Below are 72,089 nucleotides of genomic sequence, written 5' to 3'. Positions count from 1 at the left end.
AATGTTGTAAGAGAGTCATCACACAGAGCATAACCACTTGCTACCTCAAACTCATTTTTAAGGTTTCCCTTTCCTTGGGAATTTCTGTTGAACTCATTTCAGTGATTGAATCTGGCCTGCTCCAGGACACAAGGGGGGGGGGGGGGGGGTGTTACCCAGAGGGAAAAAAAAAAAGCAGCATGTTGTCTACAGCATGACAAAGAAAATTAGTCACATAGGTATCATTTACTTGCTTCCTTTCATGGCCTCTAATCTTCTATTTACATGAAGTATATCCATCACATGCCCCTCAATATTTTCTGCAGGTTAAGACAAACTTGGGGCATTGTAACAGACACAAATCAATAAGCTCTCTAGTGTGGCCTCTTGCCTACTCAATATTTAGAAATGTAATGTTCTTCCAGCCTTGAGTCCAAAACCAGAAACCTGGCTTCTTGCTTCTCTAATTTTAGCTACTTCTCCTATGGCCAGTGCTGTTGAATTACTTAAATTTTAGTTTAATATATCTTACTTATTTCAGTCAGCTGATAATGCTACCGATCCTCCTGTTTTAGTGGGCAGTATTCCAGGTCTCTCATTGAGATAAACTACCCAGTCTTCAGCCTCATAGTTTATCCACTTCAGAACCAGATTATTGTCTCATAAAACTGTTGAGATGGCGCAGTTAATACTTGCTATTATTTTAGAGGCCAGAACCATAATCTTCATCATAAAGATTTAAGTCCTTTTAACATGCTTAAAGTTTTCAAACTATGGGTCATATCCTGCCATTGATTTTTACGCAAAACTTTCAGTGTTTTTTGCAGTAATTGGGTTCTTTTCTCTTGTGATTTCACACCACACGATCAGAATGATGCAATCACATTCCTAATACAAATTTATGAACTTTGTATCATCGAATTGGTGCTATAAAACAAAATCATTTTCAGTCCAAAGGGCATGTATGTGTATATTTGACAGACCTGTGCATCATTCTGCAAGCAACCATTTTTCTTAATATCAGCCAGCAAAACAAAGTTATATGTGAGTGATGTTGCTATTATTGAACTGATGGTAAGCCCAAGCGCTGTGCTGTTCCCTCCCTGAAATCATTTGATACAACAGTGGCATTCCCGTTCAAACACTACAAATCAAAAGACACAGCCTCAACTTCAAAGGGAAATTGAAATGTCCAGATGAGAGTCGAGATGAAAGTCCAGATGGAAAGACAAGTGTGCCTTGGTTTGGCTCATCAGATAAGTGTGGAACCAGGTGCGTGTTTGAATTTTCCCTCATCACAGAAATAAAGTCTGCATTCTTTTTTTTGGGGGGGTGAGGTTCTGAGGACATGCAGATCTGTTGCCCAGTCTATAAAATGTCGCTGTTATTTCAATGTTCAAAACAAACACAAGTTTATGAGAGCTGAATACCATTTTTCCCCCTTATACCAATTACATATGCACTTTTATGTTTGTTTCCTGTTTCTCTTAAAGAAAGCAAAAATAAAGCAGACTCATGGAACGGCACATAATTAAACATGTGAAGATGAAAGAGAGTGGAAAATTAAGTATCCATTTGATAGTCTGCTCTGACTGAATGTCAGCTGTTCCCTTAGGCCAGAGGCCCTCATCTGGACCATTGAGAAGGTATATAAATGCATTATAATCATCTTAGAGCTCCCCTGTTTTTCCCACAGCCCTGGGCAGCTCGTCTGTCCTTCATGAGGGCCTGTTATCCTGTTGCTAACTGGCTTAGAAAAAAGGGGCAAAATATTGTCTAAATGGTGTCATGGGGTAGAAAAGCCTTAGTCCTTCTCACTTTGCTCTGAGATATCACCAGTAAGGAGGGAGAAGATCCAAGGGTTCTCTTAGAGATATGTGCCACCAGGCAGTCTCTCCTACGCAGTGGGACTGTTACACTGTTTGACTTAAATCCTGCTATCAGCATAGTAGGATTTAAACAAAATCTTGACAAAGTCCTACTAGAAATAGGCTCATTCAGGTACTGGGGTCTGTTTGAATGGGATTCACCTCCTCCAGATTTTGCTTTCTGAAGGCTTGGTGTCCCCAGCTAGATGGAGGGCTCTGCTAATTGTTTTTGTTTTTGTTTTTAATATTTATGTTGGTCTTTCCAGAGTGAAATCACCCCTTATAAGTTACATACCTCACTCAGGATGGGCTAAATCATCTCCTGGAGAGACCTAGCTCCATCCATTGATTGCAAAAGGAGCTGAGATGTCTAGTTTAGATAAGACACATGTAGACTACATGCTATTTTTAAATATAAAATTTAAATGAATTCCACACCATTTCTGTGATCAATTCTGCTTCTTTTCTCAGACCTACATGTAACATAGAATTCTTTCATGCAAGAGAAAATACTGTTTGACCTGAGATTTTTTATATATCAACTTTTATAAATTCTAAGACCACCGTAATGTTTACAGTGAGCAATTTTCAGCCTGTGTCAGAGTGATGTCTCCTGTTATAATAGTGTTTTTCCTCAGAGCATGCTAGCCATGAAAACCTTAGGAGTTAGTCTCCCTATTTTCTAGTGTTATAACATGGTCAGTAATAGATTGCAATTTATATTTCATTTCTCATTTTGTGTCTCAAGAGACTGATCCATAGATATAGAAACTCTTTTGCTGCTGAGTTGTCAGTGATTCAGAACGTGTAATGCTACTTTTCACAACCTGACCTTTCCTAAACAGATTGTAACCGATGATTTTAGCATTCTGATCAAGTAAAATTTTCCGCCTAGTTTCATTAAGGCCAACTTAAGTTGAATATATGCTCATAAAAGACCATTTCCAGTTTCTTCTGTTATTACCTAGACCCCTGGCATTAGTGTACAAGCAATTAAAGAATTTATTTTCTTAATGTCCTTAGGTGTCTTGATTAATTTTGTTCTTGACATATTAATTTTTGTGCTAAATGAATGTTCATTTGTCCCATCTTTTTGTTCTCCCCTTTTGTTCTTAATTTAGTGCTCCCTTGTCCAGGTTAAGCAGCCTGCACTAGGAAGATTGCTGCTGCTGAGGTGGAAGCCATCCAAATTATACTGATCTCTTCCTGTTGAAGAGGGACCCTGAAGCCAAGGGTTCCTTTGCACAATTTGTGTGTGCAGTGGTTCATTTTAGGGTCTCTCATTGCTGGCTTTTTTGCTCACAGGATATGAAGATTCTCCAATAAAATAACGTGGTTATTTGTTTCCTGATGATTGTCCCAAACTAGGCAACAAGTTGCTGGTTTCTACTGTGTGGGAGTCATGCCCATATGTTAAGACTGGGAGTGGAAAGTCAGAGATGTTTTCAAGAAATGTGGCATTGCAGTTCAGTGTGAAATGCAGGGGTAGCTCATCCCACTCACTTAGAGCTCACCATGCACTTGGAGTAGACTGATTTCAACTGAGCTCCTTTGGTTGCTACTGACTGGTGAACTGGCCTTTTCCACTTGGTTCTGCTGTAATTTAGTGGTGGAAACTGAGAGTCTTCCAGATGTAAACCTGTGCGGTTACTCAAGTGCACAACTGGCCTTAGCAGGAGGAACATCAAGTCTTTGCTCCCCAAAATAATTTTGTCTCAATTTGTTGCTGCAGGATGGTTGGTGTTCACCTGTGCGGTGTGGCATGCCATGTGGGCTGCTCTTCATCACACATGAGCTGTCACCTCAAGAGCTCAGAGGAACATGCCAGGTGTCAGCCACGTTGACTGCAGAACACATTCAAGACTTCTCAGCCATGCCAAGACTCCGCATGGGCCACCACTGCCAGCAGAGAAGGAAGGGGAAAGGTACAAATACACCCGGGCCAGCTGCCCAGCATAGGTCTTGCAGGAGGAGGCTTCCTGCCGCTGCCTCCAGCTGGGACGGGAGGCATGGAGGGGGACAATGTCAGTGTGCCAGGAGGTGCTCAGCTCCCTGCCTCCACTCCTCTGTGCCAGCAGTGGCTGCCCCCTCACACATCCCAACCCCGCTTTTGGCAGGGCCACCGGCCCAACCTCCGGCCCTCTGGCAAAGGCCAGGGGGAGCAGGATGTGAGCTCGTTTCCTCCTTCAGCTGAGCAGCTGCTTACCCTGGCTGCATTCAGACCTGGCCTTGCTCTTCAGACTGTAAATATAGTTTTCCTAAAGAGCACTGGCCAAGGCTTCTTCTGCCGAAGACCACACAGTTATTTTGTAGGCCCTGTAGCACATCTCAGTCCTTTTGGTGTGCAGAGTAAGCTGCGGTTCGAATTTTATGAGATCCTTCCTCAAAACCCACAAACATCAAGGACCTTGCCTTGATCCCGCATGAAACACTCAGAGGCTGAATTTGTGCTCACCTTTGTCCAAAGCAGTGAGTGGAGCAAACGGGTTTGATTGAGAGGTCATTATCAGGAGGGAGGAGAAGGAGGGGACAGTAACACCAGTTTGGAAAGCCTGGACATGCTGCAGTGAGCAGTTCTTGGAAAAGCTTTGCAAGACAAATTGTCCTAGTGAGCATCTTGAAGGTGGAATATAGAATTAAACGGACAGAAAATCATCAGCACAGTGATATTTTAGCACAGAATTGAAGGGATGAACAGTTTGCTGTTCATAGTTGAATAGCTGAATCTCTTAAAAATTTAGAATGAAATGAAAATCACAAGGTCAAGAATAAAAATAATGTGTCATTTCCCTGTAATTAGAAAGGATATTTATAGATAAGAATATTTTCTTAATCACAGCTCCAGCTGATGCCAAAAGAAAAAGTAATGTGATAGGAAGTTAATGCTGGAAATTAACTCCAAGAATACATGAATATAAAAATAAATTTCAGCCTGCTGTCAGTTAGATTTCATTGTATTTCAGGCATGGATAAACAAGGTCAACTCTGTAAGCCCTGATTCTGGTTTCTTTGTCTCAGACAACCTCTATTACAAACAATTCCCAGCATTTTAGTTTTGTGAACCGTTACTTTTAATAATGGGAGAGAATGGAGAGCTCAGGTGATTAAGTGATATTGAGTTTTTCAGTTATATGGTGGCAAAATGCAAAGACAATGACCAGAGTAAGGCTTGAATACATACGTTGCTATTGTATTCATTTTTATTAGAGAAAACTTTAGGGCCCATTTCAGCCTTTAGGTAGCTAAAAATTCAAAGTGATGATCTCCTTTAGTTTTTGAACTCACTGCAAAATGTCCTCCAAATTTCCCCTCAGGCTTTTTGAGAAAGAATTTCAAGAGACACAGATTTCTCTTTGAAGAGTTTTAATGTTCCTTTTTCACTGGTAAGAAGCAGAGCGAATGAAAGGGCCCAAAATGCCAGCTCCTGAAGTGATCCATTTAGTTCACTTCCCAGCCACTCCATCCCTTTAGTGAATTGCTGTTTAGAAAGGCATCTTTCAGCTGCTGCAGATGTGCTGCTCTGTCAATTATCAGGCTTAAATGGTAGGGCTTACACATTTTTGTCTCCAGCAAATTCTACTATAAACTTCTTTACCTCTTCCTTAATGGCTTCCTAATGTATCTTAGTGAAAGATGGATATCCCATACTCTCTTTTAAACACCTCATTCCTTAGATATTTTATCTTGACAGTTCTGCCTTCCCCAGCTGGCAATCTCCCAAACACAGAAGCACATTTCTGTCTCTTGTAGGTCTACCATGACTAAATGTTATCGTGGCAATTTTATACTTGAGGTTATCATCGCACAGCACTGTAGCTGCTACTTGTCAGTTTCTTCCATAGAGCACAGGAGCAGCAGTAGGGTGGAGAGATTTATAATGCTATAGTATAGAAAACAAGAGCCTGTAACTCGATATTAAATTAGCACTCATTAAAAAGCTCACCTCAGGTTGGCTTACCAACACAAAGCAACTGCTGCCCTGTGCCATGGCAGATGTTGCAGATGGGGTGCTCTGTGCAAGTGCATGCTGCATCAGATGTTATTCAGTGCTGGCAGAAATACTGGTAACCTCTGCATTTACCTGCTTTTTTTCTAGAAACTAGTCACCATTCCTCACTCGTGCAAAGCAGCAGTTAGAAAAATCCTTCAAGAAAGATATGCACTGAGTATTACCATCTGTAAGAGTAACATACATCAATGCTTATTCCATGTAGATGAGTTTGCATTAATTTTGCAAAAATTAGGAGAGCGGGATGAAAATCTGCTCTCAGTTCCAGTCACTGGAGTTTTATACAGAACAATTTCTGCACATGCTTTTTAAAACGTGTACTTAAAGAAATGTATGCCAGTGGGCACTACAGTGTGTAAACTCGATCCTCAGTGTAACCTTATAGCCCATTAGCTAACATGACCTTTTTAACTCAAGGTTCAATGGATATTTGAAGAATGGCTTGTTTTGGAGATTTTTTTTTTTCATTTTCAAAGTGATTATGATAAAATCAATATTTTGTTAGTACTGTGAGAGTGATATACAGTACTTACTGAAGGCTGGACTTTGCCATTTCTCCCTCGTAGCGGTATCTTCCATGTAGCACCTATAGCTGCCTTCTCCTCTATATTTTTAAGTAAACCAAATAGAAATGCAAAATGTGTTTATTAGCAGTATTTCAAATGCACATAGCAAAAGCCTGGACTAGATGAAAAACAGACTTAAAAAGCAAACCTGTATAGCTACAAAAAATGTAATTTAGACCCATAATGGGTCTGTTGGCCCATAATGAGAGGTATGAGCCTGTGAGGGGGAGAATGTTGAGATCACTGTTGCTCAGGGAGATGTGCTTCGGCTCTGAAATGCTGACGGTTTAGAAAAATTTCATTTTTCCTCATGAGTGCCAAGTTTTAAAGTTTTCAATTTTAGCTTTCATCAAGAAATCAAATCATCATCCTATTTTTTTTTAAAGGGCAGCATTTCTGAAAGAGACCTAGGTTTTTGAGTGCTCCACTGGACGAAATACTAGACATTTCTCAAGTTTATCTTTCCATGTCTCCATTATTGAGAGGAGGGATAAAGCAGCTACCTAACACCTATATAGCCATACTGCTATTCTACTATATCTCTCAGTAGGAGCCCTCATCCCATGACCACGTTTTGTGGCAAAGGTGACCAGTTTCATACACGTATACTAGTTGGATACATATACCACATTTAATATGAATATGTAGCACTCCTGCCATGTCATACCTGCTAATAATTTGATACAAGCAGAGGCTTTTCTTCCCACATGTTCCAAAAAACTTATATAGCTTTCATGTACAGTCCTGCCACTGGAAAAATCAGAAAGTATCTTCTGTGTATATAGACATACATGAGAAAGGAGAGCTATTTCCCCTCAGAGAGAATGTGAAATAGCCCACCCAGCTAAAGAAAATAAGAAATATATATTTGAACCTATGCTGAGTTTCAGAAACTAGCTGGGAGTTTCAGAAAGCTTATTTACTTATATAGTCCTAAATCCCAAGCTTGAATCATCCAAGGCACATGTGTTTTAGGCATTATTTAAGAAAAGGCATTTCAAAGACATGAAATCAGGTACAAAGATAAGAGGGGAACTATTGCTACCTTTGTAATATTTTGCATTTTCTCTGATGAGTGTGGCTACAAACAATGCAGTCCGGTTTTACATGCCCTCACACCACGCATCACATAAAGGGCTGGGCTGGAGACCCCTGCTTGCATGGCAAAGCAGTGGGAAGGAATGGCAGGGGTTTGGTTTGAATAGGCAGGATTCCTGGCCACTGGGAGGGAAACGCCTCCCCCACCTTGCCAGAAAAAGGAATTCAGCAGCTGGGGATGGGGAATGAATCAATTGCCAGAAATTAGGCCGCCAACTTGCTTCCCCATGTTCTTTCTCATTATTGCTCAAATAACCATTTGTACTCGCACCAGATGCTTGTTAATCAAGGCCAATTAGGCTATTTTGCTCAGAAAATTTCCAACTGGCAAGACAAATAGTTCAAATAGCACAGAGGTCAACCAAAGCAGGAGCACTGGTGACAGCTTCATGTGTGCTTAGCCAAATAGAAAGCAGACATGGCAAGGGCACGCATGTGCGGTTCCCACGTGGATTGCATTGTGTATTTACCCCAGGGTAATAAGTTGTACTTGCCCTGGTCAGTCAGAGAGTTCAGACAGCAGTTCAGGTGTTTGTCTGTGCGTTGACTTAGACTAATATCGTATGCTGAGTTCCTCGTCTAGGTTGCCCAAAATGTCAAGGTGAATCAGGCTTAAAGGTAATAATATTAACCAAGATCTTCAGGGGTGCTTTCTCAGAGGGGTACCCGGAGAAAAAGGTCAGGCCAGCCACTGCAGCAAGCCGTCCATCTGCGCCTTGCTGGGGGATTTCTCTCTACCCTTTTGAAATCCCATGGCAACCATCCAACAACCTGACAGCTTTAAATCTTCTCCTGCATATGTCAGGGCAGGTTGGGAAGCCAGCAGGCTTGCTGTACTGCTCAGGATTTCTAAAATTTGTTTTTCGAGTGGCATATGGTAACGGAAAGTAATGTGATCAGCAGATACTGCTCTGCATATGCATCATGGCAAGAGGGGGCACAGAAACACAAGGACCCCCAAAACATGGCAATAGGGATAGAGAGTCTGGGTCATACAGAGATCTGCACCATGTACCAAAAGTTCCTATTTACTAAATACTTTTTTTTTTTTTTTTTTTCTGAAGAGCTGGCTATGAGAAAAGGAAGGCCAGAGATTTTCTACAGAGTTTCTATTTCCTCCCTGGTACAAACATGTGGTATGAAAAAGTTTTGGGTGGTGAGGGAGAGCTGTGCAAACATAGACATAAACCACATCATTATTCCTGTTTTTACTTGAAATTGCCAATAATGAGAGTAATTCTCTCAGAATTCGTCAGTGAGTTTCAATTTCATATGCTCACAATATATTCATGCTTGAAAATTACTTTTGGCTGATAAAAGGATGTTAATACCTTATTTTATCACACTGTGCATTTTCTATTACATTAAATCAATAGAGCCATACATGACAATCACAGTTAATACCAATATAACTCACAGGTACTTAGTCATTTCTTTTGGTTGATATAAGCTCATTAATGTACCTCTGTTTTGGCCTAAGGCCCCCTCCCCTGCTTTGCAGAGAGATTGAATTCATTGTTTATGTCTGTGTACTCTTATGCCCTTATTTTCAGCACAACAAAAAATTTCTTTCCTGAGCAGACCAAGACCACCCAAAGCAATTTCATTCAAGAACTGGGCTGTCTTCAAACATCAGTGGCCTCTCAAGATAAAAGGTCAGCATGTTAATTCACCGCAGCCCAGACCCCAAATCTCTCCCCTTCTAGAAATGAAAGGCATTTTTAAGAAGACCTCCTGTGTGTAAAGTTGTTTGCCTTTTTGTCCAATGGGATTGTTTGGACAGGACTGTCAGAGGCTTTGCAAGCACGCAGGCCACGAAGCAAAGGCGTGCTCTCATGTTGCTTGCTGGGGGTGCTGGGTTATTGCTCTTGGTCCTGTGCCCAGGCTGGCACCCTCTGCCTCCCGGTGTGCTCCCAGGGATGCTCAGGTGCCTGGGCTATTTGCCACCCCCACACTGGCAGCTCCTCTTGGAACAGGAAGGGGTGAGGGACAGCCTGGGGAAAGGGAAGGTGGTGGGGAAAACCAGCTTCCTCCCTCCTGGGAGGAAGAACACGGGCCACTCAGCACTTTGAAACATACCCTGGATGTTGGCTGCAGGGAAGCAACTGTAAAATTGGCTCTGTCAAGCAGTGCAGCCTTAAAAAGAGGCACTGTAGAGAACCACCACCTGGGGAGTTCCCCTGGCCAGCTGCTGCAGGAGCATCCGCAACAGGGTGCTAGAGAGTGGGGAGAAGGGGGACATGGGTTGCATGTCTCTATCCCCACTTTGTCCTCATCCGGATACTCAGGAAAATATCCCCGTGCATGAGGCACCAGTGATGCAGCAGCTCCCTGGCTCCTTCCTATAGGGTGCCCCCTGTGGTACCCAGAGAGGGGCCAAAGACTGAGCCAAGATACAGGCAAGAGGAAAACTAGGCAGACAGAGAGGAGTTAAAATATATTGTGTCTCTGCTGCTGATTTATCTGCTTATTCAAGGGAAGGGAATGAATATTCAGAAGTGGCTTCTAGAGGTGATTGCCCCGCCACATGTGCATAGGCACGTGTATTTGCATGAACTTGTATTTACCAATGGACTCGCCCCAGGGAGGCTGGTGGTAAAACGACTGCGATATCTCATTAGGGATGTAAACTGAAGAATGTGCAGATTAGTTCCCAGAATATAGCTTGTAAAGCATAGATATCCATACGTATAAAAATTCTGTTAGAGATAAAAGTGGAGTCCATATGTTGCAAGAAGTAAATAATCCCTTCCAAAATGCAACAATATGTAAAACACACACAGCTGAGCGCTCATTGAAGATGACTTTCAGAAGATTTATCTTAAGCTACTTTTTTCACCATAGACTTTAAATGCCATAGCATTAAATCTTAAATTACTATTTGCAGCATTCTTGTGTTTTTTACTCCATTTCCTTTTTTGGGAGTGGTTCCGGCTGTACAAACCACTTACATATAATCACAAGTGTATCATCATGTGTTTCGCAGGAATTGGGTTAAGAAATACAAATGAATGTTTCAGCATTGCAAGCAATGTGCTCTATTGAACTTTTTGCCAAATTTCCTTCTTACAGTATAGATGCAATTTTGGACCCTAGTTTAAAAAAAATAATAATAATAAAAAAATGTTAGTTTAGTTGTTTGTAGAATTAATGAATGCACAAAAATACACTTATTTCCAAATTCAGAGCCACATGGCTGAAGAGATCCACTGTAAAATTTCCTATATATTTCATATGAGGACAGCACTTTGGTTACTTTTCCATGAAATAAATTTTAAATTTATTCACAGAATTAGAAATTAATGTAATCTCAGTGAGATAGAAGGAGAGGAAAAAAGTGAATTACATCTAAACTCCCTTAAAGCTGGGAAGACTGTAATTTAATCTTGTAATCTGATAAACCAAGACAAATGAGGCAATTGGCAAATAGGTATTTTAATCACAATACCTCTAGAAACCCCCACAAATAACAAACACATGCCAGATCTGAAGGACACATTCATTTCAAAGCACTGATTTAAGAAAAGCTGGCCTGTATGTGACCGACTGAATTACCACCATATTTCTGTGCTGCATGTACGTTGGATTTTCAATTTCAGATCAGGAGCATTGCCTTTAAAAATGGCAAAGGCAATATCCTAGTGTAATCACAGCAGAAAGACAGTTTCTATTACATGCCAGAGTCATTAACCTCATAATTTTTTCATGGTTGTAAGTTAACCCCTGCAAGCTTTTGCTTTCAGCAGCTGCTACGTATTAAAACTTTCCTTGAATTTGACTAACCCTGTGAGCAGTTTCATCTTATAGCAGGCAGATTTCTACGTCTAGCTTGGAGTCAGCATTTTATGAAACAGTTCCTATTGTTATGAAAATGTTTCACTGCCTTTTTGTTAGGTGCTTTTCTTTCTAAACCCGGCTGCTGCTGTCTTTGCATTTTTCTGTTCAAAGGTCAGGTCAAAGGTACTGAATGGTTGACCATGGCTATGTGGAGTGTAAGTGAACCCAAGAATGGCCTTTCTGATTGATCATCTATTTAAACAGTGAGAGTGTTATGCCTTTGGATTAAAACGTAACCCAGGGCGCTGGAAAACGGGAGCTACTGGCTGTTTGGGAAATATGCATAGAGGACTTTCTATTGCTCATAGTGTTTGATGTGGATCTGAAATTCCATTTGAGTCTTTCAGGTCTTCTTCCCATAACCTCTGTGAATATTTTTCCCTTTGCTTCTTCTCTTGCACACATCTCATTATAAAATGATGTCTTTAATACAGTGCATCGGTAAGGATTTACTGTATCTACACAAAGAAAAAGTTAAATGGGAAACATTTTTCAACACTACCTCCTAATTTAAGGCAATTAAAAACAAAATGAATAAACAAACAAAATACCCCACAGCCACCTCTAGTCTTTCCCGGAACCAAGGCTTTACTGAAGAAATTGGCTTGAATCTGGTTTGAGAGTTTGCAAGACTTTCATAGGTATGCTGTAACATTATTTTCAGAAACTTGTCCTTGTCAAAAAAAAAAAAAAATCTATTCCACATTTTATGCATGTGAGAATAGCTGCTCTTAATTTTTGCTCTTGAGATTTAATATAGCACGTTGCAGCGTATGTAAAACAAAGACAAAATTTGATATACCCTGAGAACATCAAGCAGAATAAAGATCACTGCTAATGTTCACTCCCACCTTCTGCTGTATCATTACTTCTGCAGTTAAGCAGTTATAAAATAGCATCCGTGACACTAGTACCTATGCTTGTGCATTACAATATCACATAATGAGACCTACTTTGATGTAGCAACTGCTGTTTTGAACAGTTTCTTTTACTTCTGAAGACAGAATGGAGTCATTACCACCAGGCAGAGCATCATTTTCAAATTATTAATTTCAAAAGCTGGAGATGTCTCCAGCCAATTCCAAGCAGCTGGGTCTGGGACACAGTGAGCTAACATGGCATTTCTCACAGACTCTGTTGACATTTCTTTTTAACAGCCAATATGACATCCCTAGCTCAACAAACCTTATACTGAATATTAAAACAAAATGGGCAGCATCCTGGGAGAGTGAGGGGGCAGCTGTGTCTCTTGTTGAAGTCAAGCCATGAAGAAGTACCAAATCTTTAGTCCTGTTATCACTTTTATCCTGTTTCCAACATCACAGCTTTACTACTAAGGAGGCTTCAGGTTGTGGCTTAACAGCTGTATGTGCTGAGTGCCATTTATGTCACAGTAGCTGTTTAAGATAACAGGTCTCCATTCTCTGTCAAAAATCATGCTGGATGACCATGCCCATCACATTTCAAAGCCCTTATGACATTGCAAGAGACATGACATGTCATTCAGGTTTAGTGACATTTCAGGTTGCTTTTTTGTACCAAACAGAAGACTCTACACAGAGCAAGGAGTTGGGGGATTGGGCTGTATGCATTTATGAGCAGTGAAGGTGTCTCTGAAAGATAACTAGCATTATTTGATTGTTTGGGCTTTTTGACACAGGTGACTCTCCTATCTAAGCAGGTTGTGGCCATATTTTGGATTGGCATCCATAAGTCATCACTTGATTCAAATCAGCTCCTGGCTTTAGCTCCTACTGGACAATTATTAATTTTTCAGACAAGCGCTTTCGTCAAAGTTCATCTTGCCATAGCACAAGTAGTTAGCTGGGACTGAACTGGAAGAGCAGTTTCCCCAAGGGGGGACTTTGTGGAGGGAGGAAGTCTCAGTGAGATTCACCTGGACTAAGACCTGCAGCCTGTAAGGTGCCTCTGCCACACACCAACTGCTGAGAGTAGCTACCTGCGTTTGGTTTTTACCACAGGTGCACTGGGTAGGTGCATGTTCTGAGGAGAGTGCACTTTCTCCAGAGGCTACCTCCCCCGGCATGGGTAGGAAAAGCTTTCCAAGCCCTCTCCTTTGGCTTCCTCCAAGCTCTCTTTTGCTTCAAAAGAGGCACAGAGAGTACTTGCTGCAAGAGCACTGCAGATAGCAGCCCCTTCTCTCTGCACGTGAATGGACATAGGGCCATCTGACAATTAGGAGCAAGGAAGACTCGTGGGACCATGATTGAGTTCTTGGTGCTTCAGGGATACAAGGGATATCGCTGTAACATTAAAATAAACTTTAATTCCAAAGAGTCTTTGGATGAAGAAAGAGTTGTGAAGTTGGTGTTCATTAACTTTAGGTCTGACTGTAGCTGACTTGATCTTCGGGTTTATCTGTGTTGCCCACGTGCTGCTGCTGGGGATAAAGTAAGGCTGTAGTTTTATTATAAAAGACCAAAATCTCAAAGAGAAAAGTACATTGCCAGCTGCAGTCTGTGACTACCTAGTAATCTGAGGTTGAAAAAGCCTATAAGTGGTACAGTAAGTAGAGCATATTATGTAATACATTCACTTATTTGACATTCTTCTGGACAAAACGTGGCATATTTCACAGATGGCTTAATGTTCTTGGTCACTTAGGATAAAAGGGCACGGAAAACCCTTTCTCAGCTTCCTCAAGGCGGGCTGACTCCCGGTATTAGCGCCTCATTTGCCCTGGCTAAAGATAAATTACCCCATTACACTGCATGTCCTCTGCCCTCTGGCAGGGGATTAAGTAACTTCAGCTCGGGTGCACCACCAGTCATCCCTGCACACTTCTGCACCGCAGCTCGAACAACGTTCTTCTTATGCCGGCTCCGTATGTGCGTGTGTAGCTATTAGGCTAGGTCGTGGCCCCATTATGCTAGATGATATACATGTACATCATTAGAGACAACCCCAACCGAGTCTGCTCGGCCGCCCTACCTGCGCCGCTTGTAACAGCTCACGCGGCCGAATGTGTTCCCCAGATGTGCGCCCCAGGAACAGGCGCTGCAGAAATGTCCCATCCAGCCGCCCTCAACGGGACTAATCACATGCTTTCCTTAAAGCATGTGCTTAAATACTTTCCTGGGCAAATGCCAGCATGAGCTGTGTCTTGCCGGACTGACTTAAACCCACGCGGCTCCAAATATATTTGCAAGGGTTCTGCAGAGGTAAATCAAACCTCCAGGCTTGGATACAAAGTGAGCTCCATTTTCCTCTCACCAGCCAGATGAATCCCATGGAAGAAACAGAAATCTATGGGATTTTCCACCCATGGCATTTTGCCCAGATAAGCCCTTCTTAAGTCCCAGCGTGGCTGTGGCTGACAGAGATGCAGTTAGAGTTGGACCCCAAAACTTTGGCAGGCTATCACTCCCTCAAGATATGCAATTTCATCAAATATGAAATGTTTCACAAAACTCATCTGAGTTGGCAAAAATAAGGTTTTGGAGAGAAACAGGAAATATTTTTTGTACTACGTTTTCAACATTTTACATAAGATTTTTGATGTCTCGATTTGAAAAATAAAATAAATAAATAAAATTAAAAAAGATTTTCTTTTCAATATGAATTTTATAAGTATCACTATTCAAAATTCAGAACGTCTGATCCATGATAAATACAGCCACTTCGGGGTGAGAAGGGAATCTCTTTCAGCATGAAGGATAGTCATTCAATTTACCTAGGGAAAGTCAGACAGGGTCTCATTTAGATATAATTTAATCATTTTGTCACACATATTCAGAGTGCTTACGCTCCAGAGAGTGTGTTCCCAGAGGCAGCTGATTCACTCACTCACTTCCAGGGCTTGCAGGCACCTGGCTCCCTCTCACCTCTGTCTAGAGGAAACTCTTTCATGCAGAGACCCTGGGAGCCCTGATAACTCTAGCACGAGCCAAGGACTTAACAGTGTCCAGACACTCAGCTGCAGAGCTGAACCAACCTTCCCAGGGGTTTCTAAAACTCCCAGGGCTTCTAAGGAGCACGAACCCCCTCAGGGCTCCTGTCCTGCTTTGAAAGGAGCTGCATAGTGCAGAAACTGCAGTTCTCTGAAGCTTCAGTGTCCTGTCAGCCAAGCCAACGAACTGGTGGGAAATAGCCCATAGCAGAGGTCTTCTCCCAGTGACACCTGTCTGGGAAATAGCTTGCTTTCACCGAGCATTTTCACATTGAGTTTCTTCCTTATGAACATTTGTCTGCTCCACAAATATCTCATCCAGCATTAACTGTTTCAAGGCTGTTAAAAAAAAAAAAAAAGAAAAAAAAAAGGAAAAAAGATTATTGACCTGCCTGAAAACATTGTTTTGTTTTGCTTTTCTCTTATTTCAAAGACAACTCATGCATTTGGGGGCGGGGGAGGAGGCAATTGCAATCTGAGTGGAAGACAAAGGTCAAAGTCTCAAAATCCTTTGCCAAATGGAACTGCTGCCCCGAATACAGCTTTAATCACAGTAGGACAATGTTCTTCTCTATTGTACCTTAGTGGGAGATCTCTGCTGGTGCAAACAAAATAGATTCTCCTCAAAGAATGAAATGAGATGACAATGTAGATATTGTCTTTGAATGACCTCCAAAAAAATCAGGAAGTGAATACCAAACTTGGTTTGAAATGTACTTATTGTGCAGACTGGGAAAAAGAAAATCAGATGAAATATCCTGATTATACAATTCACCAACATAAAGTGAAACAAAAAATAGGAAATAACATGCAATCAACCCTATCCATAGGTCTATATAGTATTTTAAATTTTTATCAAGCACTGAAGACAATACATACCAGCAGTATACTCTTGTATATTTCTGCAAAGCTAGCAGCAAAATATTGTAAAAGCCTGGTCTAATAGAATTAGAATTGCTTTTCCTTTTCAAAATGATGTCACTTCTTTTTATTTATTTATTTATTTTTTTTTTGGTAGTATACTAATCACCTTTCTGTGATTATCTTTATTTTCATCAACATTTTGTTGTCAGACATTAGAGTCTTTTCTCTCTATTGAAATGCTTTCAGACCATTACCTTTATCCTCATCCTGTTATATCTGAAATTTTTAAACACGGGTTTTTAAAGGCTAGTGTTGCTGCGTACTTTCATTTTTCAAAGCCTAGCTAGATGTGGGCACTGATCTAATGCTTCAATAGTGTATTCCGTTGGCTTTTTGTCCTAAAGAGAAAAAAAAATCTGCCTTGAGGGAACATAAAGCAGTTTATCAGAGCTGTGCTCTCTAACTTTTGTGAGAAAATTTAGGAACAAAAGCACAATTTGTGACATACATCTTTAAAAACATGAAGCTTTTTTTCATCTACCATTTTTTTCCTATTGGGCCTAAGAAATTCTTTTCTAATTTAAGTAAGTGATAGCACTATCTCTGCTCTGCAGACTTGTTGACTTACTATTGTTTTATCACTTTTTTTTTCTTTAACTTTTGGATTAATTATATCACCACATTTCAGAAGGGCACAGCCTATTTTCAAACATAAGGTTTTATTTCCCTAAACAACTCAGGTGTGAGAATACAAGGGGCAAAGGGCTTTTTCCATTAGCAAATCAGGGCTATAAGAGTAATAGTCATGATGATAATGATGAGGCAAACTAAATACATCAGTTCTCCAGCAGGAAAACTTCTGAAAATATAAATTAAAGTGCATACAGTTGTCTTTTAATTAGCAGAAGGGCACAAAATGCTGAGTAAATTTCATTTCCAAAACACAATAGGAAATTACTCTATTCTGGCTACTGCTCCAAATTCCCCTGAACTCAAACCTGACTTTCAGGGGGTCACTGATGAGGTCCTAACATTGCCGTAGGTGTCTCTGTGATTTCATGAGTGGGATGAGAACAAACCCAAGCAGTAGGATGGGATGGACCTGTCCATAAGTGCCCACCAGAAGAAGTCTGTGGTTCTTGTGTCCCAGGTTGTACAGAGGCAGTGCTACACTGGGATGCACTGCTCTTGGCTGGTCCAACAGGCAGACGTGATTACAGCTAAACCCTAGGACTCTTGGTGAAAACTGCCTCCCAGGTGTCTCTCCTTTAAGGCACACATACTCTGAGCCCCTCGCCTGATGCTAAAATAGACCTCACCTCCCAGACCCTCTGAGCTAGTACCTTCCCCACCTTTGGGTCCAAGCCATAGGAAGGTATAAGGATAACATATAAGTCCTGCATATGAGCTGCCTGCAATGGAGAAGTAACAAGAAATGCAACTAGTGCTGCTAGGCTCCACGGTAATGTTAATTACTCTAAAGCAGCAGCATCTGGCCTCATTTCTTCTGGGTGACTGTTACCATAGGAGTGCTCTGCAAAACAGGACATTATGTATAGACAGATAACCACATAAACCTGTCTCCATTTTACTACCTGTTGGTTTTCTATGTATCTGTAGAGCACCTGATTCTGGAACATTTTTGTGCAAATAGTTACTGCTAGAGCAAGTCAAATAGAGCACAACCTTGAGAAGTTTGCATTCAAAGAAGAAATATTTCAGTAGCTGAAAGTTCAGCTTGAGATAATATGGTGTGCTGGACTAACTGAACCTATTTCTGTAGACTAGAAAAACTTAACCAGAAAGCCAGATTATCAGCAAGGTGTCTATGTCTATACCAGCATTAGCTGTGTTTGGTGAGAGTAGACCTGCAGACACAGCAAGCAGAAGACAGGCACATTCAAGTCCTTGCAACATATTTCTCTCCTTCCCCCCTTGCCCTTTTAACATTCACTCCTCATGGGGAGGAGATAACTCAGTGACACAGCTACTACGTAAAGCAGGAGTAATATAGTGCCCATGCATTATCCTATATTGATTTTCTTCCCTATCAGCAGCATTGGCAATATTTCTGGTACCAGGATGAATGTTACAGTCTTTCTGTCCTGTTCACTGACAGTATATATTCCTGCATTTTCTCTACTGTGGTGCCTGATTGGATTAGTCCTTTGTAAAGTGTATTGATCAAAGCCTGCTGGAGCCTCAGGCTTCTAATATCTCTCCTAAAGAAGCTCATAATCAGGTTATCCTAGCTTCACATAACTCTAAACATGCAGAAGGATCTACAGCAGAAAAACAAAAATCTAGAACCCAAACCCTTGCCTTTCTCTGGAATTAAAGTATTCATTTGCTGATTTTAAACACTGCTTGGAATGAGAATGAGAATACTTCCCAAAGTCTGATCAGGAAAGCTGAGGGTTAAAAGCTGCAGCAAGCAGAAGCTGTGCAGGCTGCCAATTATTTCCAGCTGAGATTCCTGTGTAAGAAAAAGGGCTGGTAGGCAAATAGGGATTGGTGTATTTGGAAGAGGGAGAAAGTTTCTGTTCCCAGGAGCTGGTGATTAGTCTAATATCTCTGTTTGGACTCATGTTTGAGCTGAGTCTGCCAGAAAAAGGGGAAGACAGTTCGAGTGAATTATTTATCCTGAAACCCATTTCAGAAACCTTGAGGGATATTTTTCTGAGCTTTGTAGCAATATTATAGTGCTCTTAGGAGTTTAGAGATTGGTTGAAAAAGTTGCTCTTATGTTAACTGAGAAGATTAGGCTGTTTCGTCTGAGAGATCTTCTAGAGAAGGAAGGCAAGAAAGTTAATTGGAAGCAACTTGTCAAAAAACTGCCAAAATGGTGGGAATATCTCAGTTGTTAGACTATGCTATGATGGGGAAAATTGTTATGGAGATGCCCACTGCCGTAACTGTGAGGGATCCCTGTGTGCCTGCAATATAACCTGTCCCCTGGCAGCTCTTCTCTGATCCTAGGGATGCTTTTCCCAGTCCTCACAGCCTCATTTGGCCCCTGCAGCTTTCTTCAGCAGCATCTCCAGAAGGATGAAGGAACATCAAGGCTCATCATTTACTCTTCCAGGGAGACGGGAGAGTATGCTGCCCTTGGGAGCACCTCATTTCCTTGTACAGTGGGACAAGGAGCCTCCTTCACCCATCTGGATGGCTTAGGTTCTTGTGGGTACCATGGCCCCAGGCTTTGAATACCCAGAGGGCCTGTCATTGAATAGACTTCACTCCTAGAAGCTGCCTAGTAAATGACAAAGATATAAATATCTAGATTATGAAAAGGATACAGATATAGCAAATACTACCGGTAGCTCAAGTTAGCAAACTGCTGCAAACTTCTTTTATTCTTCTACCCTTCTGTCAACCACTTACTTCTGTTAAAAGTACCAAGAATGGCAAGATAGAGTAGATAGTTGCCAGGAAATGTGCTCTGTGATTATGGACTGGTACCACTGCCCATTTTCCTCTGTGATAGACTGATAATACCCGTTAAATTTAGCCTTGGCTTTGCCTACATTGACTGTCAAGCATCTTGTCACTTCAGTTGTTGAGAGTTATGTGCATGGGAGAGTTATGGTCATGGGAAGAGTTTCCAACATCAAAGAAATACTTTGATATTTCTATTTGCTGTGAATATTTACTTACTGCATCTTTCTATACTCTTCTACTTGCACGTGTGCAGATGCAGAGTTAGCATCTCTCTGAGACTGTCTGAAGAGGCAGAAGATGAGCTCACTGCAGGGCTCACTGCAAGACGGGAGAAGGCGTCCCTGCCAAGCAGGGTAATAGTGGAAGGACCGCAGGTGGCAGGTACTAATGTGTTCACTGTGTCTGTCACTAGAGATTTCCCTGCTTCAGCTGGCACAGATTAAGCAGTAAGTAAGCATTAAAGAGCTCAGAAACCAGAGCTCACACCCGCAGGAAGTGTCCTGTTCTGGTGCTCATGAATCCCCGTAGTTCTGATTTAAGGCTTTATTCCCTCTGTAACAAGCTTGAAAATATTGTGGCCCATGTTTTCACGTGTATTTAATTTTAAATGCAAATATCTCAGTCCTCTTCAAGTAACTTGTCCACAACATTGCCATCCCACAGAAAGCCCACGCTGACATAAGCATGTCATAAGCACTCCAGTAGCTCACTACATGCCTGCCTGGTGCAGAAACATTTGGGAGACAGGCACAAAGACTTGCCTACAGAGACTAGCTGCCATCACTATTCAGAGAAAACTGGAAAAGATGTTGTATTGTTTTCGTCATTCTAGTTGACATAGGAAAGCTTCACAAAATAAGGTTCTGAACACAGAAAGAAAATCAGCATTGTCCTAAAGACTGCCCAGCCACATCAGTGGAACAAATGGAAGTTTTTGCAATTATCCTCAGGCAATCTCTGTTTATCCAGAGCAATATTTGCCATCTTGTGGCAGGAAGACACTGAGCTGTTCCTCAGCCATGTAAAACAGTTATGCTCATCTGTGAAAGGCAGATGTGAGGATAGTAAAATGTTTAGTGCATTTTAGTGCAACATTAATGAGATGAAGTGGTAGATTCAGGTGCAATCTCAATGAAGTTAATGGCATGAGGTCACCAGTCACATTACTTCCAAACCAGCACATTTGTCAGAACAGAAGCTGCTTGGTCTTTGAAAGTCTTTCCCCCTCCCTTCCTATTACTGTAAAATAAAATTAAGAGCTTTGTATATATTTGTAGCCTATTTTACAAAATGCTCTGCTATGGAAAAGTGGAACACCTGAATTTTACAGGAACTCCACTGTTTTTGTGCATTATTGCTGCAAGTCTCAGAGCTGTTTCTAAAAAAGGAGAAGCACAGAACTGGAAAAAAAAAAAAAAAAAAAAAAGAATGAAAAGAAGAATGAATCTCCGGAGGTGAATTGGAGCTGAGCGTGAAAATAGAAATACTTCCAAGTCAGACACAGATTCAAGACTCTGGGGCTCAAGCTGTATGTACATCATGTCACTTGCCAGAACAGCAAGGAGTTGTTTAATGAACTGAGATTTTGGTAGGTAGCCTGAAAGAAAAGGAAATCACAGAGGATTTCTTTTTTTTTTTAACAAGTTGTGAGAACCAGAAAATCTTCACATACTCATGTATGTTACAGGCCTGTATAGTCCTACTGAAATCAAATACTTGTGTGCTTGAAGTTAAAGCAATTGCACTTCTGCCTCTGTGGATCAAGGCCAGAGTCGAACACCTTGCTGAATGATCTTGAAGCAGTTTCCTCCTCTAATTTGTCTCCCCTAGCATCAGAAAAAGCTCTCATAGGTTGTCATCACTGCTTAGCAGAGCTTCTTTTCATGGCTAATATGATGCTAAAGAAGAGACAAGTTGTCCTAGGAACACCTCAGTGCATTAAAGCTAATATGATGAAAGGAGACAGGCTTAATCTGAAGAGAGCCACAGCCACCTCCACCCGGACTCTAGCTGTAAAAGAATATAGCATGTCTGTGTTAAGACACATTAGTCAATGAGTCACTTCTGGAAGAGAACAAAATTTATTATTTTTGGTTTGCAAGAGCAAGAGGCCTGCCAGATCAACAGAAAAGAAACCAGACCGGTATCACTTAAGTTTGTAGTCAAGGGAAAAGTGTATATAAAATTTTCTACAAATAGGCTAAGATTGGTTACTTACTCTGCAGTATAACATACAGGAAAGGGGTTCCCATACTTATGCAAGCCTGCTTAATTAGATTATAGACACATTTAGGATTAATTATTCCCAGCCCATAGGAAAGATGGAGGAAAAATATTGCAATAACACTGAAAAGCATTTTGAAGATGTACTACTGTATTTTTCCTTAGATGAAAAGAGACTCTAACCCATCCCCAGGCAGTCAGTTCATTACTGCCTGTGTTTGATTTCCACTACACCATTAACTGGACGGTAAAACATGGCATGAAATCTGTTACAGAAGCAGAGTCACTTTGCAGGTCTAAGATGGGTTACATGTCCATCCTCCCTGTCTCCACAGTGCCCATCACAGCTGGGCTTCTCCAGTAAAACCAGTGTAGCTATGATGCCTGCCTGTTTGCCTGAGGCTGATACCAGCACTCTCTGAAACTGCACCAGAGTTACAGTGCAAAACATAATAACTCTGTCCTCTGCTATTAACACATCTCTCTCTGGGACTGTATTGTTAAGGAGTATTCTCTGGCTGGCTGGTGAAAAGTCAGGGGTTTCTGAACAAGCAGTCACTGTTACAGCCAAGGTTTGGTGCATTGGGAACTCTATTCCAGCTCCCCAAAACACCACTATTGAAGAAGCCCTTCTCACATGAGGTAGCAATCCCACGGTGCATAAAAGATGTGTTATTCTGATTACTGTACACAGAAGTTTATTAATAACCAGAGTAGGTGCCCTTCATTGAGGTCAGCCCACCACCAGATTCACCTTCAGGCAAGTTGCTCTTCATTTTAATTGCTTCTACTCACAAGAAGGAATTAAAGAAAGAAAAAGGGGAAGAAGAAAAGGGAAAGTGATGGTTCAACTCCATGCTTGTTTGGGATGGCAACCATTGCCAAAAAGAAGGGAAAATCCACTGTCCAATTTGGCTTTTCTCATGCATTTGGTATGCATATGTGATATATAATGTAATATATATGTTAGTTTGCTACTTATCAAGCAATCAGAACTGTGCCAGACACATGGCAGAGCAAAACCGTTATGAATTCTACCCAGAAGGGCACACAATTTTATGGTGGTATGACACATACTGTGTATGCCTGTTCAGAGGCTGTTGGTTACTTCTCCTACCTACTCAGTTACTATACAAATTTTCTTTCCTGAATACAAGCCCTTAGAAAACCTGAGTGGGCTAGTTAAGTCAGATAAAATAAAAAATAATAATAAAAAAAAAGAAACTCAAATGAAAATCCAGTGTCTTAGCTGTAGATACTTATGACTGCATAAGAAAATCTTTCTCAGACAGCAAATTTACATATAGTTCAGCTTCACCACCTTTCTTGCATATGAGTTTCCTTAACAAACTCCAGGGCTTGAGAAAGAGACTTATCTTTTTCTCTGGTCAGATGGTCTTACTTCCAGAGCCAGATAAACAGAAAAGCTGAGATATCCAAACCAAGTTTTGTTTTCTTTATCTCTAATGGTTTTGGCCTCAAGTGCTTGGAGGGAAAATAAAAATCTGCCAGGTGATAGTCTTAAATCAGGGAGACAAGAAAGCAAAGAGGATACAAGCTGTCCAAAAACAGTCAGGAGCCACATCAGCCTGTTCTGGTTAAGTGCAGCTGGCTGGCCTTTCGAAAATCTCACTGATACTCTGCTGGGCTCTAATGTTTGTGTTAATCATGTACCTCTGGTTAAAAAAAAAAAAAAAAAAAAAAAGTAAATCTGCAAAGCATACTCTCTTTTTTATAATTTCAATAAAAAGATCAATTGATGATCATGAAAATCATCGATTTTTCATGATTGATGTTTTTTTGATTTACACTTACGTTTACATTTCCCATTTTCAAAGATATTCAGCCTGATCCTGCTGTCTTCTCCAACTGCTTGAAGCATGAGCATGCCATCAAAGTCCCTGAAGTTTCAAAGCCCGGTGCAACTGAGATGGGAACCAAGCCCAAGGATAAAATTCCAAAATTCCACTTACATCACTACTTTGAAAGGCAGAATTTACCACGTGGCTAATTTAAACCAATGTAACCCCATTTTTTTCACTGATGTAAACCTGATTTACACACACACAGAAGAGCTCATTCCACCTCTGGATGTTTTTTTTCTTCCAGGATCCTGGTTCATGAGGAGAGGTTAAAGAGATGAGGAAAGGGAAGAGGAAGGAGTGTAGTTAAAAGGTTTCCTTCAGCTTTTTATTGGCAGATAAAAGTAGAATCCCCACTGAAACCAGCAATGATGTATTTATTGGCGAAAAGGTCAATTAAACTTTATAGTCACTAGTACTCTGTTAAAAAAAGAATAAAACTCTAACAGATAAATTAAATAATAGGTTTACAATGAAGGCAAAAAATATTACCATTTGCACTGTCAATCAAAGCATGTGTTTGAGTTCTTCAGTGAACTGGAACTGCAGAAAGAAAAAGGGATATGGGAGCATTATGGGAATCGAGACAGTAAATTACAGGAGATATATTGTTGTGGAAACTATATTATTCTTTAAAATGAATTCAACCTTCTTGACCTACCTCTTTTCTTCAAAATTTCATCTCTTATATATGACCACTTCTTAGACCACCAGGCTAGAATTCAAATGCCTGAACGTGCAGCATGTTTAAAAAGATGAGAAATGACAAATATGTTGACAAATTATTCAAGCCTGGCCATTTGTGTAGCACATCATGCATTCTGATTAGACCTCCCAGTATTAATGGATTTAACCTTGGTGGTGGTGTGTGAGGCCCAGGAACCCAATACCCATGGTTTTGCAGGGGTGAAGGTTTTGCAGTCAGGTGAAGGCTGTAGAGGTGGGCAGTGCTGGTCTGTAAGGTGGAGAACCGCTTCTGGGGGTGGACTCTAAGATCAAGGCAAACCAGACCTTTCCATGGGGGAAGATGTTTTTCCAGTTCCTGAAAAAAATGGAAATATTTGTGTGCAAGTGAAATTCTGTGGAAAATGGAGGTTCAATAAAATGTTACTTCAGGTCAATCAAAACTTTCTGCTGTTATGAAATCAAAGCATTATGGTCCAAGTCTACCCTTTGAAAACTTGTCGATGTGCTTTTGTGTGAAAATAATAACAATGAAGTGCATGTGGGAAAAATCATTTCCAAATGAAAACTGAAAATACTCCATTCCAGAAATACTCACGTGGGCCACTTCAACCTTATGGGAATGCTTTGTTTTGGGACAAGAAGTTCTGGAAACAAAATACTGCCAGATCTGACAATTCATTTTTTATTTTTTTTTTTCAAAACATGGTTAATAAGAGAAAAAAATCACTTTTCACTGAGAAGAAACCTAGGTTGCAAAATAGAGCGTGGCTGTACTTTGCTGAGCTTGAGCAATAGGATCTGAACCTGACTTTCAGGACACGGCATTCAGGTGGGATCTCGTGCAGCTAAGGTGACACTGAGCGAGGATCCTGTCCTCGCAGTTAGTTAATGAAATGAGCATTTTCTGTTAAACTCAAGAGCCTCTCAGGGAATCAATATTATATTTGTGTCTCAGTAGAGGTATTTCAGAAGTCTAATCCAAGCTGGAACCGATGTCATTTTAAGACTGCAGGCATTCTGTCGGTTGGATACAAATGCCGTAAGCGATGTGTGGATTTTATATTAATTGGCTGTTTTAAGGTACGGAGAGGCAGATATCTGTTTTGCTGGAGGCAGATTTCTTTCCTTGTGGGGACTACGCTGAGGGCCAAACTGCCTGTGAAAAAGCAGGTTGTGGTCTGCAAAAGAAGGGGTGTTTCCCTGTGCCTGGCCACATCGATATTTATTCATTTTCGATTTACTGGTCAGCTGTCTAGGGGAAAGTGGCGAGGCATTATCTGTGGCAGTGCGACCTCCAGATAGGCCATCAGATTAAGATAAATTTCCTAATTTAAGAATTATTTTGATGGGGTGGGAAAGGGCAGCTCAGTTTTGTCACCCCTGCCAGGAGCCCCCCGGCATGCACGACTGCCCTCATTGTGGAGGACATTAGCTCTCAGCCATTACTGCAGGCAGAGCAGCTGCAGCAGCTTAGCGACCCCTCCTCCCCCCACGCTCACACCGCCGGGCCATTTTAATTGCAACCCACGGCTTAAAGTCTTCATTAACTTCTCCCCGAGCCCTGCCTCCTCCTCCATAAGATCAGCAGCTTGTCTCCCTGGTCGGTGGAGCAGCGAGGAACATCTGCAGTTCAAACGTGATGCATATGCAAGAGCGCCCTGGGGATTAAAGGTCAACGGGCTCCTCCAACACCCAGGACCCTCTCTCCCTCGCAGGGTGTCTGGTGTCTTTTACATCCCATTGTTCGAAACCCTATACTTCCTGCCAGGGCTTTTTGCCCGTGCCTTCAGCCCAACTGCTGCAAGGCTCGGGCGGCGCATTGGCAAGCTGGCCGGAGCTGCCCTCCAACCCGCGCGCGCTGGGAGCAAATAATTGGGTCCTTCCCTTGGCCCCTCGTTGCACAGCCCAGCAAGGGGATGGCTACAACAACAGCTGCAGTGCTGGGCTCGCTCGTGACAAATGGTCCTGTCAGTCTCCTTATTGATTAGCAGTGTTATGACATTTCCCTTCAAAAACACAGATGTGGCACGGGCAGCGACAGGAGCACCGCTCTGGGAGGAACATAATGTTTGCTGTTGTTGCCGTTTTCCTCTCCGCATCTGTTCGTATCTGTGGCGATGATGGTTTCATGCGCTGACTGTTTTATCAAGAAGCAGTGGGAGCAGGTGAAACCTTTGCCTGGGCTAAAGGCAAATACGCCTTGTCACATCAGGGGGCCGAGCCCTGTTCTCCCCCACCCTGCTGCAGTGAGCAGGGAGCTGGCCAAGGACTTGGTCAAGCTGGCGTTTGCAAAAGAGAGTGAAGGTGTGCTAAATCCATACATTTTTCCTCACTACAGGCATAAGGAAGTGACCTCTTTCTCTCAGATATTAGAGGCCAAAAGAGAAATTTAGGAGGTTCTCTATTTTTCATGGCATGAAGTAGAGCAAGTTTTTTTTCCCCCAACCATACAAAATATGGACAATTTAATTCTAAAATGGTGTAAGCCCTTCTTTATCAGTCTGCAACATCTAATTCAGCTTTCAGTGAATGCTTTGCAGTGCTTCGTGGGGAAACTAGTTAGAAGAAAAGTGCTTACCTTCCAGTCCTAACAGCTGTTCCTTGGAGGCTAAATTACAGTACTGTGCATGATCTGCATTAGGATGCTTGGAAATTCCTGATAAACATGACATTTATTGAGTTGGTTGTTACATTTAAGGGATCTTTATACCTTTTGAGTGAGAAAAAGCAATGCCAGCATGTCCAATATCATCTCTTCTCTTGACCAAAGCTCTTACAGTGCTAGTACAGCTGAAATGTGCTAAGCCACAAGCCTGATTTACATGAACTTGAAGCAAACTACATTAACATGATTGTGCAGGCATTACTGTACACAGTACACTGGTAATGAAAAGCATGTTTCGAAATGTCTCTTGTACAACTTTCAGCATATTTTACAGCCAAAAGAAGAGATCTAGTCTAGAGGGAAAAAGAAAAATACAACAAAAAAAAACATGCTTTTGACCCCCCAGGCAACATGATGTAGGTTAATATGAGTTAAATGAAATGTGACCAATTTGTAAGACATTTGGTTTGTATCTTGAGAAATTGAAGACAAGATCATTTTTCCTTGCAATCAGAGCAAGCCTTAGGCTACAAGCTCTTGTAGTCTCTACAATTGCCATAGGCCTCCTCTTTTAATATATTGGTGTATCCTCAAATATGTCTTACAACTTTCATAGTCCAATGATGTGATAGATTTGCCAGTATGATACTTCTGTTGCCTTTCCTCAGGAAAAGCCACCATTAGTCGTAATGTGTGCTTATAGCTTCTGTGAATTTCATCAATTTCTGTGTAATATTTTGCCTACAGCTGTTTATTTATGCAAGAAAATAGCTGCAGTAATCTATATCCTATAGTATATGAAGGGATTATACAGCAAGAAAACTGTTTTTCTGCCAGAGGTTCGTCAGTGTTTCTGAAAAAGGTTGTTTCAGACTGGCAAATGGCCAGTAAAATGTGGGTCTGTTCTGGGTTTATATTAACAGGAAAATCTCAAAATAATGCAGTTTTCAGCATTTTATTAATGATCATAAAAAAACTCTTTGCGGTTTTAGATTTGGAGGTGAAAACTTTTAGAGATTTACAAAGCAGGTTGTAAAATTTTATTCCCAGTAGATAGCTGGTTCACAAACTGTGGTCACACAGAAACTCAGTAGTCAGGCTTTAAATACAGTTCAAGAGCTCCAAACCCATATAGCAAGTTGGACTTCCTCTAAAATTCATCTCCTTTATCACATCACAACACCACCTTCCCATGCCTGCAAACAGCATCTCAAACTCACAAGTTCAGCTTAAACCTCTGTTCCACTCTTTGCAGCTATAATTCAGGAAAAGGTTTCCTTTGCTTTTCACATGACCTAAAGAAAGTGCCCCAAAGGCACAAATCCAGCAACTAACTTGAATATGACCTTCAGCTTTATACACTTAAGGAAAAAAATACCTATGATATGTTTGGCAGTCTTCCACTTGGGTGTGTGGGCAATATCATTCAGGAACATTTGGTAGCTATAACAACAAGATGTTCTGTAATTGTTAAGCTCATTTGTTTGAATAGTGGACAAGTAGGGACAAATGGAGGTCGCTTTTCACTTTTTTATTTATTTCAGAATTAAAGTAGGAGGACTGAGAGATGGACAATCAGGCACTCATGGTTCCAAGTGCAGAGGCAGGGACAAAGCTCATCAAGGAGCTCTTTGCACCTCTGGATGACACCTTCCATGCAACTGTTAATTCAGAGCAAAGAAGAAGTAGCAGCCATGACCAAGGGAGCAATAACAGCACCCAGGAAGTTCTGCTTCGGTCCTGGCCCTGTATCCTAACTGGATGCTGTGTTCTTTGCAGAGCTCTGTAACACAAAATACAGAAATTTATTCTTGGCTTTACAGGTAGCAAGGGGACATGTTTCCTGTGATACTTTGGGCCATACATATTGAAGAGAGAGATATGGGATTGTGCTCTCAGCTAATGATTCCTTATTCAACTTTGGATGCACAAGAAGAGAAAAGGGCTCAGCATTTTGACTGTGCACTACTGTTGCCAACTTCTTTACTGTGCTAATGGCTACAGGGAGATAGCCCTCACAAGCCTACCAAGCCAGCCTTAGTCTCTTTTATACTACTGGAGTTTCAGTGGCATTGTAGGTGGTTTACAGATCAGATGGAAGACAGATCTGCAAGACATACCTGTCCACAGAGAAAACATAAGGGAAAGGAGTCTTACCCTTTTTGGCATCTGGTATTCTCCACAGATCTTATTGTTTTAAGTATGGATTCTAGGAAATTAATGTCCTTGTATGATCAGAGATTAGTTTGATTTGAAAGGGACTGCTGAAGGTCACCTAGTCCAATCTCCTGCATAAGAATGTGCCAGCTTCACAGTTAGATCAGATGGTTCAGGGCATTGCCCAGGAGGTTTCTGAAAATTTATCAAGCAGAATAGCAAGGATTTAAATACACAAAACTATATATAGTGCTTTGCTGTTTGTTGCAGGTTTGGTTTTGTTTTGTTTTTGAGTGGCTCAAACTGTGATGCATTACCCAAGAAGATTCACGTAACAGTATGTGGCGCCACAAGCTTATTTATATTTGGTCTTCCTGAAAGCATCCCAATTGGATCAGTGTATCTGCACTGAACTCACAGGGCTACAGCCCTTTGTGTCATAGCTGGATCTGGCCTATCCCACCCAACACAGCCATTCAACCCTTTATTTTCCAGACAGCGTCCCTTTTCCTCTCACCCCATTTCAGGATACAGCTCCAGTTCTCCAGGACAGCAGCCCTGCCCTGGGGCCATCAGCCTGATGAGGACAGCAGGCTGCTCACTGAGGGCATGGGTTAGGCAGGAATTTTCTTTTCCCTCCCGCTCTCCAGCCGGAGATAATTGCGAAACTGATGGTCCATCTCTCTTCTAAGTTGAGCAACAAAGCCTCACAGCTTGTAAGAATAATTCAGCCACAATTAGCGTTGGTGTGAAGCCAGGGTCTCCCACAGATGAGTCTGCCTGGTCCAGCGCAGAAGCTACAATCTCTTTAATGATGGGAGGTTTGACTAAATTAAAGTTGACCCTCAGGCTCCTGGCAGCTAAATTCCAGCAGTAACCTTCCCTCCCACCCATTCCTCTGGAAAAATCCTACCAACAACAAACTACAAGTGAGAGGGGGAGGAAACTTCTCTGTTGTTAACCTTTACAGGACAGTGGATGTGTCCAAATCAGACAAAAAACATGATGTCTCCCGCTGAAGTGCCATAAATAGTGCTATCTCCCAGTGTGATCTTTGAGAGAATCTGTTTTGGGGAAAGAACAGAAGAGGAGTCCTAAAAACAGCGCGTGAAAAATGATGAAAGTTGCTTTGAAGTGAGTCCGAGAGCTGCAGTGCTTTCAGCAGCTTCCCCTGGAAGCCCTTGAAATTCTATCTGCAATAAAAGGTACCAAAAGAAAACAGCTGGCAGGAGCTGTTAAACTGGAAACAATATGCAGTTCAGAAGAGATAAACAGGATGGGCACAGAGCAAAGTCAAAAAGAAGGTATGGATCTGTTACGTGATAGAAACAGCCCCAACCATCCTGGGCCGAGACTGCCTGGCCAGGGAAAACGGGCTGGGAGAAAACAGATTTAGTACTCAGTTCTCACAGGAATGTGTGTTTTGCTTTAGCCTGAGGGACAGAGGTGTCAGATCTGGTCCCCTGACTCTTCACTGAAGAAGAAACCTCGGCTTGCATAGTGGAGATGAGAGCCTAGGGTTTTTAGGTGGAATGACACTGCCAAAGCAGAAGCCAGCCTTCCGTGCTAACATTTCTCTGCTACCTGAACCAACAGGTGGATGGGGAGCCACTTCCCAGTTTTAGGACAGTGAGGCTTTCCTCTGGCTAGCTGGGTAGTAATGCTCTGCTGCTGAACAGAATGGGTCCTTTCACCTTGTGCAACCCTGAAGCAATGTCAAGACTGTGACCAAACACACAGCCTGTTTTTGCCCTCATCAATATCTTTGGAGACAAACTGGTGAAGGACTAGCATCCAGGACAGAATGGAGTGCCTCTCTTTGTGCAGTGCAGAGAAGAATATGGGTAACAGACTGTGCATGGACCTTAACCTGTTCTGATTTGGAGATGAGAATCATAGATATTGCCTTAGTTTCTAAATAAGTTCTGTAGATCTTTACTGAGGGGACTGAGAGCAGAATATGGCCACAGGAGAATGGTGAAGAATCCAATTGCAGCCACACCTCCCACTCTGATCCACTGTTGACTCTGCCCATGCAATTACTGATGGAAAGTCACTGCTTAGAGACCTCTGCTCACAATGGAAGAAATATTAATCAAAACCTTTGTCCTGTCTTTACAGATCCACTTCAAATCAGAAGCACTGCTAGGGGAAAATGGTTATTCAGAGATGTGGTTGGAGTGGGGTGGAGGGGACCAAAGTCACACTTTTCATCTACTTTCATTTCTAATTTACACAATTCTCATTCTGCTTAAAACCATGAAGCAGTTCAGATGTAATAATTTCTGGGAAGTTCTGTGCTACAACCATTAGACTGTCCCAGTATTAGGGCAGAAACTAAACTGTATCCCACACAACTCCATTAATTTTCCAGGCATATGGATTTTCAAGCCTACATGCGTTGGAGGCCTATTTATTTTTATGGACCTGGACTAAAACAACTATTCATAAAAGGACTCAGGCATTCGCATAGTCGCTGTATGTCTGAGTGCTTTGATACATCTAAGGTTGAAAAACCATTTTCCACTTGCACAAGCTTTACCATGATTTGCAACTGATTTAGTTCACCATAAAGTCAATGGACATCCCTCTGCTTTCTTTAATATATCTCAGATTGGGGGCTAAAGAAAAGAAATTCAGTCTATCTAATGCATATGTGCACATACTCTTAAAATTGGCATGTTAGGAACACAGTTTGAGATGGGTGAAAGTTAAGTGCTAAATAGGTCCAAGAGTCAGGGGACTGAAGATGTCACCAGTAATGGAAAGGTGATTCCAATAAATAGGAGTACTAGGAGTACTGTATATTATACAATTTCATTTTCTCTTAAAACTTAATCCTCTGGAATTTAATAAATCTTTGACCTAAAGGCTTTTGAACAGCTGAATGAAATCTGATTGTAAATTACAATCTGACTACACCATTCTAGATCCAGAAAAGCTGTAGAGAGACTGTTATTGCCAATTAAGTTCCACAGCTTTTACAGGCAGATGCCTGTAGACCACTAAGATACAGTGTGTTGGAGCAGTTTTCTTATTTTAAAATTCTTCACAATTCCTAGAAGATTTTAAGAGAACAATTGTAAATAAAGTATTCTCTGCCTGCATGGAGGCAGCTAGCAATTGCTCTGAACACAGATATTGAAGATTTTCTATTCATCATAAATGTAGAGATTGGATGAAGTAACTGCATATACTCTTTTAGTGTTTGCATAAGTATTTAGCATTAATTTTCTTTTTATTATCTTTGTACCAGGTCACATGATATTAGAATGTCTCATAAATTAAATATAGCAGGATTGAATTTCCTTTCACACTTCTAGAGTATTAGCTCAGATTTTCCCTGGTATAAGTGCAAATGGGATTTGCATTTTTAAATTTTCATATTCTAATATAATTGAATATGTCTCTGTTTCTTGCTATAGGAACACATAAATTATGTGTTTACAGCAATGCGTAGAAATCCTAAACTAAAAACCTGCAGTAGAAAGAGGAGAACACAGTGGTCCTTGAACCAACCTCCCCTGTATACTTCTGCTTTTTTTCTTTCTCAACCATCCACCAAACAATATAATTCTCATGTTTATCCTTTAACTCTTACTTCATCTTTGTTCTACTCAGAAGTTTTGGATTTCTGTTAGCATACTTCTTCCCTGCAGTACAAGCCAAAATAAATGTGATTATTTAAGAGGATCCAATGATATTAGACAATAGCAATGAGCTCCCTGCCAGCCCAGGGCAAGATCTGGTTTTACAGGAGCTGGTCTTCACTGCCACTGCTGATCCGATTCCTGCTGTCCTTGAGATCTGGCTGCACGTTTGATTTTTCCCTCCTCTTTTTTTTTTTTTTTTTTTTTTTTTTGCATACAGAATCAGTAACATATGTGAGGAATTGAACAGCTAGTTCCAATGTGTGATTTTGTTTGTTTGCCGTTTGCCCACCATGATTTTCAACTTACCAGATATTGTAAGAATTTGAATCTGTGAGGACTTCTTTGGCCCTCTGCAGAAATAAAATCAGTGAGAGTTTCATGCGCTCAGCAAATTCTCAGCATCTTTTGAGATGCAACCTAGTCTTCAATCTTCCTGACGTTTTACTCAGGACTCAGTAACATATTGAAGGTACAGTTACTGAAAACCACAGAAATTCTGTAACGCCGTTTAGAGTTAGCCACATCCTGTCCACCCGGTGACAGCTCTTTGTTTTCCATCTGTCACTGGGAAGGTTACCCTGAGGACAGGAGCAACCAGTTCCCCATTGCCTGCACCAGCGCTCATGCTGCAGCTGCTGCTGCCTGCACTGCTCTCACTGCTCTTAACATGGACACCAACCCCAGAGCCACTGCATCACCAAAATCCTCACTTTTCTCCTCCACAGACAAATTTAATTGGATAAAATAATGCAGGTAATAACTGCTGAAACTCAAGCCACCCAAGGAATAGCTGAGCACATGCAAATGACAAATGTAAAGCAACGTGGAACATTTCTTAATGCAACATTTCCCCCTTAAATCACCGTTTGATTCTTAACTCCTGAAACAACCTCAATATATGTTGTCTCCTCAAAAGTGCCCTCTGGCAGGGAACAGCCTCTGCATGCAGTGTCTTTGTCTAATTGCATTTTGGCAGAGTGGAGTGAGGAGAAAATAGTGAAAATGAACTAGTTAATTCTATGGTCAAAGTCCGTCATGGGCTGGAAAGTGGAAGAGAGCCGAGTCCTTCCTGCTTTGCTGAGCTGTCTTGTGTAGGATGTGAAACGCTGCAGTCCTGGCGAGTAAGCGAGCGTTAAAGGGCAGGTTTCAGTTAGCTGCTCACAAATGCAGGCGCTCACTGGTGATGGTTAATGTGACTATCATTATCCCCTGGATATACTCGGTTTGCTTTCCCACACAGGTTATTTGTTGATACACGCAAATGGACGAGAGGCAGGGAAGTCTTGCAGGACACAGGTGCTTTTTGCTGACTCGTTAGAAGTACTTCTTACCAGCTGAGTCTTTGCACCAATGTCCTTGGCCAACACTTAACAAATTTTTTCTATACATCTTTATTTTAAATACCTGTAACTCAAGAACACAAGCACATTAAAACAAAACAAAACAAAAAAACAAAACAAAACAAAACAACAACAACAAAAAAAAAAACAGCATACAAAGTATTCTGCTGTATAACTCATGACACAGGCCTGTGTTTGGTGTCTTGCCTCTCAACTACATCTTCACCTTTCGCTTTTCTTACCTTACAAAACATGCCCTACCCTCTGTCAGAGGTTAAAGCAGCCAAAAAAGATGGCTGTCCCCCTGACCTCTGTCCTAGGAGGAAGCCTAAGGAAAGGCACAGCCTCTTTTAGGAGGCTATGTCACTGCTGCAGCTCTAGGAAGGCAAGGGAAGACTTTGGGAGATGGAAGCCTACCTTCTTCAGGCAAAGTGTCTAGGCTCTGTGCTAGAAAAAAGACTGCCCCAAGACAAGGTTGTGCCATGGCTACTGTTTAACAAAAATGCTAAATATTGCAGGAAAATATGGGATGACTTTTACTTCTATAGAGGTGATAAAAATAGCCTTTTTTATTCTCTCAGTAACTAGGAAATACAGGCAGATGACCCCACAGTTTGGTTTAAAAAGCACTGAACATCCACCAATCCTTTTTAAATCAGAGGGAACTCTCTCTCATTTTCAAAAACAAACAAACAAACAAAAGTTAGAACACAAAATATAAGCTACCTTTATTTTTCACAGTTTCTTATACACTGACCCTGCTAAATTAGATCAGAGAATCACAGCTGCATCGGGAGTATCCTCACAAGGATGAACAGTGAATGAAGGCATCTAGCACAGCATTAATGCAACCCCAATTCCTGCAGCTCTGCGGCACAGCCTCAGAGTTTGCCAAGGAGAGGAGGAAGGGGGGGTGCAGACCAGAGCAGAGAAGATGGATTATCTTTGAGCTGACCCATTCTTTGTTCATCTCTGTGGCACCACATCCTTTGCCACACAAGTCATAAAATTTCATACCAGTAGCTATTTTGACAGTGACATAATAAACCTCAGAGGGGAATGAAGAAACACATCAAGAAGTGTCAAAATACAGCATGTTGTGTTTGTACCACCATTATAATATCATGGATTATCAGTAGTTATACCAATACAAGAGAAAAACAAAATTGAAGGGGTTTTTAGAGGATCAGATTTATTTTACTTATGTACAGTATATTCACATACCTTGAGAAACAGTCCTTATTAATAATATAAGAAAGAATGATTGCCTTGGAAATGAGCATGATTGCTATGAAAATCTCTGACAGGACTACAGGCAAGAAAAATTGTCTAGTATCAAAGTACTCCAGAAAAACATGACTGAAATCATGGTTTTAATTTATTTCAAACAATTTCTCATCTGGTAGCATTCTTCCATACTATTTTAATGGCTCCAATGCTCTTACTGCAGTCTAAAATTAACCTTCACCTTATATGAACTAAGGAAATTTCATAACTACATCCGTATGCAACACCGTGTTGTTAGCCTCTGGTACTAATGGTATTAATTTCAAATGTATTTCAATTTTCTTTGAAAAGCAATATAATAGAAATTGAACTAATATTAAATGCAAACGTAATAAATATATATAAATATGTGCACATAACAATAGTAGTCGGATGTTCCCCTGACAATGGAGTGCAGATTTGTCAGATATTTTAGTAGCACACGGTATGAGAACAAGCCCTCAGAGTAAAAGGCCATCAGATGCTCTACCCGACCTTGGTATGAAACATGAGGGGGATTAAAGGTACTGCACAACGAAGTGACCTGGCCAAGGCGTGCTGTCAGGCAGAAGAGGAGTGGCAGATAAACCACAGGACTCTTCAGTCCCCGAGTGGCAACCTCTCCACAAATGAGGCTGTCTCTACCCGTATTTCATGCAGTCCTTCTTGTTCACGAACACAGAACAAAAGATAGGATGGTTTGAACCCAGGCACCACTGAATCCAGCCTTGTAAAGTTCAGTGTGTGAGACCCATTTTGGGTTTCTCAAAGGGAAGTCAATGCCAGACCTCACTGGGGAGGAGCTTGCTGGAGCATTATGGGCATTTGCTCAGGCTGCAGGTGAATGCTAGGTGAGGCTGATCAACAAAATGATGCCTGTAATAATGCACCTGCTGCAACAAACTGGGGCAAAAGCCCAGGCAGAGAGCAGGGCTGGGTGTCTGTTGTGCTTCAGTAGAAGATTCCAAGACCCGGTTTCTCCTGGTCCACAGCAAACACAAAATATTTAGAAATTCACTAACTGCTCAGCAGTGTTTTCTAAAGGGAGTGCCAAGGATTTAATCTGCTTTGGTTCACCAGGGATGTCTGCAGTTAACTCATGATGGGAACAGAGCCTGCAGCTCATGGTAGCTACATTTATAAGCAGAGACAGGTAGGTGGGCTTTTTGAAAGTCTAAAACTGAGGAAATTTGCAGTGAGAGTAGCCAACCACATTTTCTTATCATTGCTTCCTAACATTGCAGAAATAGGATTATTTTGAGGAAAGATTTATCTTAGCATCCTAATACAAAGTCTTTTAGAGCATAATTCAAAACATTTTCACACATCTTAGTGCTTTTGTATGTTAAAAAGAAAAGCAAAATTATAGCTTCCTCTTTGCACCAAAAATATTAAAAGTGGCTGCTGGGAAAATTTCTGATGCAGTTCTGAAGTCATCATTACAGCATGTGTAACAAAACGCTTATGATAGTATACTGCATATAGTTAATTAGGGAGCTATAGGTAAAAGCAGAGGTAAATAGATTTTTTTCTGGAAGGGAGAGAGAGAACATAACACCAAAGTGTCGAACTTTTGCCTGGAAAAGACCTGCAGAAAGTTGTGCACACTGATTTGTGCTCTTTAGTCAGGAAAAAGGAACTATAGGATGTGCTGGCAGAGGTATTTGGGGACTTCTGCTGCTGACGATTCTTTTCTGCAAAGATCCTCGACAGCTCTGTGCTCACTGACAATGAAGTAGCTCCATCACCTGGGCTTTTTTAGAATTGCCTTTTTCCTCCTTTACACTGGATTTATACATTTATTTCCTTTCTTTCTCTTTTTTCTTCTCTTTTCTCTTTTCCCCTTTCCTTTCCTCTTCTTTTTTTCTTCCTTTTTTCTCTTCTATTTTCTTTTCTCTTCTATTTTCTGTTTTTTGTTGTTGTTGTTGTTGTTTGCTTGTTTGTTTGTTTGCTTGTGTTTTTTTTTTTTTTCTTTTTTCTTTTAAGATCACATATTTGAAATAACAGGCATTATAAAATAAAGCTGCAGGTAAGTGGTAACATCCATCTGGTCCTTAGGTGCAAGAACTTCTGTCTTTGAACTAAGAAGAACCTTTGTTTTACAAGTGTCCCGTCATACTGTGTTGTGTTACAGCGCATTAAAATCTTTAGAAGTCACTGTCCCAAGAGATAACAGTGAAGTAGAAGAAAAGAGTTATTCTAAATGATTTTTCTGAGACATATTGTATTTATTTAATTCCATTAAGACAAAGTGGAGTTATTTATGAAATACATGAGTATGAAAAAAAGCAGATCCAGAGCAGAAAAGTCTAAGTTTGGTAAAAGAATAAATAAAGCCAATGTCTTTATATCTCTCTCTCATTTTTATTGTTAAGAGCCTCAGCCCTAGTTCCTTATACCTTAGAGCCAAGTAAAAATGCAGTATGTAAGCATAAATTTCAAGCAGTAGGAAATTCAACCCAGCAGAAATCAGCCTGGCAGCAGTAAAGTATAATCAAACCCAAACCTTGCCCACAGTATGATTTTTTTTTCCCAGTAATTCCCATGTTTCAGTAGTTGGGGCTTATATTATGTCCTCAAAGGCTTTATTTATTATGCCCTTTCCCTCAGGCATGCAGGTGGCTTATCTCAGTCCTGTCTGCCTTTTGGTCAGTATGTGCAGTGGATGATCTTCATTGCTCTCTGCTCATATAGGAAGTGGTGGGGAAGGTTAGAGGACCCCCTGGATGAATGTTGTCCTCGCTTTTTAGACTGCCTTGGGCAACAGCTAAAGGTCAGAGCCTAGAGACTACTATGGGTATGAGCAGACTCAGTCTTCTGGGGTCTACATAGGGAGAGAGCTGCTGGTGCTCCACATGGGCTGAGAACTTTTTCTCTGCAACTAGCTTTAGTTAAGTCCCAATGTGAATAGCAATTATTTGTTCCTCTAATACATTTGGCTTAAAAATACCATATCTAATGCTACAGAGAAACAATGCTTTTTCTTCCCATTCACTAATTTATCTGTGGCAGCTAAAATCCTGTCTAAAATCCCAAGTCTATTTTAGAAGCATTTTACTGGACATAGCAGATACGGCACTGGAGTGAAAAGAAGGCTATAATCATTGCTGTCATCGTATGCCACAAACAAACAGCCTCTTTCACTCTGTTTCTTGCACAGGAGATGCTACAAGAAGCATACAGGCACTTGCAGCTCCATTATTTTATTATTTCTATTCCTCCCTCAGCCTTACTCTTACCCTCTCTAGAATCTTCTGCTTTCTTTTTTGCTGTTGTCTTTTCAGGCATGCTTCAGGATCAGAAGCAGTCCCAATTGAGAAAAATAATGTCATTTAGCAAAAATCTACAAAAGGCAATGTTCTTAACAGGATCACTTTGGAATTTCAAGGAACTGTGGACCCTTGTTTGCTGGTGAGGAAATGGATTTTACCCTGCACATAGCGTGCAGTTATCCCATTGCATCTGATCATACAAATAAACCATCACAGAGTCCATGACCTCAGCGCTGTCATAATGATTGGCCCGCCTTGATTAACTGAAGGACCAGTAAGTTTATGTCCCCAAATCAAGGAAAGTCAAGTCAATGACAGAAGTAGTCCAACAGCAGACACATCACTCACTCATCTTGTACAGCAGTGCCCTCAGTACTGCACCTGGTTTTGTTTGGAGGAGAGCAGAGCTCTGCTTACACTCAGCAGCCACATTTTCTCCACTGAGGCTGCAGCTTTTCTTTGGCAGAACAGAAACCTGGTGTCCAGGCTGCACCTGCTGTATGTGCCACTGTTCGCTCATGCGGTTTCCCCACATATTTTTTTCCAGTCATTAGTTTTCTCAGGCTGGTAGCCTGGGCTATATTGAATCAGCATCCTCAAGGACCACGCAGCCCAGGATCCTGATCTGAAGAGCAGGCCACAGAGGCCTGCAGGGCCCAAGGCTCAAGGCAGGGTCAGAGCAGTTCCTTGTCCCCTGCTATCAGCCAGCAGGACACTGGGTTCTCACTGAACCAGAGACTATACCTACTGTATTTAAAAGCCACGACTGGATCTGTTCTTCAGACATCTGTTTATTTTTGTTTTCAACCTGTCCACACTCCTGTCCTCCATAGCCCACAGTTAAGAGTTGTGCAGTTTAACTATTTTCTGTGTGAAAAGGTAGTTATTTTGGTTTAATCTCCTGCATCTTAAACTATCAGAGTTTTAAAGATGAGAGAAAAAAATGTAGTTCTTGACCTTCTAAAGAAGCCAAGTTGAAGAAAAGGAAGGGATGCGGTTTGATATGAGATCAGGCTTCCAGGCGTTTTTAAACCATCCTAATTTAGTTTATTTAAGCCCAGTGAAATGAGCTATGTAGAAATACATGAAAAACTCAGCCTTTAAAGAACCAAATTTGCCGGAAGCTTCTGTGAGTAGAAAATTCCTCTATTACATATTTGGCAGAGAAGTGGCTGCATAGACAGATGACATGCCATTAGAGTCCATATAAGTAACCGCTAGGGAAAGCACCTGCTGCAATACAGAAGATGTTGTTAGAAATGCAAAGATTTGATTGAAAAGCAATTTATATTCCAAGCAAATGCATAATAAGAGAAGACATACTACCCGGCACAGAGCTTCCTGCAGAGGAAAGTGACACACATTAGAAAGTAGTTAATCCTGTGGAAATAATTAAACAAGATCAAGGGGAAAAGATATTTGAAAATATACAATGCTGAGCCAAAACATGACTGATTCTGCTTGATGAAAAGAGAGTTCATCCACTCAGCCACAAAGTCTTGCAATTCAGGAAAAAAAAAATAAAATCCTTAAATTAAGAAACAGAGAGGAATACTGATTCTAATTCAGGAATGAGATCGTGCAATTTCAATGTCTGTACCTGCCTATTGTTAAGGAAAATGAACAAGTAAAAGGAAGGTTTCATTTCTGAATAAATGATTTTAATGCCTTTCTGTCCTAGGTCTCCCTGTTCCTAAGAGCAATGGGAACAGAAAGAGCAAATATTCTTGTGTTCTCTTTCTGCCAGCAAAATAACTGATGTTGAAGTCAGCCTCTGCTTTCTGCCCTAGTTCCTTGCACTGATCTGATCTTGCTCCCGTAGATATTAACAGAGTCCTATTAAAGCCAGCAGGAGACTGAGACCCTGAAGTTATGTACACTAATGTGGGACTCTGATGATGAATAGAGGTAAGGTTTTCTAGTCTGTGCAGCTCAATTCATAGGCTGGATCACAAGGCAAAGACCAAACTGGAAAAGGACAGAAAGAAAATCCTTGCAAATGTAGACGAACATCTCTCCCCTGGTAGCAGAAAATGAACTGACAGCTGGGTTCAGGAATAGATCTTAAGGAAAATGAACTGAACCATCCCTGGCAGGACTATGGGACTTCCCTGCAAGAAGCATTGATTGTCAGTGGCTCTCCTTGTCCACTGTCCTGCTCTGGTGGAGTTATGCATCCGTACTATATGGGCAGGGCATGTGGCCACATTACCCTGTGACCAAACCATGCTCAAAAGTAAGGGGCAACTCTTGAGTGTGGTGGAGACAGGAACAGAAAAGATGAAGATATTGAAGCAGCTTTGCTTCACTGTAACTACTACCTGAAGAAATTGCCAAATGAAGTAGCAAAATTAAAAGTTTTTATGCAAGTATGTTCATTTCTTTTTCCTCACAATTGAGCTTGTCTGGTCTGTGCATGTTCATGTAATTTAGAAGCATGATCCCATGGCCAGCACTTTACTTGCCCTCCCTGGCAGTGAGTTCCCATAGGTGAAACCCATATAGCCTTCCAGAGCAAAGCTCTGGGCAAGGCTGCAGGACATCTCAGGGTCCTCTGTGACCTCTGTGGTCCTGAGATCTACACTAGCTGGACCATACCTTACAAACACATGCTGGCATTGGTATTTATTGCTGCCAAGGGAACTGAAAAGTCACATAAAGAGCCAGGTCTGGGCACTGCCTGGGCTCAGCAAAACCAAAGGGTTTGTCTCAGACACAGCCTGGTGCCTTGCACAGCCTCCAGCATGTCTCTGGTGCTTGTCTGCAAGAGGGAATTCGCCTGGGGCTGTGGAAAATTCTGTATTTTTCCTTCCTGGGGTCTGATGCATTCCTGATGGCAATTTCAGTGGTCTCTGGTAAGGTCCCAGGTACCTGCTCAGAACAGAGTTGCTCAATAGGTTACTGAGGGCTCTTTCCCTCTGAATGCTGTTGCAGACAGAAGCAAGAAAAATGCTTCCAAAATGATAACAGCAAGAATCTGACTGCAATCTGCAAGTCAGATAGGAACACAAAGAGCATTTCATCTCCTTTGTGATTAGGAGTGAGCTTGACACATGGAAAATAACCAGACCACACAGACAAAGGAACACTGGAAATAATAACCCTTAAGACGTACATCTGAAAAAAATAATTCTTCCAATGTTTAAATTTGCCTAGTGAGTACAGATGCCAAATGCATTTCAGGAATAGCTCAGCAATGACTGAGTACAACATTTAATTAAGTGATTATATAATCAGCCCTCTGTTTTATGAAGCAATAATTCAATTCCCAAGTGGATAAGCTATGAGGCCGAAGGCCGGGCAGTTTATCACAATGAAGGAATCTGATTACTGCCGAGGAAAACATAGGGACAAAAATGTTATTGTTAAAATACTAGTTTAATTAATATAAAATTAATAAGTCCTGTTTTGTTTTGTTCTGTTTTAATTCATAACAATGCATAGCCTGTCAGAAAGATGGTGCTTCCTCCATTTTTCATGTGGAAGTGCTGCTTATTTATGACCACACAGAATATGCGGGAAGTTAATGATGTCACACAGGCAATTTATTGGGGATACAACTACAAGAGTCATTTTATCAGGGAATGATATAGTTCTCTTCATGGAATATAAGTAGACAAGAGACTCCACTTATGCTGTAAAAGAGAGATCAGACAAGGTAACTTCATTGCGAGAAGGCTTTTCACTGAATTATTGATAATAATGCCACTAAAGCAGAGGTTCCAGCCCCACTGAGCTGTGACTTCACATGTGCACAATATATGCACGATATATGACTAAGGAAATCTGGCCAGCAGTTGGTGAAAATACATATAGTACTGACAGTACAGTATATGAAGTTGCACAGCCAGGCATCTTGCTCAGAGAAGAAAGTAATGCCTTGTACAAACAGCGTACCGGATTGAGATAGGGAATTAATTGCATTTATTTCTGCTTGTCTGGGGTTTGTTTACAATACTGTTTAAATATTTTATTACAGATTTCAACAGAACCCCAAGTCAGTATAGGAATAAGCACAGAGAATATCCTCTTAAGAGATTCAGTGTACAGTATAGGGAAGAGTAACTTACTGAAATATGAAGAATCAGAAAACACTAGAATAGCAAAAGGAGAAAAGAGCCGGAAAAGACAACAAAAAATGAATTCAGAAAATCAACTGGTTATGGGGACAGGACAAGGAAAAATGGAAAGAGATGAAGTGACCAGTGTTGATTAATATATGCAAATCGCAGTCCTCAGAGCTGAGTGAGTAATGGCTTGAAGAGGGTGTGAAACCTCCTTTTTGCTGCTGCTATTGCATTTGCACAGGGTCAGGAAGCCCACGTGCAGACTCAGTGTTTCTGAGAGACACCTGAGAAGATGTCCCACCTGTTTTAAAATATCTGGATGAAATGAAAGAAAAAGGAAAAAAAATGAGTCTGAACATTGAATTTAGACTTCTGCAGTAAATTCTACTTTTACTATGGCACTAGGATATTAGAGATTGTATTACATGCTGGGTTCCCAGGATGGACAGTTCAATGGACTGCACACCGTGTAATCATTGATTCGGTGCCTTGAAATAGAGCTTATAGGGAAAGCTGCTGGGGGAAATAGCACTAATAGAGACTGAGACTGGTTACTAAAATGGGGAGGAAAACTATTAGGTTGCAATCATTTTATAGGAAAGTGTTCTTAAGTGAGGGAAAAGGAGTTTATGTTCCATGTAGAAGAATCCCTGCAGAACAGTTTCAGCTTATTAGTACTAAATTGACCACAGCAAATGAGCGCTACAATTGTCAATGACCTGGCATTTTATAAGCACACTGGGGCTCAGTTTTAAACTATTTTACACACATGAAGAATGTGAGATGGAAGATGAAAGCAAGAAAATCCACCCAGCAGTCTCGGCTTCAAAGACTGCTGCAGAAGAGTGCTCTCGAGGGTGCACACATAAGTACAATGAGATTTGCTTTGCTTCTGGAGTTTGACCACTGGCACTGAAATATGAGGCTTGAATAGAGCAGTGATAGCCCTTAGCAAGGAAATTGTTAAGGCTGTATGCAAGTTGCTAAACAATGTGGAATTTAACCCTTCTGAAAGAGAGGAATCACTGAAGGTATTTAAAAGTGGGAAAGGAATAACAAGCATTGATGTGGGGGAATGACCTGGTGAAGGGCATGAGTCCTTCTCCATCCCTGTGTCACAAGATGGCCTGGGATTTTTCTGTGCTGTGTCCTAGAGACTTCATTTGCAGATCTAGTCTCTGCTCTGCACCCTGGGGCTACAGGACAAGCTCATAGGCATCTCAGCTGGACCTTGCTTTGAGATGGGGTACTCACATGTCCTGTCACTCCAGGTTTTGAATTCACAGCACAACAGAATAACCTTCCTTCAAGTTTTGGTCTGTGTTGAGTGCTCTACCAGCCTCTTTAATACAAGTGCAGGGTAAGTCACCAGACATGAGGATCCTGCAGCCCTTACTCAAAACGCATCAGCCCATATGAACTTGTCCCTCCTGTTTATCTGTACTGCAATATCTGTGTACCCATCCACAGTCATAAAGACAGCATGCTTCTTCATCAGGTCTTCAGGCGATGAGATGGTGCTTTCAAGATATGGGAGACAGCAAGCAGAAAATCTGAAGAGGACAAGTAGAAGAGCCACTACTTTGGTCAAAAAGTGGTCATTAAACAAGGTGATCCTTCATGTATCTCTGGTTTAGGCAAACACTGTGCTGACCGTAGCAACAACAACTGTAGATCCCAGAGCACTGCTGCACTTGCGTGACATAAATATGATGCATGGTTTTTAACAGCACAGGGAGAAGAGCTAGAGAGATCAGCCATGCTACAACCTAGATGAAAAAGAGGGTGCTTAATTTTTTACATGATGCATTGCAGCATTTGCTGGTGGGGCTTTCTGGGTTGTGTCCATAATGACAGTACAACCTCCTTTATCTAAGGCCCACTGCCAATGTCAATTAAGCTCTGTGCTAGGTAAATCTAGTTATCAAGTCTTGACATTCATAGGATTTCATATGTCAATGTGGCAATCAAATGGCCTAAGTAGAGTTGGTTGGAGGTCATGAGCAACATGCAACAGACTCTGATTCCAGTTTCCCAGTGCTAACAAATATTAATCTGCCAACCAGGCTATCAATCGACCAGCAAAGCTGTTTGATGCACCAACACCAGATAGAGAAGAGCTTCAGATACTTTGATGCTCTTCTTTTGAGTTTATTACACTTCAGCACTTTCCTTCTCAAAAGTTTTACAAAAGCTGTTAATTTTTCACTCAGATTTTAAAATGCACTGAACTTCCCAGAGACGATGTCTAACAATGTTAATGATGGCTGGTTTCAGAACTCCCGGTAGGATTTGTATGCAATTAATGTTCTCCTCCTCTGAACAGAAACCTAGAGGTTTGCAAAACACACCATATGTTTGTCAGTTTGCCAATGAATCAAGATGTTTTTGCAGCCTTCTGAGTTTCAATAATTAATGGTAATGTCTAAAACCTAAATCACAGTTCAGGGGCTCAGAACAGAACTTTTGCCATGTCCAGTGTTGTTCGGCATCATCAGAGTGAGACGTTTCAGGTGAGAAATTAAGCATTTGTACTAACTCCTATTTTTCCCTTCACTGCCTGATCTCCTGTAGTGGGTTTATGTGGCAAGGTTTTGGTAGCAGGGAGCCTCCCTCACCTCCTTCTGAGCTATCTGAGTAGATTCCTGCAACAGACTTACTTTTTATGCAGAGTAATGCTATTACCCTCAGTGTAGGCTTTGGTCTCAAACACCCAAATGTTAAACACTCCTAGCTGCCTAGATTGACTTGATCTTAGTGACTAAATGATGTCTATCAGCTTACAGGTTGAAAATATGCTTTATTCCCAGCAAGTGTCTTGTTATTTGCGTTAGCAGACTATTACCAACTAATTAATACAACAAAATTAAGCAAACAATATAAATCAGATGGATCTCAACATTGTTCACAAGCAACTTCACTAATTTTTATGAGCCATATTTTTTCAATTATTATTTAAAAATATAGCTACTTGAATGTCTGATCCAGAAGAGAGTATTTAATGTTAATAACTCATATGCTTATTTCCTTCACCCTTGGGTAATTCTTCTGAAACCTCCTCTGCTTCCACATTTGTGCATGAGCATTCCTGCCTTAGCTGAGACTTTATGATTAGGTTCCTTTTCCTCAAGGTGACGATTTTCCTTTTTGCTAGGCTACTAGAACTCTTTCCCTTTTTATCGATTCCCAGCTGATCTGACCTATTCCAGTCTTTTTCCCCAGACAGATCTAAATCTGCACTTCAAGATGGCTGATAAAGGAGCAGGAAATTCCTTAACTATCTACAATATGCTAGACTGCTACCCCTCCAAAGCAGAACTACTTCAGGAAGGGTTCCAACAATAATGATGTCACCAGCCCTTCTGCTTCAGAATTATAAATATCACTAGAAATGGAGCATTCTTTAATTCGCTTAGTCTCATACTCCTTTTAATATTATTCATAAAATGGCTAATTTGTACAATCAATTAATTTAATATACACCTAGCCTATCACATAAGTTAGCAGTTCCTATGAGCAGCATATTTTTAATAATACTGTTGATTTTTCTCAAGTGTGCCACAATAATGTTGGTGTTGTGCCTATGTGAGAGGTAATGTGTTTTAGCACCATGAGTCTTTTTAGCTTTAGTTGTACTTTGCAACACTGCCCGTTCACAGAACATGAAGCACATTAGAAACATTGAGAATAATTACTTTTAGGGTCAACCAATTGCCCCTGCATGACTGAAGCAGGGGATATGCTGGTGCCATTTGGGCCCCTACTGTGCTTTCCATTTTGGGGGTAAAACTCCCCCTAACAGCACCCAGTGCGATATGCAGAACGCCACACACTGGAACTGCCAGGAGGATTTCTGGACAGCAGCAGGGTTCAAATCCTATTTTGAGAATTGTGGCACAGCACTAAGTGATCCCAAGCATTTCATCGTGCAGTCTCTCATTCCTTTTAAAGATGACACAGTCAACAGCAGCAATAAATGTTTCCAGCTAAAGCTATCTCTGAGTATCTCTGGGATTCCTATTCAAATGACTTCTTACTTGCAAAGGGTTTTTGTTTGTTTGTTTGTTTTTTACTATATTGATGTAGCAGCGCTAATAGAGTACCTAGTATAAATTAAAGAAAAAAAAAAAAAAAGTGTTAATGCTAAATAAAGCTTGCACAAATATGGTTTACTTCAGCTTAAAACTGACAGCAGAAATCCCAGTATAGATAACATCTAAATCCTATTAAACCTCAATGTGAGGCAATATTATTGAGATACAACCTTGGCTGCAGCAAAAACAAAGGTTTGCTTTAAAGATTCATAGTCTGTTTTGTAAAAGATATATCCACTCCTCCTCCTCCACATGATCTTTTGAACACAATTTTAATCCAAACTCTTTTGGTTTTACTTTTTTTTGGCCATCCAATTCTCAGTTCCATTAAATTATTCATTAAATATATCTCCTTTCGTTGAGAAAAAGGTGGATTTTACTCCCTCCAAAATTACTCCGGAACTGAAAAGTTTTCACTATTCAAAAAACAGAACATTTGAGCAATCTCCATGTCCATTACCAAAATTATTTTTGCCTGGAAATGCTGGTGCAGTGACTCCCGAACACTGCAGGATGAGCACTTCACAACCCCAGGCTCCCAGTCCCACCTGGGTCCACCAGGCAGGAGACCTTGCTGTCCATGGGACTCAGGCTGTGCAGGATGCCAGCCAGCAGGGAGGGGAGGAACATGGAAAACCAGCACTAAAATCCTACAGGGAAAAAAATAAAAAAAATAAAAATAAAAATCCAACATAACAATTTTTCATTGAAAACGGCCTGTTCAGCAAAACGGATGGTGATTTTCACTCACCTTGCAGGGGATCCAGCAGGGCACCAGCTGCTTTCCTGCCAGGTCACCCTCTCCATTCACTCTGATAAGCCGAGCAGTCATTAAAACTGCGGGCTGAAAAAGCTTCAGTTTTCCCAGACTTGGAATGTGAGCAAAAAAAAACTCATGGCCACAGGCTGCCAGGGTCCAAGGGCAGGATGGGGTCCCACAGTAGGAAGAGGAGAAGTGACTCGTGGGTATCGGAGTCTGTACTTCTCCAGCAATTCTTCCTCCTGAAAGCCTTGAAGAGAGACATTTTTAATAGTTTTATAATTGCTACCTTTAAAAAAAAATCCCTTCTGGAGGGAATTTCTGAAGTTTGCTGTTTTATTTTTTGTTTCTTCCCTTTTATTTTATTATTATTTTTTGTTTGTTTGAATTTCCCAGAGAAAGGTCAGTCTAGTTTTAGTCAGCATTCAAGCAGCAAAATATTCTTCAAAATACTTTTTTTTTTTTCCATTTTAAACCAAGTCAAAGTTTATAGTGTCAACTTCCCTATTTCCTCTTTTTAATCAAAACTCAGTATTTCCATGGGTCAGAGAGAGCAAACACACTTGAAAGTGAGGACAAGTAGTCTTACAGAGAAATCTTCTGTTTCTGTAAAGCTGCCATCGTGACTTTTGGGTCATTCTTTTATCATTCATTACATTTGAGAACCACCCACAAAAGATGGGAGAAAGACAATTTGGACATTTGCTGCCACAACAACCCCGCATGGCCCCAGGTAGCCACAATTGTAATTTTGCTTTTAACTTGTACCTATGTCTAGACTAAGCCTCCAACCAGTCAGAAAAAAAAAAAAAAAGGAAAAAAAAAAGTGAGAATAAGTGAAAAAACAAGTGAATTGTAGGAATAGCTTGAAAATACTTTGTTCTGCCCTGGTTGACACTGAACAGGAGATGGATTGGCTGGTCCACAGGATCCATCATCCTTATATACTCTGAATTCTGCAAGCAATATCCCAGCAAACATTCCCATTATGTGTGTGCCAGGGTTTGAGAGCTGTTGGGGCTTCTGAATTCAGTAACATGGCTAAGCAATTCAAGCAGGAAACAGTCTCTGTGGTCATGAGGAAGAACTGTGAGAACTAAATGTACATCCCTTACTCATTCCCATCATCCAGTGAAGGCACAAAAATGGGCCAAGGCTGGCAGATTTCAACACTGTCACACCAGATGAATAGAAAACTTGTTCTCCACACCTGAAAGGGGGGGGGGGGCATAGAATAAATGCCCTCATCCTGCAAAATGTTCCTGTACATGCAAAGTGCAAAAACAGGAGAAGGAGGAGGAGGAGGAGGAGGAGGAAGAGGAGGAAGAGACCTTCCAGAACATCCTCCGCTGGGGATGACTGCTGCCATGGCAACAGCAGCTATGTGAGAGAAGAGGAGAGAAGCACCAGCTGTGGTCGGGTGATTGTTTTTTCCCCTCTTTTTCCTTTTTTTTTTTTTTTTCATCAGAGCTGCTCCAGACACTGGGCTGTTTTCCTGGGTTAGAGGTATGAAGGAGCAGATGCCCCCCTTCCAGCAGCGCAGCACCGGTGGGCTGTGGGTACCTGTAGTGCTGCTCCAGGTATGGGGCACTCCCAGCCCCACCAGTCCCTGAGATGCTTTGCACTATTTTTACTCCAGGTCATTCTCTGTGTTTAACACAATTCTTCTTTGCTTTCTGTAGGTAAAAAATCCGGAGATAAAAACCATCATTAAACTGTCCCTTTGGTTGCGATCTGAGGATTATGGGCATGGTCTGCTTTCAGTTGCGTGAACACAGAAAACTACAGCTTCCTCCCTACTCTGGATTTAAATTCTTGTACCCAAACTCCCTCCCAAGACCACTGTGCCCTGCCTGGATCAAAGGCAGCCCTCAGTGGGACACCTCTGATTGTGCCTTTAATCACCTAGATGGTCGGTGTGCTAGTCTAAGCCAGGCTCAGTCTGCTCTCAAAGGCACCCACACAAGGTGAGTTATCCCACCCACAGACAGAGAGACAATTTGTGCTCTGGAAATGAAAGCCTTTAGCACTGGGCAGGATAAATTGCCCCCTGAGGGCCTCTCTCTCTCTAGGCAACAGAGAGCTGCTACTCAACCAAATTAAAGTGTAGCATTCAAAGCTTAATGTTAGATGAAGTGACTCTCATCTGCAGAGTAATGTCGCCCACAGACCTACTGAGCCTCATTTATCTTACACAATTTACTCCCGCTCCTTCTCCCTGCAGCTGGGCCAATGGCTTGTGCTTTCAGGGCTGTGCCACAGCCTCTCTCCTGCTCTGGGATGCCGTGCCAGACGCAGCTAGAGATGGCTCTGCCTCCTCATTGCGAGATGCCAGCTTTGAAATATAACGCATTTCTCCCAGACAGAAATTATCGGAGCAATGCAATTAGCAATCGTACCTATAGGGCACATTCTGAACTCCGGTTACTGTGCGACTGCCCAGAGAGTCCATCGAAACTCAAATAACCCATTTCAGTACATTTACCAATTACCATGCAAGAATGGGTAAGAAACAATTTGCTGCTTAAAGTCGGCAAATGAAATCAAGGCAACTTTCAACTTTATGAGTTTCATTTGATTTTCCCTCAATCCAGACGAACCCCCGCCCCCCAAACCAGAAGTCACAAGGGATTAATACATATTCTACTGAAAGCCACCGAGGGCACTAAATTAAATCTGTGGTGCTCTCTCTCAATCACTCGCACATGTAAATGGCCTGGAAGCCCCTGCAAGGCTTCCTGTTGGCGTGAGGTCGCCAGACAGCCCAAAAGCTATTAGCACTGGTTAGGGAGTTGCAGAGTGATTTAGCAGAATTTCAAATGACTGCCGCAGCACTGTGCTCCATGCTGGAGACTGGAGCAGTTCTTGGAAATGCATTTGGATAAAGCTTGTGAATTTAAAGTTATTTGACAGATCTCTTGATGTTTGACTGAGCATGTGTAACGCAAGTGCTGTTCATTGTAACCCTTCCTCTCAGTTATCTGTGCTAGCAGTTGCTGTGCAAATGTTTTCAGAAGGGCCACAGGAACAATAACATATTGATGGGCAATTCCAGTAACAAGTGATGGTTGATATTGCACTGACTTGCAGTCTGAATCTCCCAAAAGTGAGCATTACTGAAAGCCTATTATATAGACACAGAAATCTTGAATACCGTCAGGTCCTTCAGCACCACCTTTTCTGGTATGTAAACAGACACATGTAACAACACTTAGATTCTGTCCCCACGGATGATTTTTAAATGATCTTTCTCTCTGGAAAGACAAACTCCTGTCAGCCTAGAAACTGGAGTCGCATTTGGATCTTGAACCTTGAAATTCCTGGTTTTCCCAGTGAATATCAAACACTGTAAGAATCTGGGGTTCACATGGTGAGGATGCGGGAAAAGGGACAGACGGTCACCTTTCAGATGTGTTTGCAAAGATTAAAAACCATATTTAAACTGAATCAGCCATTTGTAGTTTCCTGCCCAAAGTGGCAGATCAAACAAATGACTATGAGAGAGTATGAGAGCACTTTTGCTCAGTCCTGGTATCCTCAGCCACCATCTTGGGGCTGAGGATTTTACTTCATTAGGTCACAGATTAAGAAGAAACCTTTTTTTCTTTTTGAATGACAACAAGTCTGTCTGCCTGGAATATCTCCCCTCTTTTTCCTGCATGCACACAAACCAATGTGGATGTAGGATCCTTTCTCTGCAGCTCTTGCTAGCTGTTGGACTAGCTAGATCGCATGCAGGTGCTGAAGGTTTTGACATCTTAAGGTTCAGTTTGGACAAATTTGAATCTGGGAATATACAGCAAGGGAAAGATCTCTCTCTCACACACACACACACACACACACACACACAAGCTTCTATTTTGCCTGGAGGAATCTGGGAAGAGAAAAAAGAATAGGTAAGTGAAAGAAGGCTTGTTTGTTATAGAAGGACATTTTTTCCTTTCCCATATGCCCTAGTGGGAAGATTTATATACCACAATACCTATTTAGCTTGGAGTTTTCTTGTCTGGATTTAGCTCTAAATAAATGGCTGGGATTTGAAACCATAATCTCTATTCATCAGAAAATGTAATAGCTCACTCACAGAGAGGGAGGAACGCTGATTCCCCAGCCTCCACAAGCCTGAGGCACTTTAGTAAGGGTGAGTGGCTTTCCTGAGTGTCTCTCTATCTCAATTCTACCAGCCAGTGGCATCTTATGCCACAAAACGAAAGCCTTCACAATGGTAGGGAGTGAGGTAGTTACTCAGAGAGGAACATGTTTTTTTACATGTTTGTGAAACATTTGGTTTTGTACCATCCTAACTCCCATAAGATCATGCCACCAACCATTTCATAGTCTGCTGTGGTCTTTCTGGTGTTAGCCCATTCTCAGACTGCCTTTCGCTCCTCCCTCCTGTTGTGGCACCCATCTCTGCCCTACTTCCCTTTGTCATTTTCTTCTTGATGCTGGCCTCTCCCGCATGTGATGCAGGAAGGATGGCCAAAGACAGGCAGATGAATGATCGTGCTAGGTTTAGTTGTGAGGGGAACAAGAGGACCAGTTTTTCAAATCTCATTTTTTCCAGCTTCTTATTATCCCACTGAACCTGGATTTGCAGATAGTTTCTTCCACTTTCAGCACGAAAAGCACTGAGAGTCAAAACAAATGAGCTGGGAGCAGTTTCCTTGTGAAGCCCAACCTCAGAGGGGGATGCTTGATGCACATCACATGAAGCTCTTGGTAAAAGTCACATAAAAGGCATTCTAAGCTGGAGCCATCGACCACTGCTGTTGACCAAAAGACTTTGGATCAGACCTTTAAAAAACACTCAGTGTGGGAATAAACAATTCCCCAGTGAGTCTTCAAACTCCAAAAGGCACAGGTTTTTGTGGCAGTGAGAAGCTGGAGAGCACTGCAGTGGCTGGTGATGTTATCTGAAGCTTCCCTGTCTGGTAGCATTGCCTTTCACAGAGAGCAGGATTGTACCAGAGCTTCTCCTTACCAGCCTGTCCACCAAGAGTGGTCAGCCCCCTCTTTAGGGGCCTTTTCTCCAAACCAGAGACCACTTGATGTGTTGGACCTGAACTCATGTACCCAACCTTTCCTTCAAACACACCAAAAATCCTGACACACCAGTACTCGTCAGTCACTTAAATTCAATCAAATAAACTTTTTCACAGTTCACATCTTGTCATGGGGCTAGCTTTGGCTTGGCTCCAACTTCCCATTTTCTGGCGTGGCTGAGTCATTTCATTATTTTCCTTGTTATTCTCTCCTCCTTCTCTTGGTACCATTCCACAAGGTTTTTTTGTCTCAGATCCAAAGGCAACTACACAGACTCTTCTGATCCTGTGATAGGGGGAATGCAATAACCATCCCAGGGATCCATCTGACATCAGTCTGAAGGCTTCCTTGTTAAAGCACACAAATACAGTTTTGAAGGAGCTGATATGGATAGGACTCCACATTTTTTGATTTCATGCAGTAAAGAGAGTTTTCTTTTCCATTCCCATGACTGTAGAGATATGCCAGATTTTGGTGGGCCTGACCCAACAGACTAAAGGGGGGAAAAGCCCTCCAAACATGTTTTCAAGATGTTAGGATCATATCTCCATAATTAAATTTTCTGGCAGTTGGAAGTAGTGCAAGATCAGGGTTACAGTGTCTTAGAGGAGAGAACATATTGTGTGTCTTTGCTATGGCCTGCAAATGGCCTCTGGTTGTATTTAATATTTTCTGGGTTAGCTTTCTGCAAGTTTGAGTGGAGACAGCAAATACAGATCCGTGGTCCAAGGTCCAACAGGCAGATGGGTGGCTGAAGAAATGTGAGGACAGATACATAATACAAAACACTTGGAGAAAAAAAATAATAAAACAAAGAAAGAAAGAAACAGTTGCAAGAATTAAACATTTCCAAGCTCAAATAAAGTCCTGGTTTTGTAATCAGTTACAGAGAGGCCAATCTCTTTGTATATATATATTATATATACACATATGCCAGACTCTAAAAAGCTGAAGGAAAGTGCTGACTACATATAAATGGGTATAGATTTATGTACCCTTTGACTGGAGAACAGATTCTACTTCTGCTGAGCAAGTCAGTTAAGTCTGTGCAACTTGCAGGTCCCATTTTAGTGTGTGTTTGCTAGTTTAATCAGCTTTGAGCCACATCCACGTGGATAATGCGTGCAACCTCTCATGCGATCAAAGCCCAAGAGTCAAATCCTTCTCTGCAATCCAAGCCCTTAGAGCTCCTTTGATGCTGGGGTCTCTCCAGGTGACCATTTCTAGGTGGCAAAAACCGAGCACATGGGTTAACTGTGGGCCCTGGGAGATAATACACAGGAGATGGCCTGTCAACCTGAACAAATGTCAGAGGTCCAGGCTGTGTATGCCTCCCTATGACCCTAATGCAATAACATTTCTGTTTCTGGCCATGGTTCCTGAGTTAATATAGTTTGTTTGCCTGGGTTGTGCATTTTGGGGGAAGGTGGTTTTATATTTTGTTTTGTATTGCTGTTGATTTATTTTTTTTCTCCAGGTATATTCATTTAGTTTTTTAAGTCACTTTTGCCCATGACCCTCATGTTTTTGTAGTCATCCAGTAATGAAAGTTTGAGATTTCACAGCTCTTTCAGGACTGACATGGATCTGCAGAACTGTTATATAGAGAAAAGCAAAGCAAGACGAGTTTACCTGCTTTTGAAATTTGAAGTCAAACATTCAAACTTGCATTCAGTCCGTCACCAACAATTATCATCAGCTTCTACCTCCCACTTGTTAATATTGCCTGCAACTGTTTGTCTTGTTGGCCCCACTGTTTTGACAGACACAGACAGATACTGGCCAGCTCTGGCACAAGCACATGAGATAGGAGGCAAGAAAGGATGACTACTAAAACCTTACATCCCCAGCAGCAGCTTCACACCGCTCCTGACTCCTGGTGGGAAACAGAGCCGCATCTTCACTGCCTGCCAAGGGAGTGGGGATGAAAGAGTGAACCTGTTTCTTTTCCACATTCTGGTCTCTTCTATCAGAAACTTCCTTTTGAAAATTTCTCTTTCTTCCTCTCCACAACCTACAGCAAATATGAAGTTTGATTATTTATTTATTTGTACCAGAGCAGCGTTGGCTTCAAGAGCTTTACCTATCAACATTTTATGCACAATGTAGTAGAGCTGTCAGCAAGGACAGATATGTGGGAGGGTTGATGAAAAGGCCGTGCACCTAGTGCAAGAAATATTCATGTCCTTTCTTGTGAGTAGAGCTCGAAGCCTCCTTGACACTCTGCAGATGGTGCCTGCTCAATGTAAGCTACATGTGTGCAGAACAGAGCAAAAGGCTTCAGAGGGCTCGTCAGAGTCACGCAGCCATGTTAGCTGCTCCCTACTTCTGTCTCACACACGTGCACAAAGCAGGGCTGGGAAGGGTATCTGAAAAACTGCTGCTGCTTCTGCTGCCAGTTTCATTACCTAGAAGAAATCTCGCTTGGAAAGAAAAAAAAATAATAAAAGAGAGAGAGAGAAAGGAACAGAAATGTCATTTGCTGACATTGTCATTCCCTGATGCCCAGTAAATAAACATAACATCTATTTGTCACCATGGAAACATCTTCCATGGTCCAAAGTATGCAAAGGAGAGGTATCTGAGAAACCCAGAAGTCTGAGGAAACGAGCAAGTATCTAACCTAGCATTTGATGTTGTGTCTCTCCTGTAAGTATTAGTCCCTTAATTTATTATTTTTTTTTCTCTGAGGTACAAACATATTTATTTTAGAAAGGGCAGCATGTATCCTAGAGACAAGGCTGAAACATTTGCTTAATGTGCTTTCTTCAGTGCCTAGTGCCTCTTCCCTCTCCCCTGCCAGGGAGGGATTTGTAAAGAACTGCTTTATCTGTATATCTAAAAGGCACTTGTTTCTCTGGGGACGCTGCATTTGGTCTTCTCATCTTGTGCATCAAAGTTAGAAAGGCATTGCCACGAGCAACATAAGCGATGTATTGATTTACACCAACAAATCACTTCTCTTGCCCACATGGCATAGACAGTCACCTGGAGATGTGGGGAACACATCCCCTTCTTCCTGGGGGACTGCGGTGCCACCAACGAGGACCTGCCCACCCTGCCTGCTCCAGGACAGAAGCCCTGCGACGTGGCACCATGCAGCAGCCCCCGAGCCTCATAGTCACAAGCCTTTCATTTACACAGTATATAAGATGCTTAGGACCTGGACAACTCCTTTTGCATTTCCCCTATAGCAGATGTAGCACCATTAAGGAGAAAGCAGTCTTCCCTAAGTCTTCTGTCATGGGGGTTATGCAAGCCTGCAGATGCTGTGCAAATAACAAGGTGCAGGTAAAAAGACATTCTTGCCTCTAGGTGTACAAAAAGCTACAGATTTGTGAAAATGTACCCTCCTGATAATCCGCACTGGGATGTGGCCATGTACTGCCTTACAGGAAGCTGCCATCACGCCATGGATCATGAGCTCCACAAAATCTGGGTGTAAGCAGCGCCTTGCACCTTTAAGTTGGAAGCATCTGTGATTCCCTGTAAAGGAAAGAGCCCATATCAAGACAGTGGCAGTCAACCTGTTGGTAGACTGCAAACAGCTTTTGTGTTTCTACCTGGAGTCCACTTCTGGAAGCCAAAGGAAGTATGAGGTCTGAGCTGTTGAGGCTGCATGGATATGATCAGAAAGCAGAAAATCAAATTGAAAATCAAATTTTAAAATAAAATAAAATAAAATAAAATAAAATAAAATAAAATAAAATAAAATAAAATAAAATAAAATAAAATAAAATAAAATAAAGAAAATAAAATCTGTGATCAAAGAGGGATCTAAGAGGATAGAGAGGAAGGGCATTATGGTGGGATCGCTCCATGAAAACACAGTCACTGTTTTTCAGACAGGCAGAGCAGAAGTTAACAACTAGGAAAGGAATGATGTTGAACCTGGCCGCATGATCTTTAAACATCCTATGGTATGCAATAGGAAAAGTATCCATTACATTTAGAATTATGCTTTATGTTTGATTTATTTGTGGTTTTTGTTTCCAGTCTTGTGCCTGACTTAAACTCTGACTTTAATACTTAAGCAAAGCCAAGGGGTGTATTTAAGACTAAATCCTGAAGAGGCATACCTCCAAACTAAGCTCTTCTGTCAGTGTGGGTGGAAGACAGAAAACACACAAACCTTCTGTCAGCTTCTTCCTTATTAATGAAGCCTCTCTCTTAAATGCTTTTCCCCATTCTTGTGTTTCCCTACAGAAAAAGTGGAGTCTTGCGTTCTCCATGCACATGAACCAATACCTTAACTGGATGTGCCCCAAAACACTCTGATGCAAATATGAACCATGAAGGAATGCACTTGAATCCCAGAACGCTGGAAATGGTCAGTGGAAAAGACTTAGTAGCTTTCAACAGGTAAAAGTCATCAGCTTAAGGACATAAAGTCCATTTTCTGCCTTCATAAAGGCATGCTTTTTAGACCATTCCACAGAATGACAGAAAAGCAGCATATGGTGTCACCTTCAAACTTGAGATTTTCTGTTAATTGATTTATCTTGGTGAGAACCACCTTTTCCCTTCATATATTTCTTTCCTATATTTCTTTCTTTCTTTCCATCTCATCTCCCTTACATTAAGCACTCTCCATTGTGGCATTCCTTTGTCTTCTTCTTACACATGAACATCTCCAGAAAGCATTGATTTCCGTTGTACTGCTCTTCATCTACTCCTTTAGCAATATCATTCTTACTTTTCATCTCAAGCAGCCTTTGCCTTTTCATCCTCCTTCTTCCTCCTCGACTTGATACTCTGCTCACACCAGCACACAACTGTGTAATTATCCATCATCTACAGTAAGTGGTCTTGATTTATTCACTGTGAGAAAATCATTTGTCTACACTGATTTCTCTAGCACCAAGCTTCATCTATTGTTTTTCTTCCTACACCCATTGACACACCTGATAGCACATGTCCTAGTAATATCTTTCCAACTGTTACCAATTATTTTTTTCCCTAAATAGCATGAGTAGATAAACGTTCCCCTGTGGACACATTTTTAACATATATTTCCCCACACCCTTCTTTTATTTAGGAAAAAGTGCCTAAATCAAAATAATGGAATCCCAGAGCAATAGTAATGGAAAAAAAAAAAAAAAAAAAAAAAAAAAAAAAAAACAATTGAAAAAAAAATCACAAAGATGAGTAGTGTGGCATACTTTTGTATTACCTTTCACTTTAGAAAAAAACTTCTAACTTGTTGAAAAGAAAAGCTTACTTCCTACAGGCTGCACATAAAAAATATCATAGTTTCCCAATATAATTTCTTGCTGATCTGTCCAGATCTAGGAAGTCATAGGTGACACTTGTCAGATATATCTATTCTGGCTGAACTTCAGCAAAAAAAAAAATAGGTGCAGCTTTTGCTTTTCAATGCACTCAGTTTCCCAAAGAACTCTTAAACCCTTACTTTCAGAAAATTTAAAATTAATCGAGTTTAACTATTTTTTTTATTAAAAAGGGAAAAATGTCACACCTCTTTAGTCTGTGATTAGGATGTAGTCGTTTATTTATAGACCCATTTGTTGCCTAAAACCATTTCTTTTACATAATTGCTTCCTCAGACTGTTTGCTTATGTCGATCAGAAAATGTATTTTGGAAGATTAGGTCATTTATACTTGTGCAAATCTGAGCAATAATTCAAATAAAGCAAGGTCAGTTTAAATGAATACCATAGCTAGCACAGGGATAAACCTGTTAAATTAAAATCACTGGATGTAAGACTCTGCTGATCATGTACTTGCACTGGAACATGTCAAATGAAGATTGTTTCTATTTACTAATTTACATCAATGCTGCAAAGATGAGATGAAATTCCCTCTAAAGTTGTAAGGTGTTTACTACATAGCAGGAGGTCAAATAGTAACAGATTTCCATTTGGCACTAAGTTAATGCTACTTCTGTCAGGCATTGTAAATAGCTCACAGCTGAATGTTTTTAAAAAACCTAAAGCTCAAGAGTAGTGTACAACCCAGAGTGCCAAGCAAAGGAGCTGGGCTTATCTCACCATTATATTTTAATAAGAACCAGAGCAATTACCTCTGTAGTATTTATTATTTGATTTTTGAAACAATTAGATAATTCTGTCCATAATATTGCAGATTCAATCAAAAAATGGACAAAAGCATTATTTCAGACCTGTACAGTAGGTCTGCAAACTTTACACAGGTGCTTAACATCACACATAAGAGTATTTCCACTGAATCTTAAGTTGTCATCTTCCCTTCTGCCCACAAACATGAAACTATTATTTTATTTCTGATAGTCAGAATTTGTTGATGATCATTACACCAGATGATTGATTTTCAGATTGTTTGCAGAATGTTTGTGAAACAATGTAGATACCTAAATTGCACAGTATTGTCTTTGTTTCTTCTGTGGATGGCTGAAATGGGGATTTATTAAATATAAATACATTATTTAATATATAAATTATATTAAATATAAAAACATCTGCCCACTGATCAGCAGGAAGTCCAGGAAGAGGAACGAGCAGAGCTGGGAACCAGCTCTCGGGGCAGCCTTCTGGCAGCTTTCTCACTCCTTGAACCCCTATGGGCATGACTCTGGGAGGAGATGTGGCACATCTGCTGTAGGTATGTCCATGAGTCCATAAACCCCAGGGTAATCCCATGAGACCTCAGTCCTTTGGGCAATGGGAAGGAACAAGCTGGGACACAAGGCCAAATGGTCTGAACTTTTGGTCTGAACTTTTGGGTAGACCTGTGCGGTGTCAAGAGTTGGACTTGATGATCCTTAAGGGTCCCTTCCAACTCAGGATATTCTATGATTCTATGATTCTATGAAATGTCAGGTTGCTGTTTCTTTTTATAAGCTGCTCATAGGCATATTTTATGCATGCATTTACGTGTCTGTAGACATGAATGTGCATGTAGACAAAAACTATGGCAGTGCATGCATGGTCTGTACCATAGCCACAAGATGTAAAATTCCCATCCTGATAAGAACCATTCTGGCTAAAACCTGAGCTGACCCATTTTCAGTCATGTTTCCCATGATCCCAAGGCACGGAAAGCACATCACAATGCTTTGAGCTGCAGGATGGCCTTTGTGCAAAGCCATGTGTCCCACACCCTGCTGCCCACTTGAGCCACATCTATCTGACCAGCCTGGCACACCCTGTGTGGGTATGATGCACAGCATCACCTCACACACCCTATATTCTGATGGGCTGCAGATGAAACCACCTTAATACATCACATTTAATTCAGCTTGTGATGCCACGCGTGCCTTTTACAGAAAGAGTTCCTCTTCACTCATGAGGCAGGGCAACTGCTTTCTTGCCCCAGTAAAATCTCGTGTTGTAGTGAAGTGGCAGTGCTCTCGGTGCCAAGAGGAGAGGTTTCCTCCACAAGAGGCTGTGTGGCTCTTTTATGCCCGGTTCATCAAGAAGGGATAAGTCATAATTTGTAAACAAAATTGAGTTTAAATAAATTTTCTTGATGCATTCTGCTTCAAGTATCCCCTAAAATGTATCACTTAAAGCCAGCATTAAAAGAAAATACTATTAAGAGGGCATAAGGTAAACTCATTTAGTTGCTCAAATTGTATAACGCAATGAATTAATATGGTAATGTATCTTCAGAGACCAGAAGTAGATAATAGAGGTGAACAGAGGTTTTCGAGCTTGCCTTCGGAAAGGCAAAAGTAATTTATCATTCTGTTGCAGTTTTGGAGGGAAGCATTTCTCATTTCTTCTGACTTTCTCTCTGAAATTCTTAGTTTCATTTTTAAACCACTTTTTGGTTTTTGCTTTGTTTTTATCCCAGACAGAGTTTCTATCAAGTTCAGCCGTACATAGCGCTCCCTGGAGAGGCAGCAAGCATCAGATACTTTTAGTCCCATCCCTATGCTTACAGGCTTCCAGGGGTGCAGCGACACAGGACTTGCCTCTTTTGGACATTCATCTCATTTCTCCAGCTGGCATGAGCAGGGCATGGAAAGAATAAAATAATCTATATTTTTCCCCTTGTTTGCTTCTGTTGTTGGGGTCAGGGTGAGGCTCCAGCTATGATCAGTGCTCTGTGAATAATCCCACTCCTTTCTTTACAGCCACACAAATGCACATTATGTCTTTATTACTTACATGCATTGTCCTGTAAGAGCTTATTTTTAATTAATAGAAAACAAAGCCCTTCTGACCTTATCCACAGGAAATATTGCCTCATTCATGCTAGCCATAAATTAAGCTAATACAGCCTGCATGTCCAACATATTTCTCTCAGGTAACATTCACTCAAATATTAAACAGGGAGAGAGAAGGAGGGAAATCCTATTACTAAAGCACCGGTGTAAAGATGGACTCTGTAATTGCTAAAAGGCATATCAGAGAGAGAGATTTTATTGTGCCGTAACAGTTGCGGAAAGTAGAGAAAAATATCTGATACGATTGAAACGGGGGGAAATTTTAGCAATGCAAAATCTAATTGCCCGAATGGGAATGTCATCTGATGCTATAGCAAGGCAAACATCTTCAAAAGAATTCAGTGGAGAAGAAAAGCCTTTACGGTGGAGAATAAAAGCTGCTGTACAAATATATACTAATTAACCTTACTAATTTGTCTGTATAATTAGATAGTCTCTTTGTTTTTTCTTTTTATTTTTTTTTAACTGCAAGCAGGGCACAGCAGTAGCAATACAAAATATTTTACTTCTCCTTCTGTATGCTCAGTGCTGGCAAAGAGTAGATATCTCCTCACAAATGAGCTGTCACAAATTGCTCCTTGTTTGGTGGCGACATCCTTGGTCTACATTATAGCTACAGGAAGCCTAATCAATTATGCTCCCAAAATGAAATAAGAGCTCTGTGGTGTCAGGGGCATAGCTCATAAAATTAATTACAAGGCAAGTTTACATATTGAAGTACCAGTTTATGGAGGGACTAATAACTTTTGATGAGACTTTGACAGGATATTACTCACAAGGATTATGAAAACACAAAAATCATTTGGGACCGGCTACTCAGACAGCAGCTTGCATCCCAGCCGTCACCTGAGGTCTGACCCTTTCCTTTGTCAAGTGCCAAGGCTCCCGATTACACCCCAATATTGCCACCCATGCAGAGAGCACAGAGCTGTCCCCCTTAGCTACCAAAATCCCCTCGTACACTCGTATCTCTTCTTACTTCTCCCACCTCTGATTTTTTCCTGCTTCCTGTTAAAATATTCAGATTTTGACAATGTGAGAAAAACAAATCTAGATAGTTTTTTTAAGACTGGGCAAGTACCAGGCTGCAGGGTGAGCCCTGGCACCCCGGGACATCCAGCCAGGATCAGGGCTTCACCATCGCCCCGACCTCAGGGCACTTCCACAGGCAGATAATGGGAAATAGGATTACTCAGGCATTCGTGTTTGCTCAACTGTGGAGCATAAAAATGTAAAAGGTGAATAGTGACAGATGGCAGATCTTTGGGGGAAACAAGTAATTTTAATGGTGGAAGCAAACAAAGCAGATCGTGGCATGGATTAATGTGGAGCCTTTCATGCAAAGATTGAAAACATGTTGCTAGTCAGCCCTCCAAATGGGTGAGAAGGCAGGTAAAAAGCAGTATAACCACTAAACCACTGGCTAAGCTGCGGCACTGAGAGGATGAGCACCTTGCTGTTACTGCAGCCCAAGGAGTGCCACAGCCAAGGGTGGGCACCAGCCAGAGGATTGCACCAGCTCACTGAGTCACCTCCCGATGTGACCGAAGCTGTTTAATGAATTGCCTTTATGAAGCTTCAAGACACTGAGACCCACGTAGAATGTCAAATGATAAATGGCCTGCCTCAAAGATGCCATTCATAATCAAATCTTAAATGTAATTCGGCTGAATGGAGTCATTGCTCTTCTGTGTACCATTTACAAGCCCCGATACCGTTCTCCATAAACTGATACCTTCTCCTGAAAACAAGCTGTGAGTTATCCTGCACGGGAGTGCAAAAACAAGCTGCACAAAACCACGTTGATATATTCATCATGGAATTATGAGAGAAACAAGATGTGTGAAACCAGGGTGTGTGTAGGTGTCTGCATATCTGCATATAAGCATCCTAATAATTTCTGAAGGTGTTGGCCAGTTTCAAGCAGGCATGATCCACAGGTAGCAGTCTTGGAGGTGCTGTGGTTTTACAAGTATTGAGTATTGGGAAAATAAGTTGGTGAGAGCGCAAGAGAGGGACCCTCCCCATGTCTCCTCATTTGTCAAAATAATAATAAATAAAATTAAAAAAAAAAAAAAAAAAACTATGAGCCAAAAACATTGTTCAGAAAAGTTGGAATGCAAGTTTTTTAACAGCACCTTAAAGCAAATCATTCAATTCCCAGGCACAAAGAACAAGCGTGTTCTTTAAATTATCATTACAGAGTTCCTTGTTACTTAGACTGGGCAACAGATTTTCATTTAAATGGAGGTCTCCTCAGAAGTGCAAAGGGGCCTTTGGGGAGGTTCAGGGGAGGAAAAATGTAATTTTTCAGGCTCCAAGTGTTCTTTTGTGTTTTATAAACAGCTGAGTGACAGCCCAGTGATTAATAAGTTACATAAATAATTATAAGCGACATGTAGCTGAATCTAGTCCACATTCCAGACATGGTACATTAAATAAAGAGAATTCTGCTCTTCCCCCCAGAAGAAAATTTATCTGGCAACACCAGATAAATCAGAAATGATACTGTTAAAGCACATCCAGTTCTTTGGAGAGACAGATCATCAAAACCAGAAGTTTCTACTGAGCACACTTTCTCAAGCAAATCATTTCATTTACTTCAGTCCCACTTTGTAGTCGTTCAGCATAAAAAAAAAATAAAAATAAAAAACACATATTTTATCCTTTTATTCATCCTCTCTGGTTGAGCTTATTATTTACCCAGAAATGCCTCTGTGGAGAAGAGCTTTGTGCTGATATCCTGCTATAACCTCATGTGTAGGAAGGTAAATGCTGGTTTGCAGCTTCGGCAGCAGAGCTCACCGGGAGGCTCGTCGGATGAGTTTAATTGCTCATGTTTTACAGCACCATCAAGAAATTCAGGTGAAATCGACCCCCCTTCCTTGGATTAGGCATTGAAAGAGACAAAATTAATCCTGCCTATGTTTTCTATTGTAAAGACACATTTCTAGTATGTAAGAACTGAGTAGTATCTCTGTAAGTAGTTCCTGAGGGTTTTAGGGCACCTCGCTGCCCTCCACAGCGAAAGGTAAGAGGATGTGATGGAACAGAATAACCTGGCCCAGCACAGTGCTTTAAGGTTAGGAAACACCTTTGTTTGAAACTCAGCTCTGCCCCAAAGTGTGTGAAGGAAAATGGCATTATCTCCATTGGGGGTGATCCCACCGTTCAGAAAACCCAGAGAAGTATTTTGAAATATGTCCAAGAGATAATTTAAAAGTACAAATTAATGCCTAGCACTGCTCTACTCCAAAAATTTTTTTGGTATGTGTTATTCAGTTGTATAAATGTGACTGTAGTTTTCTGATGTTCCTCTCCCTTTTTGTGAGGGCTTAGTGACTTCCTTGCTCTTACAGGGAAAGGGGGTTACACAAGGAGCTACTTTGGTGTGCATTCATTTATATCATTTTTATATTATAATACTGAGTGATTTTCTGTATTTTGGAGTTCTAATGAGCTTGTGGAAACAATAAAAAAGAATAATTCTGGTAACAAACACTGTTCTTTTCATGAATTTCAATAAAACACTGATCGTCTTAGCAGACAGTAGCCACATTTCCAAGAAATGTGATTACTTCAATAATTGAAGTGTGTTTTTAATGACTTAGATTGTGAAATGAGGCATCATTTCCTAGATTCATAGATTTTAGGGCCAGAAGGGACCTGAATGATTGTCTGCTCCCAGTTCTCTTGTAAAATCACCATGAATTTTTTCACAGTTGTTCCTGAAGCAAATACATTGCTTCTGGTGAAGCTAAGCACAGCTTTTTCCAAAGTGGATTTTGTTGTAGTTGGTTTTGTTTAGTGACAGTACTTTAACTTTCTAGATTTACATTAAATTCCATCTTTACTCCATTTCTTACACTTAGGATAATTTACCATTTTTAAGTCAGCTGTTTGACAGCAAGAAAAATATGAAGATTTGACTCCTAAAACCATGCATAGACATTCACAGACTTATTTAAATTAATTTTCAGCAGAGCAACTCTGGAGCAGGAGTCCTGCACTATTTTTTTCCAATTAACCAGCTCCTTGAAGGAGCAGTAGTGGTGGCTGATGGCAACATTAGCAGGGACAGCCACCAAATTTTTGATGGGCCATATATGTATTCCAGCTGTATTCCATGCTGGGCCTGGCTCATCAGATTTTCTGAGGATCAGATCAGATCAGATGTTTAGGAACACTTTTTTAAAGAGTTTTAGTAAATGAAATTTTTGACCTAAGAGGTCCTGCCTGGCACCAGATGAAGCAGAGAATTTGTCAGCATGTCACCACCCTGGGGTAAGAGCATGAATGCTTATCCAGCCCACTCTCTCCCAGTTGCGGCCATGAGCAGGGAAGCGCTGCCAGCACACATGAGATCTTCTATGTGGATTTTGTCTTCCTGACATTCTTTCTTTTCTAACTAACCTTGATCTCATTTCCCCCAGTGTATAGAAAGGCTTTCTGGCAGAAATGTCACCTTTAATCTGTTCTCTATATTTCTGTAGTACATGCTAGTGACCCCTATTTTATTTTGCAAACTTCACCCTGACACAGCATCAGTTTAATTCCCTCATTTAGGTCCTAACCAAGCAAAGCTCACCTTGTTTTCATCTCTTGTTGTAACTCATTCTATGCTCTTCCAAGAACTTCCAAGATTTATTGTGTCACTTTAATCTGTTGTGGGGGGAATAGTTTATCCAAACAGATGCACACTTTCTTTTTAGTTTCTGATTTGTAAGCTGCAGTAAAAGTGGAAGAAATGCAAGCTCCAGTAATAACTGCAGTTTTCGGGGAAATTCTGGTCATTCTCAGTGACTATATGAGAAGTGCAATCAAACCAGGCGAGAGCCCAAAATATACTGGGGAGATATGGATGAGAAAATAAACATTTGCCTATTTATGGATGAAATAAACATTTGCCTGTTTATTATGGCACAGATCTGCAGTGCAGAAAAACCCTCTCTCTTCTAAGGCTTCAAGTTCGTTGCAAAGATAAAATCCTTCAGCAGCTGATGGAGGTGCAATACAACCACACTGAGTGTCCTCTGGCTCGTTACAGACTGTTTTTGTGGTTGGTGGAAAAGTAAACCTACATATGAATTTCAAATTTTTCCTTTTGTTTTTTTCCGTACTGTACTTCATGGTATTCTGTCAGAAGTAGCTTTCAGGAGAACAGCTCAGAAGACAACACTGCAGCTGACATGCAAACTGTTACGATCTCTTCAGTTGCATATTGCAATCTTTAAAGTCTTTAACTTTAGAGACAATGAATGGATCTTATGAAAATGAAAGCCATAGAAATAAATCATCCATCAGTAATGAAAAAAAGAGAATGATATAATTTCTATTTGTCAAGGTATAAATGATGTCACCGCCCATTTATCCTCTGCACTTAAAGGTTGAAGCTATTCAGCAAATCTCTCCTGAGCCACATACATCTGTTGCTTTAATGGCGGCTATCGCAAAGCTTTCTGATTAGTTCACACATCATTCATCAATTAGAACAGAAGGTAAAAGTTATTTCTCCCTACCCATGGTGCTTCATTAAACAAATAACCTTTAATGTAATGAATGACAGCAGAATCGAGATATAAATAAGATGAGAGCTGGTACCTTAGGAGGTCACTCTTTGAAGAATTCCAACTTTTTCTAGAGCAGAGGGAAATGATAATACATGGGTGGTGAGGGACCTAACATCTGGCAGGAATACAGACCCATCCGTGGCTCTGTACAATGGCTATTAGTACAACCAAGTACATGTGCCTCTTTGCATGTTGCTTTACTAAAAATGTTGCTGAAAAATAAGAATGCAGCATTACTTACACCAAAATTTGCATGGAGTACTGTCCATACCAGTAACTTTTTCTCAAAACTCTCACAATGCGGAGTGGAGTATATTTTACCAACAGGAAAACCATGCAGTTTGTCGAGAGTTTGATGTGAGTCTTCAGCTGGAGAATTTTGGTCTTACAGAGTGCATATGCTGAGAGGTGCAGTTCTAGTTCCTCCGAATGTATTAGCAAAAAACTATCCGGGTTGACAGGTGAGATATTCAGGTGAAGGTGAAGGAAATGGATCTCGTTTTCAAAAATTTATTCAGACTAGAGTGGCATCAACTGGAGACTCTCATCATGCCCTCCCAGAACAGCATTTGGCTGTATTGCCATGCCCTGTAGCCATGCAGGTAGCCCTGGTTGTCCTCGAGGACACAGGACTGTGACTGCCTTCTGGGAGAGGAGAAGATCTCAGTGTAGATTCCACATTTTAGGTGAGAGTACTAACCACTAGGCTACAGCGTGGATCTAGCCCAAGGCTTTCTTTCACAAGGGCCTAAATGAACCACTTCCATTTTGTTTGTCAGTTGTGTTTTTGCTTCTGCATCTCAGGTGGAATATTTTGTGTTAAATGAGTCCATTTAATTAGGGCAGGGGTTGAAGGAGGAGATTTATTTTGCCATTTAAAGTAATAATAGCAACAACTGATTCAATCCAAATTGAATTCTTTTTCTTCATTTTGTTTGTCCAGCAAGCTAAAAACATTAAGGCCGAAGTCAGTTATTCATTTGTGAAACAGATGCAATTACAACATCTCCAGTTAGTTATCTGCTCTGCCTGGTGTGTCCTGCATCAGAGGCCGTGAATAGCCTCAGGTGCAGGATGACAGGAGCTCTGGGTGGGATCGAAATGAACCTTGCTTCGTTGATCCAGAAATTGAGTCAGAATAGTCAAGGTGCACGTTACACCTTGCTGCAAGGACAGTAATGCACTGCAGCACCTTTACAGAGTCCTGCCCTGTCACCACAGTGACTTGTGTCTCTCAGCTGTCTGATCTGCACATCAAAGCATGTTTTTTATCTCTCACAGTCCCACCAATGCCACTACCATTAGTGTAAACCCAGAGTTCATTTTTTTCCCACCATCACTTCATCAGTAGCAATTTCTGTGGCCGAGAGGAGACAAATAAAACTGAAGATAGATCCCACCACCAGTTTAGTGGAAAAGACACAGGATTGAGCTTTAAGATGCTGACTGCCAGGGCACAATCAGTGTGAAACAACTTCCTTTTCAGTAACAGCAGTCACCAGCCTTGGTCCATGGCACTCACTTGCAGCCAGGAAATAATGCCAGGCTCTTTCCAGCACCCCCATGAATGTCATTCCTGTTAGAGCCCTTGCATTGACTTTGCAGAACTACAGCAGCCTGTGCAAAGTACATTTGAGCTGTGGAAGCCGGCTGGATTTTCCATCAATTCCAATGGGCTTATGCTGGTGTAAATTGATGGGAAGTTAGAGGCAGGACGTCTGTTATTGATCGCGGTGCAGAAGGCAGCAGTCTTGATTTTCAGTTTCTAAATTGAATTGGCTTTGAGGAACAGTCAGTGGAATCAAACCAGCAGAGAACTCGGCCATATCTTTTGTTTATAGTCTCTTGTAGATAAAGTGCGGTTTACGATCTGAGCACCAGTCATGCTGACAGCACAGTTGTCCACACTCGAAGCTCTGCTGCTGACTCAGTCCAGGTTCAGTTATGCCACCTGTAGGAGAGACATCCAGGGAAATGCACGGTGGGTGGAGCAGGAGATGAGATGACCCCATTCACTCCCCACCACAGGCTGGCACCGGGGGAAGGTGTCTCTCCCCACAGAAGGATCGTGTCTGGTTCCCTCCTGCCTGCTCTGATGGGCTGCAGGAGGGGTGAGAGCAACAGGGACGATATTCCTGGCACTGTTTCCTGAATGAAGCATGGCAGAGACAGACAGGGCTGTGCCCTCGTGGACAGTGTGAGCAGAGCTGAGCAAAGCTATCACCCTGCCAGCTCCCTGAGATCTGTGTTTTCAGGCAGCTGACACCATCAGCCTGCGACTGAGGGAATTTGTAGAGTAAAGCAAGACACTATAAATCTTCATCTCCTTTTCCTCCATTGTGAAAATTTTCTCAAGAGCATTTGTGGCCACAGGAGACTGCCAGGACCTCTTCTCTCTTCTGAAACATGCAGCAAAGTAAAGCTTGCTCTGAACCATCTCACACTTATAAGGCATCTTTCTGGCTTTGTGCAATGCATTAATTAATCCCACATTAGCATGGGGATGGACTTCCTCCCACTGTGGATATCTTCTTCCATACGTAATTTTTATTGCCTTGAAATCTACTTAGAAAAAACACAGTTTCCTATTGATCAGCTGGAAACTTCATTATGCCCATGGGCTATGTTCGTGGAGGAGACCTCTCTCAAATGCTGTATTCTAATACTGATCGCACTTGGTTTGCTCCCATTTGTTATCTATTGATTTTCAGGGCTTTGGTATGACTGTGTCAGTAGTTAGTAAAAAATCCTGTGTCTCAGTGGAATGATACAAGTTAACCTGTGCAGTGTATTTGTGCCTGGATGCACATTTGTGCAATCTGCGAATTGCAAGACCTATAAGCACAAGCGTGCCTGTACAAAATGCATTTTAAGGGCTGACATTAAAGTTAATATGAAAGTTCAGGGGTGCAAAATAATTTAAATGCACAGAAGAGGTAGCAATAACGTTTCTAAACTGAGGCAGTGAATTATGTATATAAGAAATATTAAAAATGCAAAGCTGACTCTATTTGCATTCGGAATGCCCCCTAGCTGTTACCAGGAAGGAGGAAATTGCTTTATGCTGAATTCAAGGGCATACTACTTAGTGCTGTGTTTAAGTCAAGGAGGAATATCACTCATTTTTATTCTACCACTTAACTTGGGCTTATGTAATCTGTCTGCTAGCCGAGTCAGTTGTCTTATATTATTTTCTAACACAGAAAGAGAATATATAATTCAGTCATTAAACCTTTATTTTCACCAGTTTTGAGATCCCTCAGAACCATATTGCTGCATGTAAATCATGGGCTGTCATCACTCCAAGAGGACAGAAATATCCGTATTGGGCCATGCCTTCCCAAATCACTTTTGGGTAATCACAGGACAAAATTAAACTTATTCACTGGCTGGGAGATATGTAGATGATGTGGAACAATTGAATAGGGGTAAGGTATCACCACAAGGGCACAAGGGTCTAAACACAGAAGCATTTGGTTCATCTAAATGGATGTAAACCTTATCTAGGATTAAATCTGTGTGTTAAATCTGACTGTGGGCTGGTCATGAGCAAGTGAGGAGGCAAAGGTCTCAAGCCACAGGTAGCAAACACACTGACTGCTGGCAATTCAGATGAGCAGGGGTCATACCTGTTTACTGAGATCAGCAACAGGGATTTTTCTGTAGTCTTAAAAGGGAAAATTAACAGAGAAATATTCTTACTGCCCTGTAGTTCCTGACTGTCTCTGATCATAAATTTTTTTTTTTTTTTTTTTGCTATTTCCATATTTTCCTCCCTGACCAGTGAAAATTGATCAAATTTTCACAGTGCTTTTATTTAAAGTCTGCTTCACTTCAAAGATCTGTTACACATGTGGCAGGAAAATATCACAAAACAGCTGCTTCCACCTCTGACTTTAAGAAGAGAATGAGAACAAGCAGTGGACCAAAGTGGAGTTTACACATCCCTCACCCACAGGTCTCCACATGCTGACCCAAAACCAACTACTTTTTGCATTTAGAAAGTCAGCACTCCTAACCAGGCCTGGATCTAAATATCTGATCAAACTAATCCCAGATGACTCTGGTAGACAAAGGTGAAAGGTAGCAAGAATGGACACATGCAAAGGCAAGATACGTTTGAGTAGACAGTTTGCTAATATATCTCTTTACTTCCATTTATATTATATATATTATTATTTTGATTTTTTAGCAGCCCTGGTATGTAATGAAAAACAGAAAAACATTGGAAGTGCATGAAATGTCCCACAAGTCACCCCTTCCCAAAAAACACACAATGAATACAAATTTTCCAAACTGCCATATTAAAAGAAATGCCAGTTAAAATAAATGATCCTTCCCCCTCAGCTCTCTCAAAGAACAACACAGAGAGGGGGCACTCAAGCCCTATCTCAAGCCACTGTATTGTCTCTCTCTGATACTAATTGAGGATTTAGGATTGGAGGTGGCACTGAGAGCAATATCTTCAGCTCACAATGGCAAGAAGTTGTCAAAACTGACCTCATTAGGTCTAAGGAGAGCTGTCCTGAGCATAATCATGGGATGAGCTGTTTGCCTGAAAAAATCAGGTCTCTCCTGATATCTCAAAGGGCAACTATTCTTGCACGGTTTGGGTCACTTTTTGAACACACAGACAAAAGAGAGTAGGACAATTGCAGCTAAAATCTGGAAGAAAAATACCAGAGATAAAATTCAGGTGAGGGAGTAAGAGACTTCTGTTAAAAGAGGCAGTGATATGATCCTCTGAGTTTAGCTCGCTGAGGGGAAAAACAGAGCTGGAAAAGTGAATACCTCCTTAATGAATATCAGAAACATGGGGGCTGGAGACAGACCAGTCAGAGGTCACGTGTCGTATCATCCATGTCAAAAAAAAAGCAAGGAAATAGATGAGACTTGCAAGAATAGACAAAAGCCATTAGAATCAGGACAGCTGGGGAGGAAGGGTTGAGCACAGGGCTAGAAAACAGCAGTGTGTCTGCAGAAGGAAATGAAGAATGGATTTGCAAATCTTTGGCAACTGGTGTAACAGGAGACTTTTGGCAGGAAAGGTCTTCGTCTGTGTCAAGGGCAAAAGAGTGGTGATGGGGACGGCGGTGCGAGCACACTGTGGGACAGCAGGAGCCGCGACTCCAGGGGTGGGAACACAACCCCTCTCTCTGCAGGGCTTCATGGCCTGGGAGAGCCGGAGGAGGTATCTGTGGAGAAATTCTGAGGAAGAACAGCATTAATGCTTCATCCTGACATACTTTTTGTGATATGAAAAGGCAAAACTTATGCTGACTGTTAAATCAATATCAAATCAAGACTGGAATCTGTTTTATGATCATGGACAGTGAACTTCTTACTGCTGGAGTCATAAATGATGTCACATTTCAGCAGTCCTGTGGCTGCCAATATGCAAGCCAGAAATGCCCATTTTAATTAAAAACTGTAATCTGAAAGACAAAGTGTCACTTGCTGACAGCGAGATGTTCTCCTTTGTGCTCCTCTTGCTTTTGAGGCTCCGTGCAGAGCAGAAGAAGGTCTGCATCCCACTCAGCACCATCTGGTCCCTCTGATGAGGCAAACCGAAGATAAACCTACAATTTACACCACTAAAGCAAGTTTGATGTGAAGCTGAAAAGAGCACAGGTCTTGCGCTTGCCCTTGGGAACAAGGTAATGCCCCCTACTTGTGTGCAGCACAACCCAAAAGTACCCTGTGCACTTCAAACACAACTTTACTGCGACTGGGAAGTCCTCTCCC

General features: G+C 41.2%; 2 long non-coding RNA genes across 3 annotated transcripts; one reads left to right on the top strand and one right to left on the bottom strand.

Moving 5' to 3' along the window:
- Positions 1–14,908: 14,908 nt before the first annotated feature.
- LOC137852463 (uncharacterized) lies at positions 14,909–47,927 on the bottom strand. Of its 2 annotated transcripts, XR_011093851.1 has the most exons (5): positions 47,550–47,926; positions 24,512–24,699; positions 24,319–24,387; positions 24,150–24,200; positions 14,909–15,606 (listed from the first exon to the last, which is right to left on the bottom strand). It is a non-coding gene; the product is annotated as an uncharacterized lncRNA (long non-coding RNA). The 2 variants fall into 2 exon arrangements; XR_011093850.1 differs by having other exon boundaries at positions 24,319–24,699; positions 47,550–47,927.
- Positions 36,279–39,481, top strand: LOC137852464 (uncharacterized). The gene is made up of 2 exons (XR_011093852.1): positions 36,279–36,518; positions 38,650–39,481. It is a non-coding gene; the product is annotated as an uncharacterized lncRNA (long non-coding RNA).
- Positions 47,928–72,089: the final 24,162 nt, after the last annotated feature.

This window comes from Anas acuta, chromosome 2 (genome assembly GCF_963932015.1).
Source record: "Anas acuta chromosome 2, bAnaAcu1.1, whole genome shotgun sequence".
Classification (NCBI taxonomy): Eukaryota; Metazoa; Chordata; class Aves; order Anseriformes; family Anatidae; genus Anas; species Anas acuta.
The sequence above is the reverse complement of the archived record's forward strand: the minus strand, read 5'-3'. Positions and strand labels throughout refer to the sequence as shown.